Raw genomic sequence first — 72,089 nt, 5'->3', positions numbered from 1 at the left:
AGTTTGCAGTGCAAAGACCATCCACTGAGCTTAGAATGCCGGGCTCCAGCTCGAGATTGGCTTGTGCAAAATTGGGGGAAGTCAAAATAGAGAAATGTGCTTTTGGAACCGAACTGAGGAGGAAACACTGAGAAAGGGAGATTGGCATTCTTGTACAAGTCTCTTGTACTGGCACTTCACTAGCAAAGAACTGCAGGTCTCTACCGAAACGGTGAGACTTCTGTCCTTCACTAGGGTGTGACTTAGAGCCTGTGCCAGTCAGTTTCTGAACCATCAGAGGTACTGCTTATATCATCAGGGTCACAACGAGTCACGCGTGGGTGTACTTATTTGTTTTGAGTTAGTCATCTAAACATTTGAGGTATTCCGACACGCACAGTCGTGGCACAGAATCAAACTGGTTTGGCAGACCAGCAAGCTCGTCCATCTGCACACTGGAATCCGTCGGGGTTTCAGACGATCTTAGGGAAGTATCTGCAATTTAAATTAACTGAATGTGAGACAGCGTACTTGCATTTTTCGAGAATGCGCATTTAATAAAAGGTTTCCGCCATCCATGACTTCAGTCGCCGAATACATCGTAGTGTGCGGTCTTGACCAATAGGATGGTAAAGTATTCGCTGCTGCGACGTAGGGCTATAATATCTATTTCTCAGCACCTTGTTCTTTCGAAAGATATTTTCCTTTTTTTGTATGGTAGAATATAGATGCTTGGTGGTGGCGTAGTTTGATGCCATAGCCTGGATTCATGTGTATGAACTAAGATAAAGCGAGTAGTTTCCTGGTTAGTGTCGTGTGTCTATCCCCAGCAGATCACTTTGTCCACCATATATCCCATTTTAGTAAGGCTTTTGTTAAATAAATATTTTTGTATGATGATTCATTAATAATTTGGTTGTCTGGTCTTGTTTAAGATCAATAAATCGATTGTGAATTAGACTACAACTTCTACCTGAGTTCTGAATAACAGTTCCTTCACATTTTTATGGCAGTCTAGATCAGAAACATAAGCAGTAGCTTTTTCGTTTAGTGTCCACTGCATGGATCTTCTACTTCATTAACCGTAATCTTCTTTCAAATGAAGGAAAGCAGTACGGGCCCTTTTTTCTGTTATTAATATTGTAAAGTTAATTACAAACAGTTCATATTTCGGTTATGATTTTCTGTGTATGTGTTTTTGTAAACACTCATTGTAAAAACACATAACTAAAATATGTGCTAAGGATTGTGCAGAGTACTAAGGAATTCCAAGCAGTGAGCAAGGAGCTGACATGACAGAGCGGTGGATATGCAGCCAGCAGGTAATGAAAGCTCACACCTGACATCACGTGACCACCTTGGGCGCAGCTGCAGGTGTGAAATTACAGTAGAATGACCCCAACGAGTGACCAGCTGATGTGACATCACAGCATGGTCACATTGGTAGCCGTCTGCTACAGTTGACCTGTACCCCACACTGAGGCGACAGGGCAGGCATACAGCTGACATGATGACACTGGGGCAGCTCAAGGGCGACAGATGTGTGGACAGAGTAGTGCTAATCCCTTTCGCTCATACCAGTGGAGAGTGAAAGCAGGCATAGGGGTGCCTAGCCTTAAGCCAGCAGGTAGCAGAGGCTCACCCCGGATGTCATTAAACCACGTTGGACCACCGCTGTATGATGCGAGTCTTGCAGGACCAGATCTGAATGTAACACCTCTGTCGATCAGGAAGAACAGGTTAGAGAGAGCCGGACCACGTGACTGACGTCTGTGGACACTTGCCACAAAAACTGACAACTGCTGCTAGAGGCCTGTCTTCAACAAGAGTGACAGTTTGGCAACTGCTGCTCCGTCTCTAGTCTGTCAAAAGTTGAGATTCATATTGGTTTATCCAACAAACTGGAGACAGGTCCTGTCTCGGACATAGCTGCCACCACTGATGATGTTAAGTAAACTGGTAACTCTGTTCTTAGCTCCAACTCACCCACTACATCTGCCACACCTCTTGAGTGTAGTCCTGTGTTTATTTGTCTATCTAATCATAAAGTTAATTTTTGAGACTCCCCAAAAGATCCTTGAGAAGGGAGCAGTAAGAGACTTAATTCTTAATTTTGTGTGTCTTGCTGTATTTATTTTATTCGGTTCAACGTAACCTCTCTACTCTTCTTTCCTACTACATCTGTCATGAGGGATAACACCATTTTTAGATCTATACTGGAGTACAAGGTCACTCTCATCTTAAATATAAGATTGACAAAAGATTGCATACAACAAATACATTAATATTGAAACCGCTTTTTGAAATTGGCCCATGTTTTTATTCTGTGTTTGTCATTTGTGTAAAGTCTCACATGTCATTTATACGTTGTAAAATTTTGGTGTTAACACCATTTGCTCTGTTGTACTGAAATAACTAGATTTGCTGAATGCTGGTATAGAATTTGTCATGTTATTATCTCTATGGAAGATTGAATTACTGTCAATGTTTGGATAGACGTATCAAAACCTCTGAGGCAGGGAATGCCAAATGACAAATGCTCAACGATATTGTACTGTGGTTAGCGAAGCCAATCATCTCCGACCTCAGCTTTGGTGTGAATGGGTTAGTTAAATGTCTGCATGACCTTCTAAGCGTTCAGTCGTTGTATTTATAGTTAGGATTGTATGTCAAAGATCTGAGGGTCCACAGGAACAATTCTGACGTCCAGCAAATCACAAAACTTTTGCACGCATGCAGTAGCGAGTGTGTATATGGCACCTGGTTGAGTGAGGTCAAGACAGGGTGTGGCATATTTTGGTTTTTGGTTGGAAAAGCTGTCATGGTGCGGGATATCATTCTCAAAGAACCTGTTACTGTGTCATAATTTCTTCTGCTCTTTTCACACTAACTTCTTTATTGAAGTGTGGCACTCACCATGAAGAAATTATTGAATAACAGGGAGGTAGCGAGACGGGCATTCCACTCTCTCACTTCTGCAACATTGTCAGTCAGATTTATGTTCATATTTTAATAAATTTTCTTTACTTTATGTCTATGGTCACAAACATTTTGTCAACAGATTTCTGGTTTCGGTCTATAATGACCACCTTCAGATGTGCAGCAAAATATGGGAAAACATATATACACTAGCAGATTTTCTGCAGCTTAAAACAGTGAAGTAGACCAAAATGAAAAGTACTAATGACATACATATACATTTGTGTACTTTAAGTATGGAGAGGTCTACCTGTTTTATAAAAACAACGTCCTAATGTATTGCAGCCATAGTGGCATCGTCAAATGTGAAATCCAAAACCAGCACTAGCATCGTCAAATATATACGGGGTGGTCCATTTGAAGTTTCGGATGAGATTATCTTGAAAATTCAGGTAAAAATAGTGGGTGATACAAGTTCGTAAGCTCAAAGTGGGACATCAAATGATGCTACACCTGAACCCCAGTCCTCGCCCTTTTCAATCTTAAATGGAAACACCCATTTTTTATTGCAGATTCGGATTCTCCATAAGAAAGTAATCAAGTTTTGTCTCAAACATTTTTTAAACCATTGACAGATGGCGCTGAAACCGAGAAAAATTGGGGAAGAACTGATTTATTTAGAATTATCCGAGAAAGACGTATCAGATCGATACAAAATGTGCACCAATTCTTTTATTAAACCAAATTAAGCTATTTTTTTACAAAATGTATCCTACCCGCCACACTTTTTGATGGAGGGAGGCGGAATGGTATTAAAATCTCGTTAGGGAACTCTTCACAATAGCATTACTCACCCGACTGTGGCGCCACCGTGGGCCAACTGTGAACTATGGCTCAGTATAAAGATCGGTGCAATGCGATTAGACGTCACTTCACTTTCAGATTGTGAACCGTAAACGTCAACTGATGAAAGTAAGTTATTCCTTAGCGCAAGATGGCTCACTCTCCTCCTACAGACATTGTAGATATGATGTTAATTTTAGGTGAACGGCATAACAATTACGCTGCAGCTGCGCAATTGTATGCTGATCGTTTCCCAAAATAGACGACATCCAAGGGAAAACATTATTCGAAATTGCACGCACCGAGGTCGAAATAGATACATGCAGCGTCCACCTCGTAATCGCGAATACAATGACAATGACGCTCATACCCTTACCCTTCTCGCCTGTGTTCAACTGGATCCCGAAATGAGTTGTCGTGCGATTCAAAGACAAACTGTAATGCCGAACTCAACTATTTTGAGGATTTTGAAGGCTCATAAATATCATGCATATCATATCACACTGACACAGGCATTAACGCCGAAAGATATACAAATACCCGCGCATTTCTGCCAATGGACCTTGGAAACGATAAGAGGTGAGAATGATTTTTTTTAGATACACTATTTTCATCGACGAAGCCAAATTAAAAAACAATGGCGAATTAAATCGTCATGATTGGTCCCCTGCCAATCAACACTAGCACAGACCCGTTGACAATCAACATAAATGGTCGTTAATGGTCTGGTGTGGAATTTTAAACAGTTACTTGATAGGACCGTATTTTTTTTTTTTTTGACCGAAATGTTACTGGGGAATCTTATTCACAACTCCTCTGTGATGATTTGTTGGAACTAATGGAAGATGTTGATTTAGAAACTAGGCAACGTATGTGGTTCCAACAGGACAGAGCAGCTCCCCATTATGCTGAAAAGGTGCGGAACGTTTTAAATTTACGGTACCCTGGTCGGTGGATAGGACGCGGTGGACCAATTTAGTAGCCTCCATGTTCACCAGACGTAACATCTCCTGATTTTTTCTTGTGGGTTTATTTAAAAAATATTGTTTATGGAAGACAGCCTACAAACCGAAACGACATTGATCAGCGCATTCGAAGAGCGTGTGCAGCCATACCACAGAATGTGCAGGTCAAAGCTGTAGACAACTTTCGCAGACGATTGACTTTATGCATAGTAGCATATCATGATACTTTTTGAACAGTTTCTCGTGGCTAATTTCATTAATTAGGCACTCCAAATTGTGAGAGGCAAGGGGATTCACACTAATGAAGCACCCCAAGATGTGAGAGGCAAGGGGATTCACACTAATGAAGCACCCCATGGGAACATCATTCTACTACGTCCATCTCGTAGTTCCTGGGTAACGCTAAAAGTAGGATACAGTACGTTTTGTACAAAAATAGCTTAATATGGCGTAACGAAAGAATTGGTGCAAATTTTCCTTCTCGGATAATTGTAAATAAATCAGAGTTCTTCCCAAATTTTACTTTTTTCTTGATTTCAGAGCCATCTGTCAATGGTTTAAAAAAATATTTCAGACAAAACTCGATTACTTTTTTTTTGGACAATTCGAATCTGAAATAAAAAATGGGTGTTTCCTTTTTAAGATTTAAAAGTTCCCCTCCGCCCCACCCACGGGGGTGGGGGCTGGAGGTAACGTGTAGTAATATTTGATGTCCCCCTTTGAGCTTACGAACTTGTCTTGGCCACTGTTTTTACCCGACGTATAGATTTTTAGATAAGTTCATCCGAAACTTCAGATGCACAATCCTGAACAAATAACAGCATAGGCAGTCTGCATCTCGTGGTCTTGCGGTAGCGTTCTCGCTTCCTGCGCACGGGGTCGCGGGTTCGATTCCCGGCGGGTCACAGATTTTCTGTACATCGTGATGACTGGGTGTTGTGTGTTCTTTATCATCATTTCATCATCACTGACGCGCATAGTCGGCGAAGTGGCGTCAACTAAAAAGAACTTCCCCGCATGGGGCCTCCCGATCATTTCATTTCAACAGCATATGCACGAGTCATCTTGGTAGCACCACTACTGTTCAAAACAAAGTGCCGTACAGTAGACACAAAATGTTTGTGTCGTAACTTCACCAAATGTCGCTACTGTAGGCATACATAAATCTTCAACGTTTAATTGAGCAATGCAAAATAAAGGGGGGATACAATAGGTAAAGTCTGTAAGGTATAAGAGGCATTACAGTAATAAAAAGCGATGAAATAAAACACGACGAAAGCTAGTTTGTTAAAAGGTGGAAGAGTTCAGAGACAGTAACTGACTCAATTAGATAGCTTGAGAAACAGGCCACTGTTACGCGTCAACCTCTGAAGTGGATGGTCGTCGTCACCACTATCCATTCGGTTGAATACGGGCCAGCCTCATCGATAGCCTGAGTATGATGTGCTCCGCCGTGTATTCACTCCGAAAACAGACACTACAGTATTCTGGCTGATGAGTGCGGTTGACATTCTGTCGGCGGCTCTAAATGAATATTTACAGATATCACAAAACAAAGTAAGTTATTATGCTGTCGTTATAATTTTCTTTACGAGTGTTGGAACTTCAATAGTGTTCACTTTTTATTTGCAACCGATACAAAAGAGTTACACCTTTGCACCTGTTAATGTCCGTCAAAGTAGTCACCAGCGCTGTGTAGAACCTGTTGCCAGTGATGTGGAAGCGTATTATACCGTTAGCAGAGCCTGTTCTGTCTGTTCTGTTGATGGTGCGAATGGAGGGTCTACTGCCTGTTGTATCTCTGCAACAGTTCTGAAGCGAATGCTACGAAGTGGTTCCTTCATCTTCGGAATCAAATCAGAGTCACAAGGACTTAAGTCCGGGAAGTATGGTGGATGGTACAGTACTTCCCAGTCCCATCGACCGAAGAGAGCAGCCACAGCTTGCGCTGTATGCGTCCGCGCATTGTCGTACAAAATGATGGGTGGGTTGCGCAGAAAGTGTTGCCTCTTCTTTCGCAAAGCTGGTCGCAGGTGATGCTCCAAAAACGAACAGTAATACTACTTAAGTCCTTGTGACTCTGATTTGATTCCGAAGATGAAGGAACCACTTCGCGGCATTCGCTTCAGAACTGTTCCAGAGATTCGAAAGGCAGTAGACCGCTCCATTCGCATAATCAACAGAACAGGCTCTGCTAAGGGTATACTACGCCTTCCACATCGCTGGCAACGGATTCTAGACAACGCTGGTGACTGGTTTGAAGGACGGTAACAGGTCCACACGTGTAACTCTTTTGTATCAGTTGTGAGTAAATAGTGGCGACTATTTACGTTTCAACCCTCGTAGCTTACCAGAAACTGATATTTCATCGCAAATTTTACGCACAGTATCTCAATCAGAAACGGACAACGCGTTCAGCGCTCGTAGTTTCTACAGTTCTTGAATGACATTTCTACTGTACTGCCAAAATATGAGTTGCACGGAAAGCGAGTGTATTAGACCAGGAAACTGGACCTACAGTAATTTAAATGTGCTTCTGTATCTTCGGAAACTGAGTTACTATGACTTTTCAGTTTATGCACGCATAACAACCTGAATTATAGGATACTTTTCGCCTTCGAGCACTTATACAGCAACTTTGAACGGCTCTAAAAAAATCTCACGAGTCCTTTTGCAGTCTTGTTATGGTAACAAATAAATTGTTCTAAGGCGCCCTCCTCTGCAAGCATTTCCATGATTTTATCGTACAGTTTCACTACTGATTGTGGCATTCTAAATAAGCCATTCCATCTAATCTCCAGTTCTTGCTCCAAGCTTGTCTGTATCCAGTTCATGTCACCGGCATATCCTAAAAAGTCAGTAATGAAAATCTCTCTAGAACACTGCCACATCTGCCTCTTTCGCACTCAGAATATATTAATACGAATCAATTGTCGCTTTCACACTCTCTTTCACTTAATATTCTCCGATAGGATAACTGGAGCGGACAATCTGGTCATTCGAGCACACGGCGCTCGGAAGAGTGTGAAGGAAGTAGTGTCTGCTCCCGTGTCCTAAGTAGCTGTAATGATATCTGTAGGACTTTTGCCGAGCTAATGCACCAATCAGTTCGAGAGGTGGTTAGCACACTAGACTCGCATTCGGGAGGACGACGGTTCAATCCCGCTTCCGGACATCCTGCTTTAGGTTTTCCGTGATTTCCCTACATCGCTCCAGGCAAATGCCGGGATGATTCCTTTGATAGGGCACGGCCGAATTCCTTCCCTAATCCTATGAGACCAATGACCTCGCTGTTTGGTCTCCTCCCCAAAGAACCCAATCCCCAAGTCGAGAGAGCGTAAGGCCACACGTAGGCCTCTACTGTAGACACGATACAAATTAACAAATATAATGAGAACACAATACTGACTATTAAGTGTGGATTATCATTAATGGAAAATTAAGAATACTTAATCCTATTTGCCACTTGAATGAAATTTAACTCATTGTTAGTAGTTATTATATTTTTTGGATATCAATAATTAAATCATTATCCTTCGGGAAAATGGACGGGGAATGGTTTACATATGTTGGTATTTATGATACGTTGTAACAAATTCGTAGCATTAATGTTAAGATAAGAAAAGTGATGGACCCTGTAGGTATGAATGCACTCCTCTCTTTGAGTGTCTTTCTTTACAATTTAGAGTAAAAGCTTTTGTCCGGGAAAGGACACTGCTTCGTTGAACTTTGATGAGTTATGTACGGCGCAAACTGCAAGCTTTAGACATAAATTGCGTTTTGTGGCAGCACGCCTTCAATTAATTCAGCGACGAAGGTGGATTAAACTGTTGATTCGTCTCTGTCTTCCTAAATATCTTCTCTCCACTGGGTAATAACATTACCAAGAATGTACCCAGCTACTCTTCTTAGCAGTCGGATCTCCAGTGCTTGTATTATGATTGGAACGACTGTTTCTGGTGTGCTCTCCAGGCAAGAGCTTCAAAGTCTATGGAGCAGTATTAATTGTGAGCAGTAATGGGTCAACGAGAAACTTAATCATTGGGACTGCGACTCTATCCTGTGCACTAAATGCTGATCTCAAGGATTTTTCAATGGCGTTGTCACCTGAAGACAAAATTTTTCGCGACCAACGTCATTTACCTCCGTGAAACGATCAGTATACGTTTTTTTTTCTTTTTTTTTTACGGTTCAATGACGGTTGTCGCTAAAGTCAAATACTGATCTAGTTCCGTGGTTGGGGCAACGGGATCAGCTGCAGCTTCCACCTTGCCTAAACTTCTGTAGACCACACAAGCTTTTCCATAGAGCGGTTCTACAGCCTCGAAACGCGCGACCGCTACGGTCGCAGGTTCGAATCCTGCCTCGGGCATGGATGTGTGTGATGTCCTTAGGTTAGTAAGGTTTAAGTAGTTCTTAGTGCTAGGGGACAGGTGACCTCAGATGTTAAGTCCAATAGTGCTCAGATCCATAGTCTTTATGTTTTAGACCGGTGTATTGGCATGCCATAGTTATCGTTTCTCTCAGATTCATTGGCTCTTTGCTTTCTGATTGTAATCAGTTTATTTTTAATGGTAAGAGATCGTTTCTAAGTCCGTGTGCAGCGTCTACGAGAGTCATGAACTGTTTTAGCTCTTCCGTTTTCCCTTCAGGTTTTCGTTCTTCGGGGGAGCATATTTATTGAGTAATAGGAAAGGAATGGAGACAGCCTCGAATATTATCTCTTGCACCTCCGAGGCCAGTTGAGGTTCCATGATACACTTAAAGTCTCTGTATGTCGTGTGTTACATCTCATTCCTTGGGTATATTCGAGAGTAAGTCATCAATACGATGTGAGCTAATTCCAGGTACGAATTTCTTTGCTTGTGGATTTCGTGGCAAATTTATGTATGAGAGTGCGACTATAGGCTGCAAGCTGAAATACTGTTACACTAGAACAAGGAACTACACACTTGAATTTTAAAGTGGAGGGGCAGAATATTTAGGTGTTATTAGCATCATTTCCAAGCTCCTAAGTCGAAACGAAGTCTTAAAGGGTAGTTTTTAAACAGGCAATCCTGACTACTTTCTGAGGTATGTAGAGGACGCAGGTGGGGCCAATTTTGTTAAGGAATTTGATATTCACGACTCGTTTTTCTTCATTACTATTGGATGTGAGTAGCAAGGTCGATAATAAATCACAGCGTTTGTATGCTGCTATTCTACCTCCTCATCTGTTGCTTCTGTGGTATCGTAGGACAATGCAGTCCATATTTACGGAACTGAGAGCGTGCTTGTTTAGAGCCACATGTCCACATCCTTTAGGAGAAAGACGGGAATGCCGACATTCTGCAACATATGACTGAGTTCGCCGAAATGAGTTGAAAGTGATGGCCAACTATCTTTTACAGTAACAATATAGAAAAACTGTTGCAACTAGTGGTTGCATGAGTAGACAAATTCGTAGCGTTCATTTTCACAGCTTTTTTTCCCCTGCCTTTATCCACACCATTATCCTGCCCTCTCCCGTTCACACGCTATGTAGCCCAAATTCGGATTCAAAATTTTTATCTTTCAGCAGTGAAATCGTCGTGTATTGTAAGACTTGTCTTTGCGAGTTTCTTAATCAATTAGACTGTTACAGATATATAGTATATGACACAAACTTCACGACTGGAGGTCTAGGTTTCACATATCATAATTTCCTACATTCTACTCTACAACTTCTGATTATAGAATGCGCTGCATTTATATTTGTTTTCACTTTAAGCTTACAATTTAAAATGTCTGTAATAACATTAAATATTTTGATTTTTCCAGCGTACTTTTCGGTACTGCGCAAGAATATTTCAACTACATTGCCTTCGAACAGAAAAATTACGAGCGATGTACAATTCCACTTTACTAAAATGGAAAAAAACGAAAATTTCACTATTGTCAGCAGATAATTTCCGTGGCTTCTGATTCATCATCAAACCTGAAGAGACACCTAAAATCGAAGCTTCCTACGCTACCTCCGGAAGGATTTGGGTCTAGAATCCGATAAAGATTGCCATCAATCGATGCAGAAATTCGAGAAATCATTTCTCGTCAACCGTCCCCACTGACGCCTGCTTCCATCTCGGGTGAGGACCTCCTTTCAGAAGGGCAAGTTAGGTCTAAGTCTGTATCCACCCCATCAGCGTCGTCACGTTCTGGGCAAAGTCTTTTTTTTCTTTCTTTATTGTTATTTTCAAACCCGTACAAACAGGCAGGCTGTCAGCAGCATGTTATGCCGCTCTTTAGCCATAGAGTAGATAAATAAACAACAGAAAGAATACACAGACATGACATAACGGTGGGTGATAAAACAGCAGACACATAAAGACAAACACGGAGCCGTTCACACTCGACGATAATCCACACTACAAACTGTTGTCACGACGCACTAACACTGAAGATGGCGATGGCACAGGTGAACGATGGAGTGTGACGGTGAACACTGAACACTAAACACGACGGCACACACGAGACACTGATGGAGATGATCTCCGGTGCGCGAATGTCCACTTAGCATGTGCGATTCCAGGGACCTGCCAAGAGGGGAAGAAGGGTGAGGTGGGGGAGAGAGGAGAACAAAGATGCCAATTGCTGAGGAGATGGGGGGAGGAGGAGATGGACAGTGGAGGGGAAGCCCAGGGGAGGAGTGGGGAGAAAGGGAGGAGGGAGGGAAGAGGGAGAGAAGGGTGGGAAGGTGCCCAAAGGAGCAAAAACAGGAAAAGGGAGGGAGGATCGAAGTTGGGTGGAGGTGTAGATGAAGGGGAGAAGGGCATCATCAGGGAGAGGGAGCTGGCGGAAGCCACCTTGGCAGAGGGTAAGGAGGGTGGAGAGATGGAGACCGGGTGGGACGTGGGAATACAGTCGCGGCAGGGGGTGGGGGCGGAAGAGGATGGGCGAGACAAGCAGGTGAGGAGGATCGAGTTTGCGGGAAGTGTACAGGATCCATATCCTTTCAAGGAAAAGTAGGAGGTGGGGGAACGGATTGAGATCGTACAGGATCCGCATGGGGGAGGGGAGACGGATGCAATAGGCGAGGCGGAGAGCATGGCGTTCAAGGATTTTAAGGGATTTATAAAAGGTAGGGGAGGGGGCGGAGATCCAGGCCGGATGGGCGTAACAAAGGATAGGATGGATGGAGGGATTTATAGGTGTGGAGTATGGTGGAGGGGTCCAGACCCTGAAAAGGAGCTTGAGGAGACAGAGTTGGGAGTGTGCCTTGGCTTGGATGGTCCGGAGATGGGGGGTCCAGGAGAGTCGACGATCGAGGGTGACGCCAAGGTACTTCAGGGTGGGGGTGAGGGCGAGAGGACGGCCATAGATGGTGAGATAGAAATCAAGGAGGCGGAAGGAAGGGGTGGTTTTGCCTACAATGATCGCCTGGGTTTTGGATGGATTGACCTTGAGCAACCACTGGTTGCACCAAGCGGTGAACTGATCAAGATGGGATTGGAGAAGGTGTTGGGAGCGCTGCAGCGTGGGGGCAAGGGCAAGGAAGGCGGTGTCATCGTGTCATCGGCAAAATGGAGAAGGTGGATGGGGGGTGACGGCGGCGGCATGTCCACCGTGTATAAAAGGTACAGAAGGGGAGAGAGGATGGAGCCTTCGGGCACACCGGCAGAGGGAAAAAAGGTGTAGGAATCCATGTTATGGATGGTGACGTAGGAAGGACGGTGGGAGAGAAAGCAGTCGATCAGACGGACGTAGTTAATGGGAAGGGCCAAGGTTTGGAGCTTGAAGAGGAGACCGGAATGTCGTACGAGGTCATAAGCACGTTCGAGGTCCAGGGACAGGAAGATTGCCGAGCGATGGGAATTAAGCTGTTCAGAAAGGAGATGGATGAGGTCAAGGAGAAGGTCGTCAGAAGAGAAGGACGGCCGAAAGGCACACTGGGTAACGGGAAGGAGGCGGTGCTGGCGGAGATGCTTGTGGATGCGGTGGGTGAGGATAGATTCCAGGACCTTGCTGAAGATGAGGTAAGGCTGATGGGACGCGGTTTACCAGGTTTAAGGAATATCAAAATACGGGAGGTTTTCCACAGGTCGGGGTAGTAACCGGTGGACAGGACTACATTGTAGAGCCTGGCCAGGGTGAAGAGGAAAGAGAAAGGAGCTTCACGAAGGTGACGGTAGGTGACACGATCATGACCAGGAGCAGTGTTGCGTTTCGTGCGGAGTGTAGCAATGAGATCCTGTGTAGTGATAGGGGCATTGAGTTCCATGTGTGCAATGTTGTCCAAGTACTGGTAACCAGGTGCGAGGGAAGGGGCAGAGGTGTCAGTTCGATCGCGGACATCCAGGAAGAGGGAATAATCGAACTGGGGATCATCGGGGATAGAAAAGACATTGGAGAGGTAAGAGGCAAAGTGATTGACCTTACTAAGGGTGTCAGGGAAGGGGTGATCATCATGGAGAAGAGGATAGTAGGGGGAGGGTTTAGTTCTGGTAAGGCGACGGACGGCTGACCAGAACTTGGACGAGTTTATAGGTAGGGTAGCATTTAAATGGGTGCATGTCTACCGCTAGTCCCGGCGTTTCTTAGCAGCGAGCAAATTTCGAATGTGTCGCTGGAGTTGCCAGTGGCGTCGGAGTGTGTCCGGTTCACGCATGTGGAGGAATGCACGGTAGAGACGGCGGGATTCACAAAGGAGGAGGATGGCCTGTGGTGGTAAGGTAGGACGGTGGGGGTGGATGGCGACAGTAGGGACAAGGGCCTCCATGGCCTCAGACAAGGTCTGGTGGACAAAGGGGGCTGCATGGGTTACATCATCAGGGTGGTGGTAGGTGAATGGGTGGCTATCGACGTGGGTGCAGAGGGTATCTCGGTAGGCATTCCAGTTGGCGCGGGAATAGTCATGGACGTGCTTTGGGGGAGGGTCATTAGGAGGGTCGGGACGGGAGAGACGACCATCTGAAACGGTGAGGAGGACAGGGAGATGTTCGCTACCAATAGGTTCCAGGACATCCACCTTTATGCGGCCAAGGAGGTTAGGGGAGGAACGGATAACATTGGGAGTGGAGTTGGATTCAGGATGGGTGTGCTGCGGGATGGGGATGAGGTTGCCTTGAAGGGAGGAGAGGAACCAATGCCACCGCCGTAACTGGGCAGCGGAACGACTATGGATGTTGAGGTCGGTGGCGATCACGTAGGAGGAGAAGGTACAGTCAATGTGGGAGAGGAAGTCGAAGGGCATAGGGACGTTAGGGCGGACATAAATGGTGGCGCACGTGATGGTAAGGCCGGGGAAGAAGAGACTAAGGATCAGGTGTTCGGTGGGGTCAGGAAGGAGAGGTAGGAGCCAAACTGGGATATGGCGGTGGTGACCCATGGCAACTCCGCCACGCATAATCGGGAGGGGATTATCAGAGCGGTGAAGGCGGTAGGGTGACGTGTGGACGGTGTGGTGGGGTTGGAGGAAATTTCCATTGAGGAGGAAGGCATCCATGCGGTGGGTGGCAAGGGTGTGCAGGAAGAGGCTCTTTTTGGCGGGAAGGGAGTGGAAGTTGTTGAAAAGGATACGGTGCTGTTGTGCCATTACAGGGAATTAGACAAGGGTGTCAAGACGGGAGGTGAAATGGGCCTGGTTGTTGGAGTAGGTGGCATAAATTTTTAAGTGGAAAATTGAACGGGCGGCGAGGGAGACCTGTTGGAGGGTGTGAGGGGGCTGGAAAGGATGGACGTTTTGTGGGACAATGGTGAGGAACCTGATGATGCCCTCAGCGGTGGGGGGGGGGGAGACGAAGGGAATTGCCAGGTGGGGTGAGGATGGACAGGGACGGTGAGTTCAGGAGTTGTCGGAGGGGGTCGGGCTTTACACATTTGGTAGTGGGTGGGATGGGGGAGATTGCAGGTATTGCAGGAGAGAGGGGTGTGAAGGTTAGGTCACTGCCAGAGGAAGTGCGCTTGCCTACAATGCAGGCATGTGGGGGCCTCGTGGCACTCGGCTGTTGGGTGTGCGTTATAGCGCAGACACCTCTGCCAGTGCAGGGATTGGGGAGGGGAATTGGAGGGATTGATCTTATAGTGCTGGTTGAAGAGGAGGGCACCCTCCTTCAGGAGACGGTCAATGGAGGGGGTGTCCTCGGAGAAAATCCGCATGAGGTGGGTGGGGCCAGCCGAGTTGAAAATGCAATGGACCACCCGCACCTCCAGCATGGGATGCGCCTTGAGCTCTGCCAACACCTCCTCCTCCATGATCGACAGACTGAGCCGAGTGATTACGGCGGTGAGGGTCGGTGGGCGACGTGGGGGTTGGGGTTGGCAGGTAGGAGATGGAGAAGGAGCAGGGGTGAGGGGGGGGGGGGTTCGGACAAAAACGGGTGATGGGGAGGCGGGAGAGGGTGTCATTATGGAGGGTTGGGTTGGGGGAGGAGATGAGAATGGAATCCCGTCTTGGAGTGAGGACAGAGATGGGGGCACCAAGGAAATGTTGGCAGAGGAGGAGGGAGAGATTCCGGGATTCAAGAAGGGAAGGATTGGGACAGGAGAGGAGGTATTTGTATAAAGAGGGGGGAGGAGGAGGATGAGGCGGAGGGAGCAGGGCCAGGCGGGGAGACATCCATGGCATCCTGGGGGAGGGGGAAGGCGGACGGGGCGGGGCCTTTTTGGGAGCGGAGGAGGTGGTGGTGCCACTAGGGCGTTTAATGACGGCTGAAGGGTGGTTGGTGATATGAGTGACGGGAGCTATAGGGAGGTGGTGGGAAGGGGCAGGTCCCGGCGTCGACGCAGCAGTCAGCGCCGGAGATGGTGACGGTGAAGGCGACGGCGACGGCGACTAGCTGGAGCTGCAGTGACAGGTTGGGGTAGTGAGGGGAAAGGATCAGAGGGAGAGGAGCGGGATGAAGTAGCTGGAGAGGGGGTGACAAAGAGCGAGGGCGAAGGGAGAGTGAGAGGAGGAGAGGTGGAAAGAGGGGGGTGTGAATGGGCACACCATGTAATGGTGGTGGCGACGGCGGCGGAGGGGGAAGTATAAACTATGGCTGTGGTGGTAGTGGTGGCAGTGTTGGTGGGAGCTGACATGACGACAGGGATAAACAAAAATGCACAGGACGAAAGGAAAGGAAAAAACTGGGGACAGACGAAGAAGAAGACGGATGAAGACGAAGACGGATGATGACGATGAAGGACCAAGACCAGAGACCGACGCTGCTGGCGCTGGCGCTGACGCCGACGACGGCTAGCAGGAATGCCGCACCTGCTGTTGCTATCGCGGACGGGGCCGGGGCCGCTGCTGCTGCTGCTGCTGAAGGGCTCGCTGGCTGGACCGCTCCCGCTGGAGGGTTGGCTGACTGCTGCCTGATGGACCGCTGCTGCTCGGCTGGCTGCCTAGTTGGCTGGCACCTGAAAACCTGGCGCTTCGATTAGCGCTGGAATGGCACAATTGAAGGGCGGTTACCATGCGGAGTACTGCCGGAATGGGAAAAGTCCAGATTTATTTCCTTTTGTGTTTCGCTAAACCCCAACTGCTTTCCATTTACAGTAACCAGCAAGTAAATGTTTTAATATCATAAAGCCGCTGTCATGAAATAAAAGTACGGCATTAGATATACAGCTCTTAAAAACGATTCGCAGAGAATACCATTCTTTCCCTACAGCTGTAGACACAGAATGGCCAAATATCTCATGAAATAAGCGTCAAACAAAAAAACTACAAAGAACGAAACATGTCTAGCTTGAAGGGGGAAACCAGATGGCGCTATGGTTCGCCCGCTAGATGGCGCTGCCATAGGTCAAACGGATATCAACTGCGTTTTTTAAATAGGAACTCCCATTTTTATTACATATTCGTACGTAAAGAAATATGAATGTTTTAGTTGGACCATTTTTTTCGCTCTGTGATAGATGGCGCTGTAATAGTCACAAATATATGGCTCACAATTTTAGACGAACAGCTGATAACAGGTAGGTTTTTTAAATAAAAATACAGAACGTAGGTACGTTTGAAAATTTTATTTCTGTTGTTCCAATGTGATACATGTACCTTTGTGAACTTATCATTTCTGAGAAGGCATGCTGTTTCAGCGTGATTACCTGCAAAAAACACATTAATGCACTAAATGCTAAAAATGATGTCCGTCAACCTCAATGCATTTGGAAGTACGTGTAATGACATTCCTCTCAACAGCGAGTAGTTCTCCTTCCGTAATGTTCGCACATGCATTGACAATGCGCTGACGCAGGGCGTTGTCGGTGGATCACGATAGCAAATATCCTTCAAATTTCCCCACAAAGAAATCTGGGGACGTCAGATCCGGTGAACGTGCGGGCCATGGTATGGTACTTCGACGACCAATCCATCTGTCATGAAATATGCTATTCAATACCGCTTCAACCCCACACAGCCTATGTGCCGGGCACCCATCATGTTGGAAGTACATCGCCATTCTATCGTGCAGTTCAACATCTTGTAGTAACATCGGTAGAATATTACGTAGGAAATCAGCATACGTTCCACCATACGTGCAAAAAATGTGCCATCGTCCCGTAATTTCTCTGGTGCCCAGTGGCAGAACTGTACACGACGTTCAAAGTCGTCGCCATGCAATTCCTGGTGCACAGAAATATGCTACGGGTACAATCGATGTTGATGTAGCATTCTCAACACCGACGTTTTTGAGATTCCCGATACTCGCGCAATTTGTCTGTTACTCATGTGTGAATTAGCCGCAACATCAGCTAAATCACCTACTTGGGCATCATCATTTGTTGCAGGTCGTGGTTGACGTTCACATGTGGCTGAACACTTCCTCTTTCCTTAAATAACGCAACTATCCGGCGAACGGTCCGGACACTTGGATGATGTCGTCCAGGATACCGAGCAGCATACATAGCACACGACCTTTGGGCATTTTCATCACAATAGCCATACATCGACACGATATCGTCCTTTACCGCAGTTGGTAAACGGTCCATTTTAACACGGGTAATGTATCAGGAAGCAAATACCGTCCGCACTGGCGGAATGTTACGTGATACCACGTACTTATACGTTTGTGACTATTACAGCGCCATCTATCACAAAGCGAAAAAATTGGTCCAACTAAAACATTCATATTTCTTTACGTACTACACGAATATGTAACAGAAAATGGGGGTTCTTATTTTTAAAAAAACGCAGTTGATATCTGTTTGACCTATGGCAGTGCCATCTAGCGGACCAAGCATAGCGCTATTTGGTTTCCCCCTCCAAGCTATACAAGTTTCATTCTCTGTTGTTTTCTCGTTTGACGCTTATTTCATGAGATATTTGGCCCGGTCACGATCAATGGACCACCCTATATATATATATATACAGGGTGTTACAAAAAGGTACGGCCAAACTTTCAGGAAACATTCCTCACACACAAAAAAAGAAAATAATTTAGGTGGACATGTGTCGGAAACGCTTACTTTCCATGTTACAGCTCATTTTATTACTTCTCTTCAAATCACATTAATCATGGAATGGAAACATAGCAACAGAACGTACCAGCGTGCCTTCAAACATTTTGTTACAGGAAATGTTCAAAATGTCCTCCGTTAGCGAGGATACATGCATCCAACCTCCGTCGCATGGAATCCCTGATGCGCTGATGCAGCCCTGGAGAATAGCGTATTGTATCACAGCCGTCCACAATACGAGCACGAAGAGTCTCTATAATTGGTACCTGGGTTGCGTTGACAAGAGCTTTCAAATGCCCCCATAAATGAAAGTCAAGAGGGTTGAGGTGAGGAGAGCGTGGAGGCCACGGAATTGGTCCGCCTCTACCAATCCATCGGTCACCGAACCTGTTGTTGAGAAGCGTACGAACACTTCGACTGAAATGTGCAGGAGCTCCATAGTGCACGAACCACATGTTGTGTCGAACTTGTAAAGGCACATGTTCTAGCAGCACAGGTAGAGTATCCCGTATGAAATCATGGAAGAACATGGGGCCCAATCGAGACATCACCAACAATGCCTGCCCAAACGTTCACAGAAATTCACAGAATTTCGTGCGGATTCTCGTCAGCCCACACATGTTGACTATGAAAATTTACAATTTGACCACGTAAAGAGAACATTTGCACTGAAATGAGCATTGACACATTTTCGGATGAACCATTCGCAGAAGTGTACCCGTGGAGGCCAATCAGCTGCTGATAGTGCCTGCACACGCTGTACACGATACGGAAACAACTGGTTCTCCCGTAGCAATCCCCAAACAGTGACGTGATCAACGTTACCTTGTACAGCAGTAACTCCTCTGACGATGACATTAGGGTTATCGTCAACTGGACGAAGAATTGCCTCGTCCATTGCAGGTGTCCTAGTCGTTCTAGGTCTTCCCCAGTCGTGAGTCATAGGCTGGAATGTTCCGTGCTCCCTAAGACGCCGATCAATTGCTTCGAACGTCTTCCTGTTAGGACACCTTCGTTCTGGAAATCTGTCTCGATACAAAGAAACTATTGCCCCGTGCTAATCCATACGTCAAATGGGCATCTGCCAACTCCGCATTTGTAAACATTGCACTGACTGCAAAACCACGTTGGTGATGAATACTAACCTGTTGATGCTACGTATTGATGTACTTGATGCTAGTACTGTAGAGCAATGAGTCGCAAGCCAACACAAGCACCGAAGTCAACATTACCTTCCTTCAATGGGGCCAACGGGCGGTGAATCGAGGAAGTACAGTAAATGGTTCAAATGGCTCTGAGCACTATCGGACTTAACATCTGTGTTCATCAGTCCCCTAGAACTTAGAACTACTTAAACCTAACTAACCTAAGGACATCACACACATCCATGCCTGAGGCAGGATTCGAACCTGCGACCGTAGCGTTCACGCGGCTCCAGACTGAAGCGCCTAGAACCGCACGGCCACAGCGACCAGCGAAGTACAGTAAATACTGACGAAAGTAAAATGAGCTCTAACATGGAAATTAAGCGTTTCCGGACACATGTCCTCATAACATCTTTTCTTTATTTGTGTGTGAGGAATGTTTCCTGAAAGTTTGGCCGTACCTTTTTGTAACCCCAAACTGTAATTTACCAAGTCGAGAAACATAGTCATACTCACTAATTTCTAGTTTGTATCATGAGTTATTCGAAAGAATTAAAAATGGTTTGGTCACCCCAAAGGCAGTGTGAGTGACAATAACATTAATTTCTATGTTCTCACTGCACATTACACAGATAAGGCGAGTGAACCAAAGTCTTACCTTTTACAGTGCTCACAGTTCGAAGACAGACACACTGCAGAAAACATCTAAAGTCTGTTATATCCAAATACAATATCGATTTTAAAATGACTTCCATAATAAGAGACATTGCGTCAAATATGTAATTAACTGCGATGCTTCTCAAACTTCCGCATATCCCATGCCTTGTACATTTTTTAAACTTCACTGTGCAACATGCAAATCAGATATCCATACAGAAAACCGTTGACGAGGTCGAAAGGGTTATGTTTCTCAAAGAGAGACCGTTTGCTTGAAGCAAACTTGCTGAAATGCAAGAAAATTTGTAAAAAATGACCGACCGAAGCTAAACAAGGGGTCACCATCAGATGATATTCTACTTACAATGTTTCAAAGATTTACTTCAAGTGAAGATCCCATAATTTCTTGCCTCGCTATTTTCGGTGGAAAATCGATCACCTTAAACTTAAAAGATACAACGGTGAGATAATCCAACAGGTTTTACATATTTGCAAAGTTTTCGATGAGGTACCCAAAGTGGTGACTTCAGAGTAAACAGTCTCACTTTCAGAAACGAAAATCTTGCCAAGATTAATGGAACGGCCACTAAAATCTTTTATAGACAATAATAAAGAAACACCTCAAGAAACAGAGACACTGGTTTATTACTATCTTAAGGAGTTCTCAAACATGTTTGGCGTCATCTCCAGGAACGAATTGATATGTCAGGCAACGTTACTGGACCGTAAATTGAATAGACAAGGGTTTTCAGCAGGCGATACATTAGTGGATTGCTACTGGAGAAATGAAAGCGTTGGCAGTTCAAGGGGAAAAACCAATTACCATCGTAATGCATAACACTTCTTCAACGTGGAAGGAGTTCGATGAAAGTATCGATCAACTTCAAGCAAGTCACGACCCCAGAAAGTGTGACAGTTGTAGAGTTGGACAAATATTTAGCAGAGGGATATTTATTACAGAGAGTCGCTAACCCTTTGACCGAACACGCTGAGCTACCGCGCCGGCGTACTTCGGTGACTTGCATGTCAATGGAGATGAAATGATGATGATAAACACAATGCACAACACCCAGCCTCTGAACGGAGAAAATCTCCGACTCAGGCGGGAATCGAATAGGGGCCGTTAGACGTGACATTCCAGCGCGCTGACCATTTAGCGGGGCGGACAGTGAGTGGTGATTCGTGAGAAAGAACTAGTTCATTCCAGCGAGTGACCAGCTGGCATCCAATCTCTGAAAAGATCGGTTCTGTTTATCTCTAGTTTAGAGGTTGTGTTAGTTTTGAAAACTATTGGACTAATTTCCTACACTAATATGCTAATCCATAAGACGATTGTAATTCCTTGCCTGTTAGAAGTTCCAGATAACATAATGAGCCCTTTCCTGTCTAGGATCTGTTCTTTCTAAATCTTGGCTAATCACATACCCAAGTAATTCACTTCTAGTAGCAGAAAATGACAGTTCTCTGCGCTAAGAGACTGGTGTGCCTAGAAACTTCCCTCAATCACTGTACCTGCTCCCACATATCCTCCATAAACACAGTAATATTATCTTTATCTTGAGGCCCGTCAACACTTGATTCAACAACCGTTGAAATATGGGTGGCACATTTTTCATACCAAATGGCATTCACCAATACTTGTGACTATCTAAACGAACATAAATAAAGTATTAGGCCAGTCCTCTGATACTACTTACAGTTGATGACAGCTGACCCTGAGATACGCAGTGGAAAAATAACAACATTTTACCAAGTTATCAAGAGTTTCCATTAATTTCGGTATTGGATGTGCATGTGTAAACGTATGGCCATGGAAGGTATCTACATACACAACATAATCGATACTACTTGCTTCCATTTAAACTCCTCTTGGGTACTTTTATTACAGGCGCAATGCAAGGGCTTGTAATTCCCTCAGTGCTACCACGAAATAATTGTTTGTTAATGAATTCTTCCATCACCAGTGTAGGTGAAACGGCCCTCGATATGGCTTAAAGTACACAGATTTACGTTTCGGATACTGTGTTGCATCACTGGTGTTGTTGGTAAAAGCCCACTAGGATTAAATGGATCCTTAAATTCTAAGACTAACTCCTCCACTGCTGTTTTTACTGTTCCTTTTAAATGCTTTACCTTGATAAGGAATGCAGTTTTACTGATGGGTTACTTATGACTAGGATTGGAACTTTTCTTTTCTAGGTCTTCTTCATCTAGAACATCTAAATTGATGACCAAAAATCCTTTAGACAAATGCATGTCTTCATTCCCAGCATTATCAATCTCCTCACTTACCATCTACTTTCTGTGTGCACTCTGTGCGGGTGTAAGCTGGCGCCAGCACTGAAGGCTGCAAAGAGTTTGGGAGAAGATCAGCAGAGACCTAAAACAGACTCGCCTTCAACGCCCTCTCTGCCACCAGTATTTAGATCGCCGCCCCGGATCGGAGGGCCAGTCTGCCACACCGAGTGAGATACAGTCTGTCATCAGTCGCAGCGTCCAGCTCAAAGTCGTGCATCCCATAGTGACCCGAATAGTGTACATAGCGGACCTTGTACTGCACTAGTTGTGAGGTTAACGTGGACTATTACAGACCACAACAACTCTCCTGAGTTAAGTAATTTTCTGCTCTTTTGAACAATAAACCCAGTTAATATGGCAGTGAAGTTTGTGTTATAGAAAGAGGATACCAATCACCTGGCTTCCCATGGTACAAAGACAACGAGACGATATAAAAGATAGAGACGAGTATACCGAAATTCACAAGATTTTGGTTGCTTCTCTTGTGTTTCAGCTTGCGTGGCTGCTCATTGCTAATTTCTTGCCGTGTTCTTGCAAAGTTCCAGGAGGAGAGCGGCAGAACTAATCAAATTTCTCTTTTCAGAGGCTGTACTTGCTGTTTGCTGTTACGTATTTGTGTAAACCATGGCTACACTGCCCCCGCGCCTCAGCTGCAGGTGGAAAATGTAATCAACCTAACACAAGCTTTTAAGTTCAGGAACAACGGTACAACAACTTCTGGAAGCACAAGCCGCGTCGGCAACACAACAACCACCAACCGACCGACCGACCCCCCTCCCCCAATAAGTGCCCCCGACCAGCTTACCACCGTTACGGCAATTTAACGACACAGAAGAGGGATTGCTCGAATACCTGACACAGTTCGAAGCTCATTCTGCAATTCATCGCGTTCAAAGTGCCGTGAAGCTAAGATAACTAATTTCGATTGCGGGTTCCCAGAATACAGATTAATACAGAAACTAGTCCCAAAAGCGTCTGCCGACGAACTTAGTTATGACGAAGTAATCGCTGTATTAACTCAGTATTATGACCAGCATCAGGTGGCTTGCGGAGTATGGATGTAGATGTAGAAGTCCAAGTAGCTGCAGCCAGATACCAGTTTTTTCGCTTGCGAACAGACGAACCGTCGGTGGTATTCAGAATTAAATGGCATGACCAGGAAGTGTAAATTTAGGTGTAGTTCGGGAAACTTTTACAGTGACTTAATGATTAGGGATGCAATAACATTCAGTGTCCCTGATAGTGGAATACGGGAGCAGATCTTAAAGTACTCTGATCCATCACTTCCTCAAGTGTTTAAAATCTTAGAGCAATATGATCAAAGGGCGACAGCGGCCGATAAGTTTGACCAGGCCCCGATTTGTTGGGTGGAGCCACCCCTTGTCCGCGACCGGTTCAAGTAGCCACAACAACGAACACGTATACATTGCGCCGACAGCCACGAAGACATCTAAGCAAGCCTGAGAATTTAGTGAAGTCTTGACCTAGATGTTTTGTCTGCCATTAGACAGGATTGCCCATTCCATAATGCAACGTGTTAAACGTGTGGAAAAAAAGGCCATATCCAAGCAGTTTGTTTAGAACGGCACAAAAACGCCAAATCTGCCCGCTCCCAGAAGAAAACAGGATTGTCAACATACAGTGAACGCTGTGTTTTCCAAACCTACAACAGGTTGTGATTAAGATTGTGCCTCTTTCTCACCCTAGCGCTGTGCAACGACGTTGTAACATATAGTTTGTACCACTACAAATTGCTGGCCATCGTGTGAACAGTCAATTAGACTCAGGCGCCTCAGTCGCTTTGCTTAGTCGTCCCACGTACGAACAGTTATGATAAGCACGCCTTTCTAAATCTAGAAAGCACCTCACTGCTTACAGCCGACAAAAAGTCCCAGTGCTTGGATAGTGTAGATAGCCTGCCACTTACAAATCTCACACTAGGACAGTGAATTTTACTGTGTTGAAATCCAGAGAAAGTGAGAACATTTTCGGTTTAGATATCGGCTGTCCCGTCTAAATTACACAGGCAACTGATTGTTCTCATTTTCTTCCCAAGTCTGGCCCAAATGGTTTTTTGAGCAGGAAATCAATGTCCTTCACCTTTGCTTCCTTTGAGACACTTCCACTTCGGATAACATTCGGTTTCATGGACATGTAGTCTTTGCCTCTTCCGCACATCCCTCTTTCTTCTCCAGCGTCCATTCTCTAGGCAACTTCACATCTTATTAGTACGCTTTCATGTGTACTTTTGGCAACCAAGGCATTTCACAAGCGCAAAATTGAAGCGTCACTGATGGCGGCTAAATGAAATCAGCAACTTCATCGTTCTTACACCAATTGTTGACATCTAATCCTAACTGGGAAACCATTGTGTGATTCTTGAACACATAATTGCACTCACACGGTGAGGTAATTGTGACTTTATAATACAGAACATTTTCCACCAAAATTCTGGCCACAGAAGCGGCCACTATAACCTCAGTCGCCAACCGGTATCAACCATTGGCGGCGGAATAGACGAAGACCCTACGAACGGCCGAAATCCAACCCACAACAGACGTGCGTAGCTCCCCTCCGGTACTCTGTTGTGCGGTTAGAGTAGGGTATACAAACACGGTTGGCTGCACAGACGACCGAGAACCAGCCGAATGCAGACGAAGTCAGTTCTTGTCCGGTATGCCCTGCCAGGCGGTCTGAGCATCAGCTTCCACCCATCATTACGAAGGTTAAGAAGGACTGCAAAGGATTCCATCAACGCCTCAAACAGTAAGCGACAGCGATATTTACTGTGAAGAACACAGGAGACGACAATATGTGCGTCTTACTCTCAAACGTCAAAGACTGCAGGAAGGTCACAAGCGAGGCATCAGAGCTCTAACTTCCTCTCTACACTTACGCTGTGAACCACGGCAAGGCAGTCTTCAAAGTTTATCCAAAGTGTGAAGCCCCCTATGTCCTAAAAGAAGCCCTGGAAGACATCAGATTAGGTGTACACAGTGACGCACATCAGACCCACCTAGACGCACTCCTGTTTATAGCCAACAACAACTAGGAGAACAAGAATTTCTTCGATGAAGAGACTGGCCGACACTCAGGTCACTATCGAACGTCTACCGTACAAGAAAGACTCGCCTCAGTGCTTCCACTGCCAACAGGTAGAACATGCGACACGTCACTTTGTCTTCGTCGGGGCATAAGTGAAACGTGCGGACTAACACCATAACGCAAGACGCCCACTACCCAAGGTGCAACCTCCCAAGTGCAAGAACTGTGGTGGACCCCACGTCGCGAGCTGCTGTTAACGTGAGGTGTTGACAGCCGTGCTAGACCGCCAGTGTGAAGCCTCATACAAGAAGAAGGACGACCGTTCTGTCCGACGTCCGCGACCAGTGCACAGCTGCCGGCCCGGTCGACCAGATCCTCAAGAACATAATACATCGCAGCGTCAAATAATGTCTACAGATACATTGATAATGATGTTCCTAGTACTTCCAAGCAGAGAACTAGCACAAAATATGAGAGCTGACGATGGAATCTTACCTCATGTGGTTTGCTTTTTTCCTCTTGAAGTTAGAAGGCTTTTCTGATCTTTTATGGCCTTTTCCTTTTGAAACTGACTGCAAACGCATTCCATCATTAAAATTCATGATTCTAGAAAAAGTCATACAGCACTCTTGGTATTTTATCCAACAAAAGAAAAAAGACTCTCCAACATGGCAAGCAAAGCCAGCATGATACCGTATCTTGTTTCACGGTAGCATATAGTTGGGATGTCTTGACATAACTCTCGCATAGGCTCGAAACTAATGTTTATAAAGTAATATCCTGGGAAAACAGCATTATTCAGACAAAATACGTAATTTGTATAAAGTAAAGTTTCCATCTTCTAATCTATTTAGTTAGATAATAGTGGTTCATCAACATCTACATCTTCATGATTACTCTGTAATTCGCAATTAAGTGCCTGGCAAATGTTCATCGAACCACCTTCAAGCTACTTCTCTGTCCTTCCACTACCGGACAGAGCGCAGGAAAAACGAACACTTAAATCTTTCTCCTACAATACTGACCATTAAAATTGCTACACCACGAATATGACGTGCTACAGACGCGAAATTCAACCGACAGGAAGAAGATGCTGTGATATGCAAATGATTAGCTTTTCAGAGCATTCACACAAGGTTGGTGCTGGTGGCGACACCTAAAATGTGCTGACATGAGGCAAGTTTCCAACCAATTTCTCATACACAAACAGCAGTTCACCGGCGTTGCTTGTGAAATGTTGTTGCGATGCCTTGTGTAAGGAGGAGAAATGCATACCCTCACGTTTCCGACTATGATAAAGGTCGGATTGTAGCCTATCGCAATTGCGGTTTATCGTATCGCGACATTGCTGCTCGCGTTGGTCGAGATCCAAGGACTGTTAGCAGAAAATGGAATCGGTGGGTTCAGGAGGGTAATACGGAACGCCGTGCTGGATCTCATATCACTAGCAGTTGAGATGACAGGCATCTTATCCGCGTGGCTGTAACGGATCGTGCAGCCACGTCACGATCCCTGAGTCAAGAGATCAACAGATGGGGACGTTCGTAAGATAACGACCATCTGCACGAACAGTTCGACAACGTTTGCAGCAGCATGGACTATCAGCTCGGTGGCCATAGCTGCGTTTACCCTTTCCACTGCATCACAGACAGGAGCGCCTGCGATGGTGTACTAAACGACGAACCTGGGTGCACGAATGGCAAAATGTCATTTTGTCGGATAAATCCAGGTTCTGTTTACAGCATCATGATCGTCGCATCCGTGTTTGGAGGCATCGCGGTGAACGCACATTGGAAGCGTGTATTCGTCATCGCCATACTGGCGTATCACGCGGCGTGATGTTATGGGGTGCCATTGGTTGCACGTCTCGGTCACCTCTTGTTCGCTTGATGGCACTTTGAACAGTGGACGTTACATTTCAGATGTGTTACTACCCGTGGCTCTACCCTTGATTCGATCTTTGCGAAACCCTACATTTCAGCAGGATAATGCACGACCGCATGTAGCAGGTCCTTACGGCCTTTCTGGATACAGAAAATGTTCGACTGCTGCCCTGACCAGCACATTCTCCAGATCTCTCACTAACCGAAAACGTCTGGTCAATGGTGGCCGAGCAACTGGCTCATCACAATATGCCAGTCACTACTCTTGATGAACTGTGGTATCGTGTTGAAGCTGCATGGGCAGCTGTACCTGTACACGCCATCCAACCTCTGTTTGACTCAGTGCCCAGGCGAATCAAGGCCGTTCATACGGCCAGAGGTGGTTGTTCTGGTTACTAATTTCTCAGATTCTATGCACCTAATTGCATGAAAATGTAATCACATGTGAGTTCTAGTGTAATATATTTGTCCAATGAATACCCGTTTATCATCTGCATTTCTTCTTGGTGTAGCAATTTTAATGCCCAGTAGTGTATTATTGCGTATGTCATCAGAGACTGAAAGTGTGGGAAGTATGTTAGCTTACTAATTTCTTTATCCTGTTTGGAAAATTTGTTGAACCTAGTCGCTTTAGGAGATAGAAATTACGAATTTTTCAATTAAGCTAGTCATCTATACGTACACCCAAACAATTTGTGTGCTCTACCCTGTCTACTGACTACCGTTGATGTTTTATATTTATTAAAGGAACTGTAATTTTTGCAAAAGAAAATCAGACCTACTGTGTTTTTTCATTGCTTAAAGCAAGCCTATTTGTAGAAAACCAAGTAATGACTTTTCCAAAGATCTTATTTGTATCATTTTCAATTGGTGTTTCTTTTACTGGATTAATAATGATGCTTGTATCATCAGCAAAACGTGTCAGTTCAGCTTCTTGTTTCACATAAGAATGGAGGTCGTTCACATACATCAAGAACAGAAAGGGACTCATGATTGAATTCTTTGGAACACCTAATGTAATTTCACCCCAGTTAGATGAAGTGACAAACTTATTTAAATCACTTGACCCATATAAAGGAACTTTTTGTTTTCTGTTCTGTAGGTATGAATTAAACCACTCATATGCTATTCCATTTATAACACAGAATTGTAATTTTTGTCACATAATGTAATGGTTCATACAATGAAATGGTTTGGACAAGTCACAGAAATTTCCTGTTGGTGACATTTTACTGTTTAAAGACTCTGTTATGTGGACAGTGAAACTGTATACTGCTGTCTCAGTGGAACAGCATTTTTGAAAACCATATTGTGATTTACTAATTATCCTACTACTGTTAAGATGGCTAACCACTCCTAAATACATTATTTTCTCGAAGATTTTTGAAAATGATGTAAGCAAGAACACTGGCCGATAATTCTTGACATCTGTGGTATCCCCCTTTTTGTAGAGAGGCCTGACAATGGCATAATTTAACCCATCTGGGAAACGACCTTGAGTATGTGATGCATTACATATGTGACTCTTAACATCAGCTGTAAGTGCTCCACATTGTTTTAATATCTTATTAGAGATGTTATCTACTCTAACAGATTATTTCTTTTCCAAAGATTAAATAATTTTACTTATTTCACAGGAGGTTGTTAGGTGAAACTTAACCGAACTAAAATTTTTCAAAACTGACTTTTCCATGTACTGCCTGGCTTTTTCTTTTGAACTATTCTCCCCAATTTTTTCTCCTACACTTCAGAAATGGTTGTTAAATACAGTAGCTTCTTGTGTAATGTTAGTTAGGATGGTCTCATTCTCTGTAATAGTAATACTACCTACCCCAGTACTTACTTTTCCTGCCTCCCTTCTATCAACATTCCCTATTCATTTGATTTTATTGCCGGAGTTGTTAATTTCTTCTCTAACATAGATATTTCTTGATTTCGTTACAACTTTTCTCAGTGTGTTACAATATTTTTTTGTATAACTACTTCTGGATGTTTGCTAGTTCTTGCTGTCACATACACTTTTTTCTTTCTGAAGGCACCTTAATACCTGCAGTAATCCCAGGTTTCTTTGAAAAGTGTGTGTCGTGTTACATTTAATAATTTTCTTTGAAAAACAATGTTCAAAATGGAATATAAATTTATCAAGAAAAGGAGACGAAAATTTAATAGTCATGGGTGACTGGAATTCGAGTGTAGGAAAAGGGAGAGAAGGAAACGTAGTAGGTGAATATGGATTGGGGCTAAGAAATGAAAGAGGAAGCCGCCTGCTAGAATTTTGCACAGAGCACAACTTAATCATAGCTAACACTTGGTTTCAGAATCATGAAAGGAGGTTGTAAATATGGAAGAACCCTGGAGATACTAAAAGGTATCAGATAGATTATACAATGGTAAGACAGAGATTTAGGAACCAGGTTTTAAATTGTAAGACATTTCCAGGGGGAGGTGTGGGCTCTGACCACAGTCTATAGGTTATGAACTGTAGATTAAAACTGAAGAAACTGCAAAAAGGTGTGAATTTAAGGAGATGGGACCTGGATAAACTGAAAGAACCAGAGGTTTACAGAGTTTCAGGAAGAGCATAAGGGAACAATTGACAGAAATGGGAGAAAGAAATACAGTAGAAGAAGAATGGGTAGCTTTGAGGGATGAAGTAGTGAAGGCAGCAGAGGATCAAGTAGGTAAAAAGACGAGGGCTAGTATAAATCCTTGGAAAACAGAAGAAATATTGAATTTAATTGATGGAAGGAGAAAATATAAAAATGCAGTAAATGAAGCAGGCAAAAAGGAATACAAACGTCTCAAAAATGAGATCGACAGGAAGTGCAAAATGGCTAAGCAGGGATGGCTAGAGGACAAATGTAAGGATGTAGAGGCTTCTCTCACTAGGGGTAAGATAGATACTGCCTATAGGAAAATTAAATAGACCTTTGGAGAAAAGAAAATCACTTGTATAAACATCAAGAGCTCAGATGAAAATCCAGTTCTAAGTAAAGAAGGGAAAGCAGGAAGGTGGAAGGAGTATGTAGACAGTCTATACAAGGGCGATGTACTTCAGGACAATATTATGGAAATGGAAGAGGATGTAGATGAAGATGAAATGGGAGATGCGACACTGCGTGATGAGTTTGACAGAGCACTGAAAAGACCTGAGTCGAAACAAGGCCCCCGGAGTAGACAACATTCCAATGGAACTACTGACGGCCTTGGGAGAGCCAGTCCTGACAAAACTGTACCATCTGGTGAGCAAGATGTATGAAACAGGCGAAATACTCTCAGACTTCAAGAAGAATATAATAATTCCAATACCAAAGAAAGCAGGTGTTGACAGATGTGAAAATTACCGAACAATCAGTTTAATAAGCCACAGCTGCAAAATACTAACTCGAATTCTTTACAGACGAATGGAAAAACTAGTAGAAGCCGACCTCGGGGAAGATCAGTTTGGATTCCGTAGAAATACTAGAACACGTGAGGCAATACTGACCTTACGAATTATCTTAGAAGAAAGAGTAAGGAAAGGCAAACCTACGTTTCTAGCATTTGTAGACTTAGAGAAAGCTTTTGACAATGTTGACTGGAATACTCTCTTTCAAATTCTAAAGGTGGCAGGGGTAAAATGCAGGGAGTGAAAAGCTATTTACAATTTGTACAGAAACCAGATGGCAGTTATAAGAGTCGAGTGACATGAAAGGGAAGCAGTGGTTGGGAAGGGAGTGAGACAGGGTTGTAGCCTCTCCCCGATGTTATTCAATCTGTATATTGAGCAAGCAGTAAAGGAAACAAAAGAAAAATTCGGAGTAGGTATTAAAATCCATGGAGAAGAAATAAAAACTTTGAGGTTCGCCGATGACATTGTAATTCTGTCAGAGACAGCAAAGGACTTGGAAGAGCAGTTGAACGGAATGGACAGTGTCTTGAAAGGAGGATATAAGATGAACATCAACAATAGCAAAACGAGTATAATGGAATGTAGTCGAATTAAGTCGGGTGATGCTGAGGGAATTAGATTAGGAAATGAGACACTTAAAGTAGTAAAGGTGTTTTGCTATTTTGGGAGCAAAATAACTGATGATAGTCGAAGTAGAGAGGATAGAAAATGTAGACTGGCAATGGCAAGGAAAGCGTTTCTGAAGAAGATAAATTTGTTAACATCGAGTATAGATTTACGTGTCAGGAAGTCATTTCTGAAAGTATTTGTATGGAGTGTAGCCATGTATGGAAGTGAAACATGGACGATAAATAGTTTGGACAAGAAGAGAATAGAAGCTTTCGAAATGTGGTGCTACAGAAGAATGCTGAAGATTAGATGGGTAGATCACATAACTAATGAGGAAGTATTGAATAGGACTCGGGAGAAGAGAAGTTTGTGGCACAACTTGACCAGAAGAAGGGATCGGTTGGTAGGACATGTTCTGAGGCATCAAGGGATCACAAATTTAGTATTGGAGGGCAGCGTGGAGGGTAAAAATCGTAGTAGGAGACCAAGAGATGAATACACTAAGCAGATTCAGAAGGATGTAGGTTGCAGTAGGTACTGGGAGTACAGGATAGAGTAGCATGGAGAGCTCCATCAAACTAGTCTCAGGACTGAAGACAACAACAACAACAACAAGAAATATGTTGCAATTATCATTAGCATTTGGCTCATTATATTGCCTCCTATTCAGCGATTTTTCTGTCCTTTCTACATAACCTACACTGCCATGGAAGAGCCTCATTTTCTACCCTCGTTCCCTCGCCGCTACATTCGCCCCAATAAAACCGTAACTTACAGTCTACACAGAACACCCCCTCTTCCAAATTTCTACGGAAGCCACCACATTTGTCACACATGGTTTGATAGACCAACTTAACACAAAAACAGAGAATAAGTTGGCACAAGACCACAGTAGTTTCGTAACCTGTACTAATCCGCAAATAAACACTAATGTAAACAAACTTTTAAACTTACTTCCGAAAGTTTTAACTACCTACATTTTGTATGGCAGACACGAATTAATTTGACTTTGAAGCAATAACTCTAGTCAAAAACGAATATGTAGACTCTCGCGAAATTTACGCCTTAAAAACGTAAACAAAACTAGCGGATTCCCGCCCTTACGAAATACTTCCTTTTCGATCTAAATGAGGTCAGGAAAGCGAAACCTTCAATAGATAGCCTAGAGAAGAATTAAATGAACCAATCTGAAATGTAATATTCAGTAAATTAACTGTTATTTCAATATTAATCACTTAACTTTGCGAGAGTTTCGTATAGGCGCGTCTACTTAGTTGCAGGGCTGCCAACAGAAGTTGGAATGCAAGTAGAATAACTGCTCAGATAGCTACGTGAGTGCGAAAATAAATCTGATCTGGCTTTCACGATTCCTCTAGGAGTGACATGTAGGAGATTGAAGAGTATCTTTCGATCCTTCATCTACAATTGCTTCTTGAACCTTTGTAAGTAGACTTTCACTGAATAGTTTGTGTCGATGTTAAAATGTCTGCTAATTCACCTTCAACATTTTGGTAAAGCTTTCCGTGAGTAAAAAACCCTGTAATCTTAAGCGTCGCCCTTCTTTGTGTTCAGCGACTACTTCCAAAATTAGCATCAGTTACCTCTTGCCAAGGGAAGAGAAGGCTGTCACTGTACTCCTCTGTAGGGAGATGCAAAGAGGCCAAGCTGACATGACGGAAGTCTCAGCCCTGGCACTAAAGCGAGTTTCGTTCCCACACGTCTAGCCCCATTTCCTGCTGCCAGGACTGGAACGTTGTTAAAAAAGATGGTCGCAGAGATGACCTGGATTATAACGTATAACGTGCCTATGTCTCGCGCTGTGTCACTTCCATCGTCTATGTGATGCCCTGTCACAACAAAGCTGGGTATAGCGGCCATAAATAGCGTCAACTTCAGCTATGTAGTACTTGTCGTCGTCAGGAGCCAGTACTGAGAAGTTATCCATGCCAGACGTTGACCTGATGTAACTCATCCAACCTCAATGACCACTAGACGCTGCCTCCACTGGGACTATGGACTGCGCCTGGACCTAATGCGGTCAGGAGATAAACAGATATCTTTCAGCTGGATACTAACAGCTGACTGACTCCAAACAGCCTCAGTGAAAACGCCCATCTCTCTGAGGTTTTCAATCCATGCTTGGGTGCCTCTTGCACTGGGTCCACCCCGGGATCCTGGTTGGTGACACATTTGCTCTAAATGGCGTGACCAGGTAGCATCTGAGTTTGCTGCCCGGTATGTCTGCCGGCAGTCGGCCTAACGCCGGTCTCTGAGCTCGCCGATAAGCTGACTTGGCAACTTCACTGTTGCTGCCCACCAGGGCTGGCAACTCAGTGCCGGTGGCTGCCTCCTGCGACCGCATGCTGAGATAAGCAAACACTGCTGCCCAAGCATCTTGGGTTCCTCTGGTGATCTGACTGTAGTGAGGCGACGCCTTTGACTTTTGCATGTACCTTTTGCCTCGTCAATAATCCTGCAACAATATAGTTCCACATAGTGAGGTCAGCAACACTCAGGTGCACCCTGATACCATTACAACAGGTATCAGAAGTTTCTAGTGACTTTGAGCAACCTCGTGTGTCGACTAAAAGTGTCATCAGCCCAGTGGGACAAGTAAAGCAAGCCATTTCTACACGCCGGAAGCGGCTGTAAGGGTAGCGGAGTACGTGTGGAGTGCACATGTGGGTTGTTTGGGTTACAGAATTCCTTCCCTGGGCCCGACAAGGTGCCTCCTGAGACACGGCAAAGTAGGAGTAGGCAAAATGCAACAGGGAATAACAATATTAATGTGCTAATAGTAAACTGCAGGAGCCTGTATAGAAAGGTCCCATAACTGCTCTCATTAATAAACGGCCACAATTCCCATATAGTACTAGGGACAAAAAGTTGGCTGAAACCAAATGTAAACAGTAATGAAATCCTAAACTCACATTCGAATGTACACCGCAGAGACAGGCCGGACAGTGATGGGGGAGCGTGTTTATAGCGATAAGAAGTGCAATAGTATCGAAGGAAATTGACGGAGATCCGAAATGTGAAATAATTTGTGTGAAGGTCATGGTTATAGCAGCCTCAGACATGGTAATTGGATGTCTCCATAGGCCCCCTGGCTCAGCAGCTGTTGTGGTTGAGCACCTGAAAGCCGGCCGCGGTGGTCTCGCGGTTCTAGGCGCGCAGTCCGGAACCGTGCGACTGCTACGCTCCCAGGTTCGAATCCTGCCTCGGGCATGGATGTGTGTGATGTCCTTAGGTTAGTTAGGTTTAATTAGTTCTGAGTTCTAGGCGACTGATGACCACAGCAGTTGAGTCCCATAGTGCTCAGAGCCATTTGAACCAAGCACCTGAAGGATAATTTGGAAAATATTTCGAGCAGATTTCCCCACCATTTTATAGTTCTGGGTGGAAATTTTAATTTGCCGAATATAGACTGGGTGACTCAAACGTTCATAACGGGTGGCAGGGACAAAGAATCCAGTGAATTTTTTTAAAGTGCGTTATCTGAAAACTACCTTGAGCAATTAAACAGAGAACCGACTCGCGGCGATAACATATTAGAACTTCTGGTGACAAACAGACCCGAACTATTTGAATCAGTTAATTCAGAACAGCGAATCAGCGATCATAAAGCGGTTACTGCATCGATGATTTCAGCCGTAAATAGAAATATTAAAAAAGGTAGGAAGATTTTTTTGTTTGGCAAAAGTGACAAAAAGCAGATTATAGAGTACCTGACGGCACAACACAAAAGTTTTGTCTCAAGTACAGATAGTGTTGAGGATCAGTGGACAAAGATCAAAACCATCGTACAATATGCGTTAGATGAGTATGTGCCAAACAAGGTCGTAAGAGATGGAAAAGAGCCACCGTGGTAAAACAACCAAGTTAGAAAACTGCTGCGGAAGCATAGGGAACTTAACAGCAAACATAAACATAGCCAAAGCCTTGCAGACAAACAAAAATTACGCAAAGCGAAATGTAGTGTGAGGAGGGCTATGCGAGAGGCGTTCAATGAATTCGAAAGTAAAGTTCTATGTACTGACTTGCCAGAAAATCCTAAGAAATTTTGGTCTTATGTCAAAGCGGTAGGTGGATCAAAACAAAATGTCCAGACACTCTGTGACCAAAATGGTACTGAAACAGAGGATGACAAACTAAAGGGCGAAATACTAAATGTCTTTTTCCAAAGCTGTTTCACAGAGGAAGACTGCACTGTAGTTCCTTCTCTAGATTTTCGCACAGATGACAAAATAGTAGATATCGAAATAGACGACAGAGGGATAGAGAAACAATTAAAATCGCTCAAAAGAGGAAAGGCCTCTGGACCTGATGGGCTACCAATTCGATTTTACACAGAGTACGCGAAGGAACTTGCCCCCCTCTTGCAGAAGTGTACCGTAGGTCTCTAGAAGAGCGTAGCGTTCCAAAGGATTGGAAAAGGGCACAGGTCATCCCCGTTTTCAAGAAGGGACGTCGAACAGAGGTGAAGAACTATAGATCTATACCTCTAACGTCGATCAGTTGTAGCATTTTGAAACACGTATTATGTTCGAGTATAATGACTTTTCTGGAGACTAGAAATCTACTCTGTAGGAATCAGCATGGGTTTCGAAAAAGACGGTCGGATGAAACCCAGCTCGCGCTATTCGTCCACGAGACTCAGAGGGCCATAGACACGGGTTCACAGATAGATGCCGTGTTTCTTGACTTCCTCAAGGCGTTCGATACAGTTCCCCACAGTCGTTAATTGAACAAAGTAAGACTATATGGACTATCAGTCCAATTGTGTGATTGGATTGAAGAGTTCCTAGGTAACACAACGCAGCATGTCATTCTCAATGGAGAGGTCTTCTGAAGTAAGAGTGATTTCAGGTGTGGTTCAAAAATGGTTCAAATGGCTCAGAGCACTATGGGACTTAACATCTGTGGTCATTAGTCCCCTAGAACTTAGAACTACGTAAACCTAACTAACCTAAGTACATCACACACATCCATGCCCGAGGCAGGATTCGAACCTGCGATCGTAGCAGTCGCGCGGTTCCGGACTGAGCGCCTAGAACCGCTAGACCACCGCGGTTTCAGGTGTGCCGCAGGGGAGTGTCGTAGGACCGTTGCTATTCACAATATACATAAATGACCTTGTGGATGACATCGGAAGTTCACTGAGGCTTTTTGCGGATGATGCTGTGGTATATCGAGAGGTTGTAACAATGGAAAGTTGTACTGAAATGCAGGAGGTTCTGCAGCGAATTGACGCATGGTGCAGTGAATGGCAATTGAATCTTAATGTAGACAAGTGTAATGTGCGGCGAATACATAGAAAGATTGACCCCTTATCACTTAGCTACAAAATAGCAGGTCAGCAACTGGAAGCAGTTAATTCCATAAATTATCTGGGAGTACGTATTAGGAGTAATTTAAAATGGAATGATCATATAAAGTTGATCGTTGGTAAAGCAGATGCCAGACTGAGATTCATTGGAAGAATCCTAAGGAAATGCAATCCGAAAACAAAGGAAGTAGGTTACACTACGCTTGTTCGCCCACTGCTTGAATACTGCTCAGCAGTGTGGGATCCGTACCAGATAGGGTTGATAGAAGAGATAGAGAAGATCCAACGGAGAGCAGCGCGCTTTGTTACAGGATCATTTAGTAATCGCGAAAGCGTTGCGGGGATGATATATAAACTCCAGTGGAAGACTCTGCAGGAGAGACGCTCAGTAGCTCGGTACGGGCTATTGTTGAAGTTTCGAGAACATACCTTCACCGAAGAGTCAAGCAGTATATTGCTCCCTCCTACGTATATCTCGCGAAGAGACCATGAGGATAAAATCAGAGAGATTGGAGCCCACACAAAAGCATACTGACAATCCTTCTTTCCACGAACAATACGAGACTGGAACAGAAGGGAGAACCGATAGAGGTACTCAAGGTACCCTCCGCCACACACCGTCAGGTGGCTTGCGGAGTATGGTTGTAGATGTAGATGTAGATTCCTACTTGTTATTGCTTAACGTGCAAGGTCTGGCTGATTGGATTGGCATAGGCATTTAGAAGTTAGGTTGTCAGAACTAGTGAGGGCATAGATGTGAATTAATTCAAGAAACATGTGAAAGAAGAGTATGCCAGTATTGGTCTGGTTCTGTGCACTCAGTGCAGCGTATTAGGTCATTTGGTCACAGAGCCCCCTGTATTGAGTCAGCGCCAGTCACATGCTTCATACGTATATAATATGAACATTATGCTAAACAGTACAATGAACACGTCTAGTTGATGATAGAACGCAAAAATTTAATTTAATCGTGAAACTGTAGAAATTAAATGCCCTCCTGTTGTTTCCAATTTGTTCCGCCTGTTTTTCTTGCATGTTAAATAAACAAGTCAATGTATTCGTCAAGTAAAGAGGCAGTTACCACTCACGAAGTGATTCAGTCTTTATTAGATCAGGTAGCTTTGTTGAGAATAGATAATACAGATCTACATAAGACGTTGGATGCTGCTCTTCCCGATCTATATTAGCTACTGCTAATCTAGTCGTTTCTTTTCAGCCTAGCCAGGAGATGGTGTACTGGAGTTTATATATTAAGGCTTGACAGGAGACACGTAAACTTGTGTAATATCATATGCGGACGTGATGAATGCTCAATCATTTGATGAGTTAAGGAGAGGCCAGGTACATTGATATAGGACACATATTAGTTACAGATACTGTTGCGAGCAATTGAACGGAGAGTTCCAAAAGAGCGAATCTGACCATAGGATACGAATCTGTAGACAGGATAGGTAAAATTAACAGATAGCAACGACACAAAAAATGTCATTCTGCAGGAAGTGGAGCAGAGGGTTTATGATCTATTTTATGGGGTTTTCCACCTGATACGTTGAGAAAGATTCACACAGAATCTGCGAAGAACTAGGCTTACGCCATAAGCATGGTTATAGCTACGGATGAAATAGATGTGGTAACTAGACGCCGTGATAGGAGAAACCTCTCTTCCACTCTCGTTAAATAGTATCGTTGGAGACCTTTGGGTCTCATATGTAGGGATTGTCATCAACCAAAGTGTAGGAGATGTGGCAGGGTTAGACAGTGAGTGGGAGATTGCGGAAGTAAAGGCAATAATGTGGAAAGACTGAATATGAATATTCAGCCCCATTGTACGGTAAAGGGAGCCTCAGGTCCGCGAGGCATCGCTCCCAGTAAATTTTAAAGCTACGAAAACGTATGCAGAAGCGGAACGGTACTGACTGAAGTAGAGAAACACAAGTTTTTATTAAACACAGCTGCTTATGTGTCTGTGGCAACTTTGGATCTCATGCGTAAGAGACGATTAAAGCCTACACTGTACAGAATACGTGGAGCTAGGATAGAGAAGGGCAGTCGCTAGGCTTCTGAGGTGGGTGCAGAGCAATTCATACAGAATATGGAACTGTTGCCCCATGTGGAGAAGGGCTCTGCCGAATCCTAGGACTAATGGACCTTTATAAGCATCCCGCTAAAATCGATTTTGGAACTCAGGTGAACCACCCAAAGATCGTCTCTCGTGAAAGATGAACCAATTAAACTGCGTGCAAGGCCACTATGAATCAATTCGTGCGCGATATTATAAAATGTACAGAGATATTGCTGTGGGTGAGTTTCGGCGTAGAACAATTTATAAACATATTATGTGTGATGGAATCATTTGAAGAAAACGATTAGTTAGATAAAGAACACTGTTTTCTGTGCAGAAGTATGATATGTACTATGTCATCTCGTTGTCTCTGTAGAGCTGAACAGTGGGAAACAAGGAGAGGATGCTTGGTTGCCGGTATCCTCTTTCTGTAACACAAACTGCACGCATATAGTAACTGGGTTCTTTTTTCTTAAGAATAGGGAACTACTTAACTCAAAATAGTCGTTATTGTACAAGCTCTCTATGATAGTCCACGTTAGCCTCACTGCTGGTGTAGTATGAACACTATTCTGGTCTCTATGGGCTGCCTGAGGAGCTAGAGGCTGTAACTGCCACTGTGAGTGGGCTGCGACTAATGATGGACTGGAACTCACTGGGTGCGTCAGACTGCGTCAGTCTGGCCCTCCGACCCATGGCGGCTGTCGAAATACTGGTGGCCGAGAGGGCGATGGTAGTGTGTCGGCTGTGAGTTTGTTTTTGCCTCTGTCGATCTTCTCGCAACATCTTTGCCACCTTGTGTGCTGGCGCCAGCTTGTTCCGGCTGACGCCAGCACATACCACCCCAACCCCAGCCCTCACTCCTCCCCTCCGAAATGCCGCACCGTTGTTGTGCACCGAAGCTGCGAACGGAAACGGGGAGGGAGGCAGTACACTGGACAGAGTTGAGCCAGGAGCCGTAACTCCTCAGTCGTGTTATAGAATGTACAGAGATATTGTTGTGGGTGAGTTTCGGCGTGGACGTATTCCTGACAGTAGCCCACCATATGGCTTGAGAGGAAACAGGAACTTCCTCCAGAAAAACGCTGTCAGGCCACACGTTCAGGCCTGAGGGCGTGTGCTAAGCCGATGACGGTGACAGCAGCGACGATGGCCATGGCGGGTCGAGGTCCTTGGTGTGGGTGAGCGAAGACGGTGGGGGCGAGGGCTGATCTTCCATCTGCTCCTTGCGGTAATGGCCAGTTTCGTGGGTGTGAGCGAAAGGAAGCAAGAAATAATTGCAGCACCTGTTCCCGTGTGTGGGTGGTGCGATGTTTGACCATCTGTTGCTTGAAATTGTGTACGAACCGTTCTGCTTCTCTATAGTACTGAAGGTGAAACGGAGCACTTATTAGATGACGAATGCCATTACGTTCACAAAACTGTTAAAAAATCACGTGAACTGCGGTCCGTTGTCTGACTCAAGCACTTGTGGCCAACCTACGCTAAATATGGAGGACAACGCTTGAATGGTGCTACATGATGTGGTAGAGTCCACACACATCATAAATGGAAACTTGCTACAAGCGTCTACCACTATGAGCCAACTGTTGTTCCAGAATGGTCATGCAAAGTCAATGTGCACTCGTTGCCATGGCGATTGAGTCTTAGGCTAAGCTGAGGATGTCTGTGGCGGAGCGGACTGGTTCTCCGTGCATGAGCGACACTGTGACGTCATCTGTTCAATGTGGGCGTCCATGCCCTGCCAAGTACAGTGACGGCGCGCTAACTGTTTAGTTGGTGGAGCAACCGCAACACATCCTTTTGCAATCCTCAGGGAATTAGCACACGCGATTCTACAGTCATTTTGAACTAGAATCACACCTTGTTGAACTGAAAGGGTATGCCGACGATCAAAGTATCGGTGCACAACGAAGTTCTAGATAGTGTCAAGTGAACGAGGCCAAGACGTGCCAATGTACCACAACAAAATCTTAATATCTGGGTCTGCTTCCGTGGGCTGTGCTGTTTTTCTGTAGTTCAAGGGATAAGATTTCAGCAATTCAGAGTCCTGCGCATTGGTCTGCTAACAAGATAAGGCAGATGCATCTAAATCAGAGTCTGGGGCAATCGGAAGGCGAGATAGGGCGTCTATATTGCCTTGCTTTGCAGTAGGTCTGTACACAATCTCATACTGATGCTGCGAAAGCAACAAAGCCTAGCCTTGCAACCTCTGAGTAGTGCGTGTGGGAATCGGCTTTGACGGATGAAACAGGGACTGCAAAGGCTTGTGATCTGTAACTAAATAGACATTGTGACCATACAAATAGTGATCGAATTTGATCACACCATACAAAATAGCGAGAGCCCCTTTTTCTATTCGAGAATAATAGCACTGAGTTTGAGTTAACAACTTCGATGCAAGAGCAATGGAGCTGTCTTGTGGACCAATTCTGTGCGAAAGCACAGCTCCGATTCCGTAGGAATATGCGTCGACTTGCAAAACTACCGGCTTGGCAGGGTCAAAATGCACTAAACATCTGTCACAAAGCAAAGCATTTTTCAGTTTCTGAAATGCGTCTTGACAGTCTTCAATCCACACAAAAGGTATATTTTTGCGATGCAATGGAGCCGCGTGTTGGTGGCATTCGGTATGAGCCGAAAGTAGTATGTTATCTTGCCCAGTACTGACTGCAGTCCAACCATATTGCGAGGAACAGGCAGGTCACGGATTGCAAGTAAATGAGACTGGAGTTGGTGCAATCCCTGACTTTTCATCACATGACCTCAGTACCGCAATTCAGTTTGAAAAAAGTCACACTTCCGAGACGACAATTGAGGTCTGCTTTTCTTTGTTTTATTTCATTCACACGTCAAGTTCCGTAGGACCAAATTGAGGAGCAAATCTCCAAGGTAATAGAATGTGTCAGTACATGAAATTACAACATAAAAGTATAAACAGATAAAAATGAAATGTTTATGAACCCGAAAAAATCAAGCCACATGTTTAAGTAAACGCAACAACAATACGACAAGAATCAGCTTATTTTTTCAAGGAAATGCTCGACAGAATAGAGGGAGTGACCCATGAGGAAACTCTTCAATTTCGATTTGGAAGAGCGTGGATTACTGCTAAAAATTTTTAATTCGAGTGGTAGCTTATTGAAAAGGGATGCAGCAGAATACTGCATACCTTTGTGCACAAAAGTGAAGCAAATCCGATCAAAATGCAGGTTTGATTTCTGCCGAATATTAACTGAGTGAAACCTACTTATTCTTGGGAATAAGTTAATATTGTTAACAAGACATGACAGTAAGGAGTATATATATTGAGAGCCAAATATATCCTCTTAGAATGGGGAGAGGTACACCAAAATGTAATACACCACTGGCCATTAAAATTACTACACCACGAAGATGACGTGCCACAGACGTGAAATATAACCGACAGGAAGAAGATGCTGTGATACGCAAATGCTTAGCTTTTCAGAGCATTCACACAAGGTTGGCACCGCTTCACGTTTCCGACTTTGATAAAGGTGGGATTGTAGCCTATCGCGATTGCGGTTTATCACATCGCGACATTGCTGCTCGCGTTGGTCGAGATCCAATGACTGTTAGCAGATTATGGAACCGGTGGGTTCAGGAGGGTAATGCGGAACGCCGTGCTGGATCCCAACGGCCTCGTATCACTAGCAGTCGAGATGACAGGCATCTCATCCGCACGACTGTAACGGATCGTGCAGCCACGTCTCGATCCTTGAGTCAATATATGGGGACGTTTGCAAGACAACAACCATCTGCACGAACAATTCGACGACGTTTGCAGCAGCATGGATTATCAGCACGGAGACCATGGCCGCGGCTACCCACGACGCTGCATCACAGACAGGAGCGCCTGCGATGGCGTACTCAACGACGAACCTGGGTGCACGAATTGCAAAATGTCATTTTTTCGGATGAATTCAGGTTCAGTTTACAGCATCATAATGGTCGCATCCGTGTTTGACGACGTCGCGGTGAACGCATATTGGAAGTGTGTATTCGTCATCGTCATACTGGCGTATCACGCGGCGTGATGGTATGGGGTGCCATTGGTTACACGTCCCGTCATCTCGTGTACGCATTGATGGCACTTTGAACGGTGGACGTTACATTTTAGATGTGCTATGACCCGTGGCTCTACACTTCATTCGACCTTTGCGAAACCCTACATTTCAGCAGGATAATGCACGACCGCATGTTGGAGGTCCTGTGCGGGTCTTTCTGGATACAGAAAATGTTCGACTGCTTCCCTGGCCAGCACATTCTCCAGATCTCTCACCAACTGAAAACGTCTGGTCAACGATGGCCGAGCAACTGACTAGTCACAATATGCCAGACACTACTCTTGATGAACTGTGGTTTCGTGTTGAAGCTGCATGGGCAGCTGTACCTGTACACGCCATCCAATCTCTGTTTGACTCATTGCCCAGGAGTATCAAGGCCGTTATTACGGCCAGAGGTGGTTGTTCTGGTTACTGATTTCTCAGGATCTATGCACCCAAATTGGGTGAAAACGTAATATCATGACAGTTCTAGTATAATACATTTGTCCAATGAATACCCCTTTACCATCTGCATTTCTTCTTGATGTAGTAATTTTAATGGCCAAGTACCATACGACATAAGGAAACGAAAATAAGCAAAGTAGACTAATTTTCGTGTCGAACAATCACTCACTTCAGATACCGTTCGAACAGTAAAAATTGCAGCATAGTGTCATAGAATAAGGTCCTGAACGTGGGCTTTCCACGACAGTGTACAATCTATCTAAACACCTAGAAGTTTTAACAGTTCAATTTCACTAATCATATGCTCATTCTGTGAAATTAAACGTCAGGTTTGTTAGAACTGTGGGTTATAAACTATAAAAACTGAGACTTACTGTGATTTAGCATTAGTTTATTTTCAACAAGCCATGAACTTAGTGGCTGGGTGTTGTGTGATGTCCTTAGGTTAGTTAGGTTTAAGTAGTTCTAAGTTCTAGGGGACTGATGACCATCGATGTTAAGTCCCATAGTGCTCAAAGCCATTTGAACCATTTTTTGTGCCATGAACTTAGGTCATGAACTGCACTATTTGAAACCTAGCCAATGTTGGACACAACATCATTTACTACCGAGATAGAGTCATCAGCAAACGGAAGTGTTTCAAATTTGTTCTTTATACTAAAGGGCATGTCATTTATACACTCCTGGAAATGGAAAAAAGAACACATTGACACCGGTGTGTCAGACCCACCATACTTGCTCCGGACACTGCGAGAGGGCTGTACAAGCAATTATCACACGCACGGCACAGCGGACACACCAGGAACCGCGGTGTTGGCCGTCGAATGGCGCTAGCTGCGCACATTTGTGCACCGCCGCCATCAGTGTCAGCCAGTTTGCCGTGGCATACGGAGCTCCATCGCAGTCTTTAACACTGGTAGCATGCCGCGACAGCGTGGACGTGAACCGTATGTGCAGTTGACGGACTTTGAGCGAGGGCGTATAGTGGGCATGCGGGAGGCTGGGTGGACGTACCGCCGAATTGCTCAACACGTGGGGCGTGAGGTCTCCACAGTACATCGATGTTGTCGCCAGTGGTCGGCGGAAGGTGCACGTGCCCGTCGACCTGGGACCGGACCGCAGCGACGTACGGATGCACGCCAAGACCGTAGGATCCTACGCAGTGCCGTAGGGGACCGCACCGCCACTTCCCAGCAAATTAGGGACACTGTTGCTCCTGGGGTATCGGCGAGGAACATTCGCAACCGTCTCCATGAAGCTGGGCTACGGTCCCGCACACCGTTAGGCCGTCTTCCGCTCACGCCCCAACATCGTGCAGCCCGCCTCCAGTGGTGTCGCGACAGGCGTGAATGGAGGGACGAATGGAGACGTGTCGTCTTCAGCGATGAGAGTCGCTTTTGCCTTGGTGCCAATGATGGTCGTATGCGTGTTTGCAGGTGAGCGCCACAATCACGACTGCATACGACCGAGGCACACAGGGCCAACACCCGGCATCATGGTGTGGGGAGCGATCTCCTACACTGGCCGTACACCTCTGGTGATCGTCGAGGGGACACTCAATAGTGCACGGTACATCCAAACCGTCATCGAACCCATCGTTCTACCATTGCTAGACCGGCAAGGGAACTTGCTGTTCCAACAGGACAATGCACGTCCGCATGTATCCCGTGCCACCCAACGTGCTCTAGAAGATGTAAGTCAACTACTCTGGCCAGCAAGATCTCCGGATCTGTCCCCCATTGAGCATGTTTGGGACTGGATGAAGCGTCGTCTCACGCGGTCTGCACGTCCAGCACGAAGGCTGGTCCAACTGAGGCGCCAGGTGGATATGGCATGGCAAGCCGTTCCACAGGACTACATCCAGCATCTCTACGATCGTCTCCATGGGAGAATAGCAGCCTGCATTGCTGCGAAAGGTGGATATACACTGTACTAGTGCCGGCATTGTGCATGCTCTGTTGCCTGTGTCTATGTGCCTGTGGTTCTGTCAGTGTGATCATGTGATGTATCTGACCCCAGGAATGTGTCAATAAAGTTTCCCCTTCCTGGGACAATGAATTAACGGTGTTCTTATTTCAATTTCCAGGAGTGTATAAATAAGGAACAGGAGTGGCCACAACACTGACCCCTGGGGCTCCCCCCACTTGACCGTAACCCACTCAGACCCCACATCACAACCCTTCTCAACATTGTGAATAATGACCTTATGCTGTCTGTTGCTAAGTAATAAGTGAACCAATTGTGAGGTACTCCCAGTAATCCATAATGGTATAACTTCTGGAGCCATATTTTGTGACCAACACAATCAAACGCCTTAGTCAAATCAAAATATATGCCTAGTGTTAGAAACCATTTGTTTAACCTTTCCAGTACCTCACACATCTCAGAGAATATCGCCGAACTATATATTTGATAGAAAATCGTGTCTAATAAAATAATCAATTATCCTTACATACACAGCCTTTTCAATAACTTTGGCAAACACTGATGGCATAGAAATAGGTCTAAAATTTTCTACATTACCCCTTTCGCCCTTTTTATCAAGCGGTTTTACTATTGAGTACTAATTCGTTCAGGAAACTGACCATTCCTAAAGGAAAAATTACAAATATGGCTAAATACAGAGCTAACATGTGCAGCCAGGCACTCAGTCATAACCATGAGAGTCCTTAGTCCTCGGTGATTTAATTATTGACCCAATCTCCCCTTTTGTATGTGACACAGAGGAGTATTTCAGACATCAATCTCAGAAAGACATTTGACAAGGAAGTTATATGATACCCTGCAGAAACTAAATTTTTGCATAATTCACTATCAATGTTCAGAAAATGATTGTTAAATACTGTACATATATCTGATTTATCAGTAACAGAAACATTTTTACTATGAACTGATTTTATATCGTCGACCCTGTGCTACTGACCAGACACTTCTTTCACAACTGACCATATTGTTTTAATTTTACCCTATGAATTAATTATATTCTTTGACTCCCTAATAATATTCTTAAGCACATTACAATACTGTTTGTAATGGGCTACTGCAGCTTGTTTGTGACTACCTCTAGCACTTTGATATAATTACCGCTTTGTTCTACATGATATCCTTATTCCAGTAGTCAGCCACCTTGCCTCCTTACTACTGCTAGTTCCCAGTTTAGAACGTTCTAATGGAAAGCAACTCTCTAGCAAGTGTTAAGGAAAGCATTATGTTTATCATCTATGTTATCGGCACTATAAACATCCTGACACTCTTGTTGCTTGACAAGGTTTAAAAAACTTTCTATTGCTAATGGATTAACTTTTCTACATAGTTTCTAATGAAATGTGACATTCGTTTGAGTAGAAAAGCTTTTTAGTGTTAAAATTTGTGCATCATGGTCTGAAAGGTCATTAACCCTTTTACTAACAGAATGCCCGTCTAGTAATGAAGAATGAATAACAATGATGTCTATGGGTGTCCTACTGTGTCTCTTCACCCTTGTTCGAAAAAAACAGTCTGCATCAGTTTATATGAATTTATGACATCTACCAACATCCTTCTTCTTGCACCGTCATATACAAAATTTATATTGAAGTAACCACATAAACTAATTTATGGTACTTCCTATAAAGAGAACTAAGAGCCCTCTCTAGCTTGAGCAGAAATGCTCTGAAGTCAGAGTCACGGGACCTATAAACAACAAAAACTACACTCGAAAAAGAGTATGCAGATGGCAGTGTGTTCCTCTGGTGTACTACCTGAGACGACAATACCGTCAAGGTAGTTTGAACAAAAAAATGGTTCAAATGGCTCTGAGCACTATGGGACTCAACTGCTGTGGTCATTAGTCCCCTAGAACTTAGAACTACTTAAACCTAACTAACCTAAGGACATCACATACATCCATGCCCGAGGCAGGATTCGAACCTGCGACCGTAGCAGTCGCACGGTTCCGGACTGCGCGCCTAGAACCGCGAGACCACCGCGGCCGGCTAGTTTGAACAAAATGGCACTTTTGCAGTCAGCTGTTCCCAGTAATGTCGAAAAATGGCGTATGCGGAAGCATGTCCGAAGGGAAAACGCAAATTCTTGAATAGTCCTAAGTGTGTATTGTCAACAAACCCTTTGTGATTGTTCATCCCATGAAATTTTCAAGTAGGCATCACGCAAATCTATCTTACAAAAGTAACGTCCTACACCAAGCATATCCATCAGTTTCGCAGGGCGAGGTAATGTAACAGTGTGGACTACTATCTGTGGGCTGACTGTAGACATGAGGTCAACACAAATCGAATTAGACCAGAAGGCTTCAGCAACGAAACGAGAGGACTTGCCCACTGACTAGCTTGAATGTGAGCAATTACACAATTATCTTGCAATTCTTTCAATTCACTGGCTACCTTTCTCTTAAAGCAATAGGAACGGGGCGAGCCCGAAAAAATTTAGGTTGTGCATTGTATTTCTATGAAACCTGTGCTACGAAGTTATTAGCTTTTCCCATGCGTTCTGAAATTAGTTCAGGAAATTCTTTAAGCAAGCTAGCGACACTGTCTTTTGGCTCGAAAGCCGATATGGACAGAACGTTATCGTGGATACTAAGTGGAAACAAATTAAAGACATCTAAACCGATAATGTTTTCACTGTCTCTGGATTTCAACTCAGTAAAATTCACTGTCCTAGTGTGAGATTTGTAAGTGGCAGGCGGTCTACACCGTCAAAGCAGTGGTATTTTCTGTCGTCTGTAAGCAGTGAGGTGCTTGCTAGATTTAGAAAGGCGTGGTTATCATAACTGTTCGTAGGTGGCACGATTAAGCAAAGTGACTGAGGCACCTGTGTCTACTTGAAAGTTCACACAATGACCAGCAATTAGTAATGAGACAAAGAGTTTGTTAGAACGTCGTTGTACAGCACTATGGCGAGAAGGAGGCACAACCTTAATCAGATCCTGTTGTATGTTTGGAAAACACAGCGTTCACTGTATGTGCACAAGACTGTTTTTTCTGGGAGCGGGCAAAATTGGCGTTTTTGTGCCGTTCCAAACAAACTGCTTGGATATGGCCTTGTTTTCCACACGTGAGTTCACAGGCTTGCTTACATGTCTTCGTGGTTGTCGGCGCGGTGTGTACGTGCTGGTTGTTGTGGCTGCTTGGGCCGGTCGCGGGCAAGGGGCGGCTCAACCCGACAAATCGGGGCCAGGTCAAACTTATCGGCCCCTATAGCACTCTGATAATATTGCTGTAAGATTTGAAACACTTGAGGAAGTGATGGATCAGAGTACTTTAAGATTTGCTCCCGTATTCCACTATCTGGGACACTGAATGTTATAGCATCCCTAATCATTAAGTCACTGTAAAAGTTTCCCCAACTACTCTGAAATTTACACTTCCTGGTCATGCCCTTATATTTTGAATACCACCGACTGTACGTATGTTCGGGCTTTTTCGCAAGTGAAAAAACTGATATCTGGCTGCAGCCACGTGGACTTGCTGGTCACAATACTGAGTTAATGTAGCGATTACTTCGTCATAAATGAGTTCGTCGGCAGACGTAGTTGTGACTAGTTCCTGTATTAACCTGTATACTTTGGATCACGCAATCGAAAGAAAGTATTGTAGCTTCACGGCACCTTTAACGCGATGAACTGCACAAAGATCTTGGAACTGTGTAAGGTATTCGAGGCATTCTTCCTCTTTGTCGTTAAATAATTGCCAGAACGGTCGTAAGCTGGTGCCTTAGGGGTTCTCCCAGGACCTACCAGAGAGGTGCCCTCATGACTGACATTCTTAAACCGCCTAAACAACCTGAACCTCTTCTGTCTTAGCCGGCAGGAGTGGCCGTGCGGTTCTAGGCGCTTCAGTCTGGAACCGCGCAACCACCACGGTCGCTGGTTCGAATCCTGCCTCGGGCATGGATGTGTGTGATGTCCTTAGGTTAGTTAGGTTTAAGTAGTTCTAAGTTCTGGGGGACTGATGACCTCAGAAGTTAAGTCCCATAGTGGTCCGAGCCATTTGAGCCATTTGAATCTTCTGCCTTAACACTAGTCCACACAATATACTTTCTGACACCCCGCACACCTATTCCCATTTGGACCTATCCTTTTACACTGCCCAGCTTGCCCATCGTCTTGAGTGGTCCATTCTTTCTGACGCCTACTCGAGCGACCATTTACCATGTGCTCTACGACTGCTGAGTCCTACGTCATCCACATGCATGCCCAAATCGCAACTTAATACGGCTGACTGGCAGCTTTACTCCTCCCTGGCGACCTTTGCAGAACACGATTTCCTCAATTGTGATGACCAGGTGTACTATCTCACCCACATTATACTTACTAGTGCAGAACGTTCCATTCCTCGCATTTCCTCTGTGATGTTTTACCGGATTCCTGATGTTCACCGTACACTCCTGAAATGGTCGTACGGGAAAATCCCCACTTCATCACTACCGCGGAGATCCTTTGTCCTATCGCCCGTACGCCGACAACGACACCACGTTCAAACCAACTTCAATCTTGATAACCTGCCATTGAAGCACCCGTAACTGATCTAACAACTTCGCCAGACACTCGTTGTCTTACATAGGCGTTGCCGACCGCAGTGCCGTCTCTGCCTGTTTACACGTCTCTGTATTTGGATATGCATGCCTATACCAGTGTCTTTGGAGCTTCAGTATATAGTTCCAGCGCATGACGTACTTTTTCCCAGCTGGTTTCTGTACGATAAACTATCGTGACAAACTGTAATGTGATAAAACTATTACTTTCCACACCAAAGAAAACACAGATTCTTTGAAACACAAATAATGAATAGGTTTCCAGAGATGTACGACGCCTGCTGTATACAAATTTCAAGCCCCTATTACGGTCCGTAAATTAGGATCTGTTCACAACATTCTTATAAAATGATCTTATAAAATGACGTTTCGTTCTTACAATTCCTTCTCTCTCCACTGCTAAAGTCGGTACATCTAGCAACAGTCTACTCTCCTCCTCCAGAACACGTGTAAGTAGGCTGTTTAGGTTTTTTTTATTGGTAACGCCGCCGCCACGTAGCGCTCTGTATAAAAATCGCTGGCTGTGCCGTGTGCAGTCTGTGGCTGGTTTGCATTGTTGTCTGCCATTGTAGTGTTGGGCAGCGGCAGCTGGATGCTAACAGCGCGTAGCGTTGCGCAGTTGGAGGTGAGCCGCCAGCAGTGGTGGACGTGGGGAGAGAGATGGCGGAGTTTTGTAATTTGTAAGACTGGACGTCATGAACTATCATATATTTTTTGACTATTAAGGTAAATACACTGTTTGTTCTCTATTAAAATCTTTCATTTGCTAACTATACCTAACAGTAGTTAGTGCCTTCCGTAGTTAGAATCTTTTATTTAGCTGGCAGTAGTGGTGCTCGCTGTATTGCAGTAGTTCGAGTAACGAAGATTTTTTCTAAGGTAAGTGATTTGTGAAAGGTATAGATTAATGCTAGTCAGGGCCATTCTTTCGTAGGGATTTTTGGAAGTCAGATTGCGTTGCGCTAAAGATATTGTGTGTCATTTTAAGCACAGTCTAGTAAAAATTTTTCTTAGGGGATGTTTCACACGCAGTTTCATTTATTTTGCTTAGTACGCATTTCATGGTATTTTTCTCTAATTTTATGTATTCTCATTCAGTTTCCGCAATTTTACTAGGTTTTCTAGATTTAATATATTTCATCGTTCCTCCCTCAAGTTTTACGTATCTCACATAATTTTTTTGTGATTTTACTAGATTGTTCTCGAAGTTTACCCACTTAATGTCATTTTTTATATTTTTCCACAGTTTTCTATATGTATAAGGTGATATTGCTGATATACCCATATGCTGTTTGATTTTCTACGAGAATATTTGCACATCTTATACAACAATATACTAAGAAAATCCGAAGACTTGCCTTCTCCTCGATGATCCATATCCATGCATTTTGTATAGGACGAACGTGAAAAGTATAGTAATAGTCGCTTCGTACCTATATGAAACTGATTTAAATGGGAGATAAATGACCTGAAGCAACAGCTTCCTCTCCCTAGAATGCATCATCAGCCTACAGTTAAATCATACCTTGTTACAACGCGTCTCAACCACTCACTGCATCTACCTTCTATCATTATTCAACGCAGATGCATGTCAGCTTAGAGTCAGATGGCTCTTTTCCAGGAAATCATCAAAGACAGCATTCAACTTGCATGTACCACTATCCTTTCAATAGACATACAGTAAAATGTTGCTAAAACTATACATCAACTGTTTGTAAAGTATTCGTTAACTGACACCACAGGGTTGTGACTGGTGGAGAGTACAGAGTAGTACATCGTCAATGTGGATTGTTGGGGTTTAAAACACCCGAACGATCCTGCAAAGGCCCAGACACGCAATCCGTTCCGTAGTTGGATATTGCAGTCCGCCCAACTGGTAACATAACCCTTTTTCGCTAATGACACTTCATAAAAAATTGTAAGGCGCTTTCTGCCAACTTTGGGGTCACACCTGGGCCTGTGACCGGACATACACTACGTGATAAAATGTACCCCCCCCCCCCCCCCCCCGAAATACGTTTTTCATATTAGGTGCATTGTACTGCCACCTACTGCCAATTACTCCATATCACCGACCTCAGTAGTCATTAGACATCGTGAGAGAACAGAATGGGGCCCTCCGCGGAACTTATGGACTTCGAACGTGGTCAGGTGTTTGGGCGTCACTTGTGTCATGCGTCTGTGCTCGAGATTTCCACACTCCTAAACATCCCTAGGTTCACTGTTTCCGAAATGATAGTGAAGTGGAAACGTGAAGGGACACGTAATTCACAAAAGCGTACAGGCCGACCTCGTCTGTTGACTGACAAAGACTGCCGACATTTGAAGCGGGTCGCAATGCGTAATATGCTGACATCTATCCAGACCATCACACAGGATTTCCAAACTGCATCAGGATCCACTGCAAGTACTATGACAGTTAGGCGGGGGGGTGAGAAAACTTGGATTTCATGGTCGAGCGGCTGCTCACAAGCCACACATCACGCCGGTAAATGCCAAACGACGCCTCGCTTGATATAAGGAGCGTAAACATTGGACGATTGAACAGTGGTTAAACCTTGTGTGAAGTGACGTATCACTGTACACAAAGTGGCGACCCGATGCTAGGGTGTGGGTATGGCAAATGCCCGTGAACGTCGTCTGCCTGCGTGTTTAGTGACAACAGTAAAATTTGGAGGCGGTGGTGTTATGGTGCGGTCGTGTTTTTCATGGAGGGGGTGCCACCCCTTGTTTTTCGTGGCACTATCACAGCACAGGCCTACATTAATGTTTTAAGCAATTTGAGGGTGATGATTGCATCTTTCAACACGATCGAACACCTGTTCTTAACGCACGGCCTGTGGCGGAGTGGTTACAAAAAACGGTTCAAATGGCTCTGAGCACTATGGGACTCAACTGCTGAGGTCACAAGTCCCCTAGTACTTTTTTTTTTTTTTTTTTTTTTTTTTAAAAAAACCTTTATTAATAATACAACAACATTAATTTAATTATACAACATCTTAATATATAACTAAGTATGATACAAAAAGTCAAATACAAGAAACTATTCCCATACTATTAACCCACCACCTCAAATAATTAGTGGGTCCTTATTACAAACTACTAATTGGCAGTGTATTACTTGTGTGGCACTAACTACGGGCATGATTAATAAGTTACTTGTTAGACTACCTTACATGACTATTCTAGTGTGATCTGCAGTGTTACAGTATGTGCCAGAAGTTATGCATACAAACCTACTGTTATTTAGCCTGCCCACCGAGCTAACCCCAGTGGGCGTGCCCCTGGCACTGGGCTGGCTACGACTTTAACTTCACTGCAGTCCCTACCTTGTTAGTATGTTAGTATTTCTAGTTCTTACTTAAACTACTTTCTACTCAAAAAATAGTTGTGCGATAATTCCAATTCCGGGTAGTGCACCTGCCATCCTTGTCCGAAGACGCGGCGGATTCCAGCCATGAAATGGCTGGCCAGATCCGCGCCTGGCGGTAGTGCAGGTGCCACTCGGTCAAGTTCGGTTTGGTACTTGATTAGTTCCTTGCCCTAATAAAGTCCCTCATGACTTTCATCGAGATCTCATTTGCCAGACTGTTGAGGACTCTGAAAGTGTCGGCACGCCGCAGCAAGGTATATGTATCTTGGCTAGGAAGTTGCGCTCTAAGTTCACTTGCCACTCCATCATACAACGTGCAGTTGTAGATGACGTGTTCGGGAGTTCCTTCCGGAGCACCACAGTCACACGCTGGTGTCGCCTGTTTACCAAATCGGCAAAGGTATGCCGGATATGGCCCATGTCCTGTCAGGAAGTGCAGCAGACCCCTACTTGGCTGAAAGTATCCCATTTTTAATCTTTCTGCAACATCTGGAAGTAGCTCAAAAACTCGTCTCCCAGTTCCTTCCCCTTCCCACTGACTCTGCCATAGTTCCTCCCCCCTTCTCTTGATTGCGTATTTGTCCCCTACTTGCACACCCATGATTTCCCTAGTCTTTTCAACTTTCCCCTTTGTTACCCAATACCACGCTGCCTGCTCCCTAATTTTTATATCAAGGGGACATAATCCCATAATAACTAGCAACGCCCCCCCAGGAGTAGTTCTGTATGCCCCAGCAGATCTTAGTAGCATACTTCGCTGCACCCTCCTCACGGCCATGGCAGGCGCCACCCTCGTGAGCCTGTGTGCCCAGACCCCGCTGGCATACCCTACTAAGGAAGTCAGAATACTATTATGATATAATTTTATTAGGTGGGGGGGTAAGTGAAATCTTTTATGTCCTATGTTTATTAAGTTATTAAGGATTTCTATCGCGCGCTGTGCAATCATTTCTATGTGCGTCGCGTAATTCCATTTTTCGTCTATTATTACTCCAAGATACCTAGCTTCGCGTCGCCGGAGAACTGGGGCTCCCGCAATCCTGACAGTTGGATTTCTTATCAGACTGCCTTTTAGTAGAAGATATGTTGATTTGTGTGGTGCAATTCTCATTTTTGCCTCTCGGCACCATTCCTGGAGAATTTGCATTGACCTTTCCACTTTTGGCTCTAAGTCTTCTCGGCTACGGCCACCTACCAGCAGGAGGAGGTCGTCAGCGTAGGCTATCACGTCTAGCACATCTCTACATTGTTGTAACCTGACTAACAGGGGCTCTATGTTTACGTCCCAAAAGAGTGGCCCCAGGACCGATCCCTGGGGGCACCCCTTCGTACAGGTCTTACTTACTCTCTCGCTAGGCGATGATAGCCAGACCTCCCTGTCCATGCAATAGCTCCTCAGACAGCCATACAGGGGCCCTGGACACTCCATCTCACGCAAACGTGAGAAGAGCGAGGGCCACCAGAGGTTGTCAAAGGCGCCACTGATGTCCACCATGATGCCTACGACATACTTGTGCGTGGATGAGCCACAGACCTCAGCCGCCAGGGCGATTGCGTCAGACGCTGATCGCCCCGGCCTAAAGCCGAACTGCCTGTCACTCATTCCACGCAGCATCCTATGTGCGGTCAGTCTGTCCGCCAGCAGCCTCTCCAGCAGCTTCCCCATGGTGTCTAACAGGCATATAGGTCTATAGGATTTGGGATCCATAGGGTCCTTGTCCTTTCCTTTTTGTATGATTACTACATTTGCAGTCTTCCATACTCTCGGAAATTTCCCAGCTGTGAGACACTCATTGAAGAGCCGCGTTAGAGGAGCCACCAGCTGTGGGGCGAGGAACTGTACCACCTCTGCTACAATGCCGTCCGGTCCTGGCGCCTTCCCCTTCTTTAATGATTTGATATGTGCCGCGACTTCTGCTTCAGAGAAAGGGTACACTCTAGTATTATTGGTATATTCTAGAGAATCCTCCCTGCGGATTTGCCTTTGAGAGTCATCATCATCATGTTCATCATCGTCCGGTAGCAGAGTGCGCAGGAGAACTTCAGCAGTTTCCTTCCACGACTCTGTCACTCGGTCTCCATCTCGGATGGTCGAGAGAACCGCGGGGGATTTAACCTTTTCCCTTACGAGTTTGTAGGGTATTCCCCAGGGATCGGTATCGAGCTGATTTAGCACATACTTCTCCCAACTCCTTGTTCTTACTTCCTTTAATTCCCTTTGAAAATTTTCTTTCTCATCTCTGTAGCGCTGCAGCCAGTATTGCTTCTCTTGCCAGACGGCACTTCGCTGGTAGTACCTCCTCGCCCGTCTAACAGACCGACGCATACCTTCCAGTTCGGCAGTCCATGGTGATGGTGAGGCCGCCACGGCCCTCCTCCTGGTTGGCACGGCGACCTTTACCGCCCTAACGATGGAGCCTACCAGTTCTTCGGCGTACCTGTCGACATCCAGGCCACCCTCAGGCAACGGAGGAACGTCACACTCCTGAGCCAGGCATTCCCAATTTGTCTTGTGATAGTTATATTGAATCTCCCACCCCAGGTCCCAGCGGCACTCTTCATCTCCTATGCAAAAAGTAATCAGGTTGTGATCGCTTGTGGTAGCGTGCTCTATCACATTCCAGCTGTGGATGAGGTTTATAGCATTTGGTGAGGCTAACGTCACATCGATGTTGGTGCCTTGTCCCCCTCCTCCTGCATAGGTGGGGGGGTTCCCTGCTTTATTTACTACCACCAGCTGTGACGCCATTATTGCTTCCTCTGCCCTTTCACCATTTTCGTCCCTAGTGCCGCTGTGTCCCCTAGTACTTAGAACTATTTAAACCTAACTAACCTAAGGACATCACACACATCAATACCCGAGGCAGGATTCGAACCTGCGACCGTAGCGGTCTCGCGGTTTCAGACTGTAGCGCCTAGAACCGCTCACCCACTTCGGTCGGCGGAGTGGTTACATAACAGTAGCATCCCTGTAGCGGACTGGCATGTACAGAGTCCTGGCCTGAATCCTATAGAACACCTTTGGCATGTTTTATAACGCCAACTTCGTGCTAGGCCGCAGTGCCCGACATCGATACCTCTCCTCGGTGCAGCACTCTGTGAGGAATGGGCTACCATTCGCCAAGAAATCTTCCAGCATCTGATTGAACGTATGCCTGCGAGAGTGGAAGCTGTCATCAAGGCTTATTGATGGAAGGCGCCACGAACTTGTAAGTCATTTTCAGCGAGTCATGCTGTTTATTACTCTACATCTGAGGGCCATTCACGTCAAATACTCTTTTCCAACCTTCTTATCGCTCTCGGCGAAAAATGACTGTTTCGTGCTTCCCAGTGCTACCATGTCAACTTTTTCTCGTATTCTTTTTGCTTTCGCATACCCTTCACCATTACAACAATTTTCCTACACCAAGGAAAGGGGTACTGATGACCTCAGATGTTAAGTCCCATATTGCTCAGAGCCATTTGAACCAAGGAGAGGACATACAAGTACTCCGTTATTCTCCCTCAACCTCCCACGCATTTTGGCATATTTTCTGTAAGTTATACCTATTTAACATCATTTTATATCTCCTCTTGCTACTGATCTTGGTGTTTTTCCTTACAATATGTCACTGTTTCTTCGTATGCACTTTCAGTTGATGACGATTTTTTATTGGACTAATGTGAAAATTTCATAACTTCGGGACCATAATCGGGATTGAAACTCGTATACAGCAATCATCATACAACTCTGGAAACCTATATACCGTTTCCGTTAGAAAGAATCAATGTTTTCTGTAGTGTACAACATAGTAGTTTTATTGCTTTCCAGTTCGTCACCACAGTTAATCGTAGAGAAACGTGTGGGTACTATGCCATGCGGTAGAAATATAATTCTTACATCGGAATATTAAGAGCGTTGCATTCCGCAAGACCAACAGGTCGGAATCAGCACCGTTATAGCATTATAGCTTGTGTAAGAGCACCGTGTACCCTTAGAAATGCATGTGTTTACTTTCCACGACCATTTCCCTTCTTCATACTGAACCCAGGCAGTAGAACAATACTTCAGAATTGATAGCACAGTTGATTTACGTAAAATGTTTCAAACGTCGTCTCGTCTAGGGCTGCATCATACATAAACCACGCGTTTCTCCTTCATATCCGTCTGTTTTAACACAACACTCCCATATCGACTATACACGGATAAGGAGTGCTAATCTCCTCGGCATACGAGCATCTGCAGAGAACTTGTGCACTTGGATGGGCGCTGTGAGCAAGACTGGCGCAAATTAAATCACGCACGATGTTGTTGGGATGGTTGGTCAAGAAAGATGCGTGGAGATCTTTCAGTCTCGAACTTCATTCTAAGAATGAGGCAATTCTGTGATTGTCCTCTGCAGAGGGAAAGATGGGCAATCTTAATCGTATATTACGCACTATGATCAAAGTGCTAGAAATATTAAGATCGGTGAATGACGCTGTCTGGTATACTTCGGTGTACATGTTCGAGAATTAACGATGAATCAACGTACTGCACAGTCATCTATCTACATTCGCAATCTAGTATATGGTGCCCACAATGTAGTGGAGGGGTAGTTTAGTGACGACATAGAAACTGGGAAGCATGCTGTCTGGTAGTTGGTCGGCGTTGAAAATAAGGAAAAACTGGTAACATTGCTAAAACTGATCGCACCATCAACTGTGGTGCCTATTACAGTAAGTCACCCCTATCTCAATGGTGTCACTTTCCGTCCCTACTGGCCACTAGTATACAGTTGATTACCATATAATGATTGACTGACATCAGTTATTTCAGATGAAGAGAGGGTGTTGGTTGGAGCTACAGCTTCATGGGATGTCGTGCAACGGATCAGGGATTGCGTACATGACAGTAATTTGAAGAATCAATCAAAACAGAACACCTTGTCATCTGCTACCATGTCACTGTGGAAAATGAGTTACAATGTAGAGGTCATCAATCACTTTCGGGCAGCTATTTGGAAACACCATACAATGCCGCAAACTCTTCCAGTTTCCATATATTGTGATTTCTTCGGAATTTTTTTCAATAAGAAACATTGCCTCTGTCTTATTTCAATTATCCTGCGTATTTTTGTAGCAACAGCATAATTTACAACGTATGACGCCCAGCTTTCTGTGAGAACGAATGGATTGAAACCTGTTAATGATGGTTTACCACCTGACACAGACATCGAAGTTATGGTGGGAAAATATGCATATCGTTTAAAAAGCTGTAGTCATACACTGGCTGCATCAGTTAGAGCAGAAAAACAATGCATTCAACTGCTTATGAAGTAACAACACAGGGACCATATATTGCAGTCGATACTCTGTGGGATACGGTCCTCCTCCAGTGCAGGTAATTAAACTTAACACTGGTTTGCGGAAGCAACTTCGATGATTGGCCACCAGCTCCAGTGGACCAGTACATGTGTATTTAACCCTTTATTTACTGTAATTAAGTATCTAAATTTTTACTTTAATACTTGATGAACTATTATTAAATTAATAACAAATTATTTAATGTACATTTGACACACAGTCATTGAACTACATACAACGTTCAGACGGGATTATACAGGCGAAATGCTTTAGGGGCTGAGAAGTCTTAAAAGAATCATACAGCAAGGATTATTGCTTATGGTGATACATACAAAACGTTTCTTTTTTCTTTGACATACATAAAATACTACTTCGAACGCTGGCTAGATTCCATCGTTGCAAATGAACGAAGTTCTCGCCTGTATCTTGAATTTTCAAACGTTGGCCATTGAGTCCTGTATTCTGTAAACTTACATCGTGTGGTACTGAAAATTCTTTCTTCTCTTTGAATTGAAACAGGAGAATATTTATCCTTTTTGGGGCCACCCCTGTTTTTCAGATATTTGCTCTCCAAATACACTTGGTCTCTTAGCACTGCTTTCCAAGTGCTAGCAGACCTAGTGCAATTCTACATTTGGAAACAATCTATGAAAGTGTTCCTTTTACGTGAGACTATGAAATATAGGAATTCACAAGGATCATTAACACAATTGCATAAAACAATCTGTACAAATACTTTTTTTTTACTTTGTCTACTTCATAGAGACCTCAACGATTCATTGTTATCTATGCCATCCATGCGTTCATTGTAATCTCGAACAACTGTGAGTGCCCTCATTTCAAACTTTTTTTCCAGCTATCTACGTTCTGGATACTGCTTGCTTCATTTCCACGATAATTTGAGAGAAAATGAAGTCAGTGTGCTGGACCAGATGGCACTGCTAATTCTCAATTATGTTTTATGTTATAATTGAATGTTAAAAAATACTGTGTTAACGCTATTATGTAGAAAGGTAATTACATACAAATTATCAATCACCTTAGTTCACTTACAAACCTTACGTTTATCATTCAGCGTTGTTCCAGACACCAGCAGCCATTCACGGTAGTGCTCTTTATGTTTCAGTCTGATGAACAGGCTTCGGAATGGCGTGCCCGCTGTAGCGACATATAGCGCAGGAAACACGGGATTTTAAGTTACATAATTCCACACATATAATTGCTGGAACTTCCAAGTCCCACCAGGAAATAAAACGTTAAGTCACTCACCGCATATGGTCAACAGCAGCATTCAGACGGTATTTGTTTCCTGGTATATCGGAAAACGGGGATGTGGCAATATCTTATCGAGATCTCTACCTGGTGATGTTGGCAGAGATTTTATAGTTCGTATTTTTTCTCTGTTGTATGGTACACAATAATGAGGAGAGAGAGAATGTTTGGGTGACAAACAGGAATGAACCCTGATAGATGCAGATATCCTTTGGACTGCAGTACCTGTAAGTAGTCTGGAGATGCACCACAATGCAGTAGCAAAATCCTCAGACTTCGTCCAGTTCCTGTGTTATGTGCAGTCTTCCTACTTTTATCAGTAAGAAACACCACCTTAACTGCTCACATTGTCTTTTCTCTTACCTCGTGTTGCAGGAGAAAGCCTTGTTTCATGCTGACGTTACACATTGTAAACTGTTGGCTGAGCTATGACAACATGTTTCCATTTCCACCGAGTGGTCAAAACAGTCCTGTCGCATTAACTCAGCTCTCCCCATTCCTTCATGTGATGCAGAATATCTTAGATGCAGCGATGTGCCACTTCCGTCTGGTTCCGTCTTTTACTGAAATGATCACATGGAAAAAGCTGCAGGGAGGGCAGGATAGAGGCTGAGGAATAGTTAGATGATAGAAAGGGATGGTCTAAAATACCATACTCGAGGTTTTCTGTATGGGATTCTTAGCATATAGGATCGGTAACGGTGACTCGTTTCGAGATAGAAGATTGGCATGAATAAGGTTAATCAGTGACTGTAAACATCAAAAGATGTCTCCATAGGATCCAACGTAGGTGTGGTGTTGAAAGGAAGTATTGGGGCAATGAGGCTCCCACACCATTATCCAAGATGGAGGCGATGACGTCATCCAATATGGAGGCTGTGACGTCAACTGATGATGTCTTCCAATATGGCGGCAAGTTTGAATTTTGGCGATAAGATAGGTCAATTGGGCTACATCCACTAACCTAAGTCATCCGACCGCCACCTCCTCCTAGGGATTTACAGGAAAAGGACTGGACCTGTGCTGGACATAAGTCTTTATTTTCAGTCTTTATATAAACAGTTTGATGCAGTACCACCATCCAGCGTAGTCATCGTGAGGTTCGGACTCCAACTGAGGTAGTACACACTACCACCACCAGAGAGCGCTCCCATTACATAATCCAAAATCGTTATTCACAGTATGTGAAAGCCTCGTCGCCCCCCCCCCCCCCCTCCCTACATGCAGTCGAGCGCTGAGAGAGTGATGCTACAGTGCTTTCTCTCTCTCGCAGTTCTCATTCAACATGGATCAAGTGTCTAATCTGTGACTACGCAAATGCTGATGTCAAAGTGTCTAGCCAGCACATGCATATTGATGTCACAGATCGTCTTCTAGAAATATGTTGGCGATTCTGATGGAATACATGTAACGTCTAGCTGACACATCATGCATCTAATGTATAAATTAACGAAGTACTTAATTTGAAACTTATTTTAATGATATTCGATAACTGAATGTATCATCTGGAGATTCAATGATCAAATGAGAAGTTAGTGTTTTCCCATTAGGAGCATGGTCAACAATCATTCATGACTTAGCACTCCCCCACCCTAGAATGCTGCGCTCCTATTGGCTACTGCATCAGTGACGTGATTCGACGCCATGGAAGCTACGTAAGCAAAGCCACCTCCGAACTCGCCCTCAGTCAGCCTCTGTACTTTCTCAGAGGTCTATCGATTGTACTTCCATCGTGAAACGTACCGACAGCAGCAGCGGCAACAAGCGACGCCGAGGAGATGAAGATCAATTATCTGGTAAGTACTTTGTCGGTGTATCACAATCCTGATTTCGTCGTTCTTGTTAAATGTGGTTGAAGGGTAAGGTTTATCAGAGAAGTATTTCTGACGTATAATTCTCTCATCATACTCTACTGGACTAGTTATATTGAGTGAGGACGGCATAGTGCGGTTTCAGACCAACTGATTTAAGAAACTCGTAGTTTGCACGTGTTATTACTTCGCTGTTCGGTAGCGAAGTGGCATGCTGTGGATTGCGTGCACTTGTTTATTCCATACGCCCATCCTGCCTTACATGTAATAGTACAATGATTTGCATTTCCTCACTATTAAAGTCAACAAATTGATTATTCTGGTCAACAATACGCTGTTCCAAATAGTTCAGTATCTGAGCTGTCACTGGAAGGTACATTGCATTGGCAGGCGTCTCAACAATCTTATACCCTGCTGCAACTTAGGGGAAGAACCCGTAAATAGTGTGAATCAGATTTTCGTTGAGACAGGAGTTCTTTGCAATGCTACACTCGACACAGATTGTGCTGATGGGAAATATGTCCACAGTCAGATCTGACTTGTAATATTCACTTGGATTCTTCTTCAAAACCTGCCCTTCTGTGAAACCCAGCAGGCATCCTATTGACCCTTTCTGGTTCAATTGTGGGTTTTACGGTCCTTATTCCAGATTTAAGTGTATTGATGTTTGCACGTAGTTCAAATTCCTTGGCCAGAAGTAATTTGCACGCAATACAGATGATCGTTCTTTTAACATCAAAGTGTACGACATTGCATCTGAACTTCAACTGATGAAGGAATGTTTAAACCCCCTCCTTAAACAACATGCTTCTTATTCTTCTTTGTGAACGTCAAGAGAAACATGGTGCATAGATGTCCACAGAGGTGTGTATTAAAGTTCTGATAGCTTCGATAATTGTAGAGCAAACGTCTTCTGTGAGTGAAGTATCGTTGTAATTCTTCTGGTGGTTGCATGTCACCAAATGAATCGAAACAGTAGACAGTATCCGCATTTTTCGTAACATATGATACCCAGTGGGTGGCGGGACCTCCAGCAACTTCTAAATGCACAATACCACATTCACCAGTTTTCCACATAGTTTTCGGTAATGTATCCCGCATAAACACACCACGGAATTTTTTGAAAGACATTATGTTTACGCCAGTGCCTGTTAAACTTTTTATTTCCATCATTGCAATTTCGACCTTAAGGCATTATTAAGTGCAGCCGAAATACAAAATATTTATAAAATATTTTACAAAAATCGTTCTGTATTTTGACATGCAGCCGATTACACAATTTGAAAAATGCAGTTATGTAACCTGGCTTACATGTTTGGCTTTAAGCTATGTCAACTTTATACACGCTGACTCACTTATATGTTTTTTTTTCTTCATTGTTATTTTTCACCTTATACAAACGTAGGCTGGCAGCGGGTAAATCTACTCCGTTCTTCAGCCACAAGCATTACAATAAAAGAGAAAATGAGGACAGAAAAGTAACAGATCGGTGGGTAAAAAACAGTAGATACAAAAATTAAAAACACGAAGCCGTTCACACTCAACGAAAAAACACGAAAAACTGTCGGCACTGCGCACAAGCACTGGTGACTTAGACTGTACAAGTAAACGAAGGAGCGTAGCGGCGAAAAACACTAAATCACAAACACGATGGCACACACACGAGAAACTGATGGCGATGATCTCCGGCGCGCGAATGTCCACTTAACGTGTGCGATTCTTTATATGTTGTTGTAATTTGCTGTTATATACATTAGTAACGCTGCTAAGTAGTACGAGCACATATGTCTATTATCGTAAAACAGCTCAGTCTGTACATACATGTTTGTTTCACCATCACCAGTAACTTTTGCACTAAACCACAGCAGCGAACTACTGTCTACAGGCTAATTGTAGCCGTTTTGGCGCGTAAACAATTTACAGATATTCTTGTTCTGAGTACAGCACCATTTCACTTCAGTGACTGTACTAACAAGCATAGAGTTATGCGCTCGTTTTACAATTATGGAACATAAGGCCGAAATTACAATAGTGGAAATAAAAAGTTAAACAATCACTGGCGTAAACATATCTTTAAAAAAATTTTACATGACTGTAAATCCCAGTTAAGAAAAGTTCATTACACCACGGAATCTTGGTACTGTTAATTTTTCTCTAACATACTTAAGATGATCTGTATTTGTGAGTGGACCAGGCTCTACTGCTCCTTCCTCTGCACCCGTGACCGGGATAAACTCATCCGCCATCGGCAATTATAGAGACACATCCACAACCCCCTTACAGCAAAGAAACGGAGAGACTGGCACCAGACATGCACAAGCCTCAACTCCAGCCTCCCTGTCAACTCCTCCAAGTACTGGTCAGCCTTCCATCGCCTTACTGGTGGCCATCCCCCCCCCCCTCCCCACCACCTTACCCTATCCTCCATGACGATCGACCCTTTCCTGACAACCTCAGTAAGGCTAAGCATTTTGCTTCCCACCTCTCCGAGATCTTCTCCATTCCTGACGATTCCCATTTTGATTACTCCCTCTTCCCCACCGTCCTTCAATGCACTGACACCTCTGTCCCACCGCTCGCCCCTAGCTTCCAGTTCCTGGACCGGTTAACCCCTTCAGCCATCAACACTCCTATCACCACACATGGCATTACAGTCGTCCTCCACTCCAAAGGCAACATCGCCCCTGGTCATGATGACATCGCATATCGCCACCTCAAGGGATCCCTCCCATCCTTCCTGGCTGTCTTTGCTACCCTGTACAATGTCCTCCTCTCCACTGGATTTTTACCCCAACCTGTGGAAGACTCCCCACGTCCTGCTGTTCCCTAAACCCAACAACCCCCTCTCTGATACCTCTTCCTATCATCCCATGTGCCTCATCTCCATGTTCAGTAAGTTCCTCGAGACCATCCTCACTCACTGTATTCACCACCACCTTAAGCAGCACCACCTCCTTTCCCTTACCCAGTGTGGCTTCCGGACTTCCTTCTCCACCGTCGACCAGCTCATTAACCTTACCAATCTTCTTTCCCTCCAATTTAACTCCCATCGCTCCACTAACTTTGTTTCCCTTGACCTCCAGAATGCCTATGACTCTGTCTGGCATCCCAGGCTCCTCTTCAGAATCCAGACCTATGCTCTCCCTATCAACTTCCTCAATCTCGTTGCATCCTCCCTCTCCAATCGTCCCTCCTATGTGACAATCCATAATTCAAACTCCCGTACTTTCTATCCCTGTGCCAGCGTGCCCCAAGGCTCTGTCCTTTCCCCTCTCTTTTATCTCCTGTACATTACTGATATGCCCAAACCTCCCCCACCTGTTCATCTCCTCCAGTTTGCTGGTGACACCACCTTCCTAGCCCTTTATCCTACCATTCAACGGTCCCAGCGTACCCTCCAAACCCACCTTAACCAATTCACCACTTGGTGCAACCAGTGGTTCCTTGGTATTGACCCCTCCAAGACCCAGGCGATCATCATAAGCCGCACCACCCGCTCCTTCTGTCTCCATAATTTTTACCTCTTCATGTATGGCCATCATATCCACCTCACTCCTACCCACAAATACTCTGGCCTCACCCTCGACTGCCACGTCACCTAGACTCCCCACCTCCTTTCCATCCAACACAAAGCTTCCAACAGACTCTGCCTCCTGAAATTCCTGTCCAGTCGGACATGGGGTCTGCATCATTCCACCATCCTTCACACCTACAAATCCTTGATCCACCCCATCCTCTGTTATGCCACCGTGGCTTGGATTACCGCCCCTCCCAGATTCTATAAATTCCTCCAAATCCTCGAACGCCATGCGCTCCTTCTCGCCTTCCACATCGGCCTTCCAGCCCCCACTCACATCCTCTATGACCTGATCCCCTTCCCCCATGTTCTCCTTTTCCTTGAACACATCCGCACACTATGTATTTCCCGCCGCGTTGATCCCCCTCACTCCTTGGTGTCTCCCTTCCTCTCCACTCCCAGCCCATTACCGCCGCACCTTTACCGTTGTGTCCCACCCTCTCTCCATCTCCACACTCTCCGCCTCCTTTCCCAATTCAACTTCCCCCATCTACCCCTCCCGGATGATGAGCTTCGCCCTGACATCTACCCTCCCTACCAACTCTAACCCCATCTTCCTCCTGCCTTCTCCTCAGGGCTCCCTCTCCTCCACCTCCCTTCTCCTGAGCGACTTTCCCCTTCTACTCCCCCTCCCTCTCTTCTGGTCCCCTTCAGTGTCTCTGCACCCCCTCTTGCCTTGTCTTTCCTCTTCATCTCCTGCCCCACCAGTCTCCTGCCTCTTCGTGTACCTGCTGATGCCCCTCCTCTTTTCATCCTGCCCCCTCCCCTGCTGCACCCTGCTCTCCCCTCCTTTTCATTCCTCTCCAGCCTATATCTGGTAGGTCCCACCTGGCAGTTTTATTCATCGTGTGTGCTCCAGTTGGGTTTAAAGGGTGTTGTTATGGAGTGTTTTTAATACTGTGACTTTTAACCTGTGTGTGTGCTTTCCATGTCTTCTTCGTGTTTTAAGAATCGCTAACTGTGTTTTTTAACTTTATGCCCCCCGTGAACGTCTCCATGTCAGTGTATTTTTAACTCTATTATCTCCGATTACTCTGTTTTATGTCCCCCTGCCCTTTATATATAACATTTTATTCTCGTATAAGTTGTCATGTAACTCATCTGAAGAGCAACGGATTGTGCTGCTGACAGCCCTCCCCTGCCCATATGGGGCACGGGAATGACATCACAATAGAGAAAAAAAATGTCAGTTGTCGATCTGGTAGGACCACTAAAGGGATTTTTTAATTTATGAATAGACCAAGCGCTTTCCTGTACGGTTTCAAGTATAGTCCTTTTCTGATGGTTGCGGCTTGCATCACGTGGTTATGACTTCTTGCCTCTTCTAACTGTGCTTGGGGGCTTTGCGTGTTCTTGACCGTTCGAGCGATAGCTGCAGCGCCACCAGCGAGAGAACCTACATCCTAGAGTGTTGAGAGGGCCGGGATGAGAAATTAAATGAAACCTCCAGATGTCTTGAGTCTTGGTGGAACTCGAGGTGCTTCTTCATGCATCTTTCTGCTTCAGTGCGTTTTTAGCTGCATACATCTTTATTTGCAGCGTATCCAATGCCATGTTCCATACACGCTTCATCAAGCATATTAACCCCCTTATCACCTCGTGCCAAGCGTTTCTGAAACTTTGTCCCAGATCCACTGTCGTTATACCCGGGGATGTTTATTTCCACTGGCAGTTTGTCTAGAATACCACCACCTCCTCTAATGCGTCTCCTGGCACGTATATTATGCTACTGCAGTAGTCGTAGACTATGCACGCCCATTATATAGCAAATCGTTGACATCAACCCAACTGTTTTGTGTAGCAGGCAAACTAAACCATTTGACTGGTGCTTTATTTCCACGACATCTTATGACTCTTTCCACGAGAAAAACATCCGTTTCTGAGCTTTTCAGCAACTCCTCAGTGTAGAAGCAGCCTGCAATTTCTTCGCCTTTAGTAACCTTCAATATATGATTTCTAGGACTCGTTCTTTGCACTTTTGAAACTGTAAATACCTCAGTTGGTCAGTTCGGTAGGTATGATTTCTCAAATGCTGTCTTGTGTTTTGACATCCACGCCAAATCACTTACATTAAATTTCTGTCTGCGTGGCTCAAGCATCTTAATGCGATAGTACACCTTATACATGAGTCCATTATCACGAACACCGATTGGTCTCATTTTTATAGTGAATGTGGCTGAACTGCCCTTTCTCTCCCACCATTTTCTTAGGTTAGTAGAGATACAACAAGTGATCTACCTTCCCGCCAAAATTCAAATTTCCCAGCAATCTCTAGGACGAGGTGGCGGTCGGATGACTTAGGTTAGTGGAGGTAGCCTAATTGACCTACCTTTCCACCAAAATTCAAACTTGCCGCCAAAATCCGCCATCTTAGATGACATTATCAGTTGACGTCACACCCACCATCTTGGATGACGTCATCGCCAACTTCGATAATGGTACTTTGGCGTGGGACCTCATTGCCCCTATAATATGGATAGAAACGATTCCAAACAACAGACAGCACTTCTACCAGAAAGTGTAACCGTATTAGTGACTGTTGTGTGTCCTTCTGGAACAAAGAGGGCATTATGTAGAGGATGACAGTAACATAGTCATTGTGATCGTCTTTTTAATGGCACGGTTTTTATGTGAAACGTATTTCGCTGTCTGTAGAATCCTTCTGCAGCCAGCTTCAAATGTCGGTTCTCTATAGTGTTCCTCGAAAAGAACATTGTCTTCCCTCCAAGGATTCCCATGTGGGCTATCTGTTGAATGTAACCAGATGGCTGAAAGAAAATATTAGCCATGTAAAGTGACTCTCATAATCAATTTGATATCAATGACGTGTCGCTTGTCGTGTGGAAGTGCTGGCTAGGTTACCACAAATACGATGGATCGGTAACAAGGCGTTTTATTCATTGTGGCTGTATCTTCCAAAGATATTACAATCGCCTGCCTACGAAGGGGGAGACGACCATCGTAAAAAATACGTATTACCGAATTTATGAAGTGATACAACTACTCTGTGCTTTTATTTTAAGAGACTTCTTATGTAACGAGTCATTTGGTTACTTTAAAGTAGTTCAGAAATGAGGTATCCTGTGACAGAGCTAGATCTTAGCACTCTGTCTTGATCCAGAAGTGGGTTTAATATTCTAGTCCTGTGATGCGTGACTTAACAGAAATTAAACTGATCGGAACAGTTTTTCTACCTGATGATAAAATACTAAGAGGCTATGTAGCCTATACCATACTGCTCAGGAGTTTCACAGCAACAAACGATACTTCAGCGATGTCGAGCACTGAATATGCCATGATTTCCTCTGTCTTCTAAAATAACTTGTATAATAGGAAGGAGTTTACATTTCGTATTAGAAATTCGAGGTGTGTGTCAACAACATCACTCTCTCGATTTGGGTAAAGCGGACTTTTTTAAACTGGAAGGTCTATGTTGGAGTGGAATTAGTTAGAACTACTGTATACATTCAAGCCACAGCTATATTTCACAGTGTACCACAGCTGGCTGCAAGAGTGATCACGAGGAGTCGGCTGCTGGAAGTAACGGATTGGCTCAGCCTATGACGGGTGGTTAGGCACAAAGAATGCGTCATCCTGTCGGCTCTTGTCTGCGTTAGTGGAGCTAGCGAAATCACCAGTCTGCTGGGTGAGCGAGGATAGAAGTTTATGTGTTTTTTGAATGAAAGGAGATTAAATATTATGGGTTTTTGCACTGGATGTATTGGTAACGTCCGAATTCCTACCACTCCATCCCCCAACGCCCTCCATGGTTGGGGGTGATGCACCCTGACATACACCTTCGTCCACGACTGCAGCTGCCGCTACAGTGGTAGTTTTCATCGCAGTCTGGGCGTTGGCGCTGGCAGCATATAAGGGGGTTGGCACACTTCGTGTGGACGTTGGGACATGAGCGCACAGGATTTGAGAGTGTTTCTATGATCTTCGACATCTAGCCACAACAACTACTGCTATGGAATGGATTAAGTTTTAAGAGTGTTGTGTTCAGTGCTTCTCAGTACATCACAGTGGACTCTCTTGCACAGGTATTTGTTGCTGTCGTCGACTCTCGCCTATCACATGATAGACCCTTTCCTCTCTCCTTCTTCAGCCTGATGCAACTGAGAAAACGAGTCAAGTTAAAAATTCTATAGCACTTTTTAAAAAAACACACACTTAGCAGACATGTAGTGGTCGAAAATTCCAATGCCGTGGCGATCTAAAACTATGCCGAAATTTGAAATTGCAACTATCATTTCATACACCACCACCTTCATCTGTCATGTCAGATAATATTGTTTATGCGTACAAACTATTGTGCACTGTCGATCTTTTTATTTCGAGTAGTTTTAAACTGTGTGTGATGCAAACTGCTTAAATGGCTGTATTAACAAGTTAATATTTCCTGTGGCACATCTTCTCAAGCAACATTTGTGACATCAAGATATGTGTGAATTTAATAATATCCTGGAGGTTGCCTAACGCCAGAGTTAATAACTCCTGAAACAGTTCGCGAAGTGTACCACAAGAAAGTGCCTGCCTGGAAGGCAGTTTAGAGACCATGGCAGAATGAAGTGTAACTGTTTCAATATCCCATTCTAGTTCCTATGTCATCCGCAGAGCATACTATAGCGTTCTGTCTCTGTCTGTCTGTGTGCGTCTGTGTGTGTTTGCGTGTGTGACTCTTTTTAAACTGCATTTCGAATCAGCCTGCAACTAGTTTTGTGACATTGCCAGTTTCTGTGTGTGAAATAGATACTGTATCTGCCTTATATCCTCTACATCACGATTCTGTGACCGGAAATTAGTTATTTATTAACTTCAGTGGTATCTACATCTACATCTACGTGGATACTCTGGAAATCACATTTAATTGCCTGGCAGAGGGTTTATCCAACCACCTTCACAATTCTCTATTATTCCAATCTTGTATAGCCCGCTGGAAGAATGAACACCTATATATTTCCGTATGAGCTCTGATTTCCCTTATTTTATCGTGGTTATCGCTACTCCCTATGTAGGTCGGTGTCAAGAAAATATTTTCGCATTCGTAGGATAAGGTTGGTGACTGGAATTTCGTGAAAAGATTCCGTCACAACGAAAAACGCCTTTCTTTTAATGATGTCCATCCCAAATTCTGTATCATTTCTGTGACACTCTCCCATATTTCACGATAATACAAAATGTGCTGCCTTTCTTTGAACTTGTTCGATGTACTCAGTCAGTCCCATCTGGTAAGGATCCCACACCGCGCAACAGTATTCTAAAAGTGGATGGACAAGCGTTGTGTAGGCAGTCTCCTTAGTAGGTGTGTTACATTTTCTAAGTGTCCTGACAATAAAACGCAGTCTTTGGTTACCTTCCCCCCCCCCCCCCCCCCCCCAACATTTTCTGTGTGTGCCTTCCAGTTTAAAGTGTTCGTAATTGTAATACCTACGTATTTAGTTCAATTTGCGGCTTTTAGATCAGAGTGATTTATCGTGTGACAGAAGTTTGACTTCCTTTTAGCACTCATGTGGATGACATCACACTTTCCGTTATTTAGGGTCAACTGCCACTTTTCGCACCCTTCAGATATTTTTTCTAAATCGTTTTGCAGTTTGTTTTGATCTTCTGATGACTTTATTAGTAGATAAACGACAGCGTCATCTGCAAACAACCGAAGACAGCTGCTCAGATTGTCTCCCAAGTCGTTCATATAGATGAGGAACACCAAAGGGCCTATAACACTACCTTGGGGAACGCCAGAAATCACTTCTGTTTTACTCGATAACTTTCCGTCAATTACAAGAACTGTGACTTCTCTGACAGGAAATCACAAATCCAGCCACATAACTGAGACAATATTCCATAAGCTCGCAATTTCAATACGAGCCGCTTGTGTGGTACAGTGTCAAAAACCTTCCGGAAATCCAGAAATACAGAGTCGATCTGAAACTCCTTGTCAATAGCACTGAACACTTTGAGTGAATAAAGAGCTAGTTGTATTTCACAGGAACGACGTTTTCTAAATCCATGCTGACTGTGTGTCAATAGACCGTTTTCTTCGAGGGAATTCATAATGTTCGAACACAATATATGTTCTATAATCTTCCTGCATGTCGACATTAACGATATGGGCCTGTAATTTCGTGGATTACTCCTACTACCTTTCTTGAATATAGGTGTGACCTGTGCAACCGTTAGGTTCATCGCAAAAATTTCGGCTGAGCTTATATCCGGCTTTAGCCAGCTTTCAGTGCCTATAACGATTTCAGCATCAGTGCTTTCTATAAGCGCTTGGAGCTCTGGTACTTTCCCAACACAACTTGACAATTTACAACTGTTATACCAATGGTTCCTGTATCTACGTTCTTCATGTGTTCAGCATGCACGCTTTGTGACTGAAGCCCTTCTTGTGTTTTCCCGAGACCCTCTAACCTAAAAAAATCGCCAGGTCTGCGCCACACAACCCCTGCTTGCGTACAGTGGACACCTGACCTATTCTGCGGAACCCGAAACCCAACCACCCTTTCGAGGAATCTGCAGCCTACACGGTCGCAGAACCGTCTGAGCCTCTGATTCAGACCCTCCACTCGGCTCTGTACCAGAGGTCCGCAATCGGTCCTGTCGGCTATGCTGCAAATGGTCAGCTCTGCTTTCATCTTGAAAGCAAGACTAGCAGCCCTTACCACTTCTGTTAGCCGCTCGAAACCAGAGAGAATCTCTTCTGATCCAAAGTGACACACATCATTGGTACCGACGTGAGAATCCACCTGCAGCTGGCTGCACCCTGTACTCTTTATGGCATCCGGAAGGACCGGTTCCACCTCTGGAATGACTCCACCCGGTATGCTCATGTAGTGCACATTGGTTTTCATACCCTTCTTGTCAGCCAAGTCCCTAAGAGGCCCTATAACGCGCCTATCGTTGGAGCTACCAGTTACCAATAATCCCACCTTCTGCGATTGCCCGGATCTAGCAGGCTGAGTGGTTTCCTCTGAATGTATGGATCGATTCTGTGTGAGGCTTTTACTTTGGAAGGAAAGCCGGCCGCGGTGGTCGTGCGGTTCTAGCGCTGCAGTCCGGAACTGCAGGACTGCTACGGTCACAGGGTCGAATCCTGCCTCGGGCATCGATGTGTGTGATGTCCTTAGGTTTAAGTAGTT

This window comes from Schistocerca gregaria, chromosome X (assembly GCF_023897955.1).
Source record: "Schistocerca gregaria isolate iqSchGreg1 chromosome X, iqSchGreg1.2, whole genome shotgun sequence".
Taxonomy (NCBI): Eukaryota; Metazoa; Arthropoda; class Insecta; order Orthoptera; family Acrididae; genus Schistocerca; species Schistocerca gregaria.
This window is presented reverse-complemented; position numbering follows the sequence as displayed.